At 41.6% G+C, this 60070-nt stretch overlaps 1 protein-coding gene across 1 annotated transcript; it reads right to left on the bottom strand.

The window, feature by feature from the left end:
• Positions 1–10385: 10385 nt before the first annotated feature.
• Positions 10386–58561, bottom strand: VAT1L (vesicle amine transport 1 like; the record flags this gene model as incomplete). Its single annotated transcript, XM_005426244.2, has 8 exons — positions 10386–13237; positions 15097–15180; positions 39748–39942; positions 41687–41742; positions 42222–42325; positions 44437–44579; positions 54604–54819; positions 58432–58561. Coding segments are annotated over 8 exons (1027 nt in total), but the record flags the coding sequence as incomplete, so codon positions are not given.
• Positions 58562–60070: the final 1509 nt, after the last annotated feature.

The raw sequence follows: 60070 nt of genomic DNA, 5'->3' as shown, positions 1-60070 counted from the left end.
AGCATTGCTCAGCCCTCAGAGCTGTTTTGGAGCACAGCACATCAGAGATGGCTGTTGTGGGTCCCACCCATCCAGAACTGCCCAAAACATCTCACACAGCCACAAATTTCAGTCCACGGTAAATGTGGAAAGGGCTGGCATTCCATCTAGCACCCCAGAACTGAAATGTGAGCTGGCAGAGAGGAAAATCAGGAGCTTTGCAAGGGTGTAGTTCAAGATTTAATCTGTCCTTTAGAACAAGCCCTAAGTTCAGGCTTGATCCATACTTTATCCCAATGGTATTGGGGCATCAATATAAGTTAATTAAGGGCAGATGGCTGAATCAATAACTGCCTCCAGTTAGTTTTTCACTTGGTGCCTTCTCAGATCTTGTGGAATTGCACATGCTGATCCTAAACCACTGCAGCTTTCAACCTGACACATTAAACTGTGCTAATTTCAGGTTGCCTGATAAGGGAGCTGCAAACCCCTGGAGCTGTTTCTTGTGCAGTTTTACTGTCCCCAGGCTTTGGGAGGGGCTGGAGCAGTAGCTGGGTCAAGAGGCCTTTAGTGTGTGTGCTCAAGGTCTCAGTACCAGAATGGATTTGTTCCTGCCCCAAGGAACCTGAGCTTGCTAACACAGGCTCCTTTTCTTCCTGTGAAACGGGGCTGACAGAGAAAGATCTGTACTCTGCTGGGGCAGCACACAAGTCACTGAAAACAGAGGGATAAAGAAAACATGGATTTGGTATTCTGACAGTTCTTGGCCAAGAGCCTGGGTGAAAAACTGCTTTTTGGAGTACACCATGTAATGTCCTTGCAAGAACAGAGTTGAAATTCTGTTTTGAAAGCCTAATCCCCCATATTCAGTATTTTCTCTGAGATTTTTCCAGTCTGCAAGTAGCTCAGCTGGATTTCACTCCCAAAAAGTGAATCACAAAGCTGCCCTTGCAGCTGCTGGGATAGAGCACAAGGATATAGGGGCTAGGATTCCTCTGGAGGACCCAAGAAGAGTTTCCACATTTATGACTAACCTGTAGCAACTGGAGAAGCAGGTTTAACTTCCTGGGTATAGTATGTGAGCAGGAGAGCCACATAACAGCCAAAATAAGTTGCTGAGAAGATGTAACCTCGCAGGGCTACTGTGAGGAAGCAGGAAATGGAGCCACCCAGGAGTGACACACTCCCTGCAGTGAGGACCTGGGCTGTGTATGGGCTTGAAATCAGCATTTTAATGTCATTTAGAAGTCGAATTTTTCTTTTACTGGCACTGTTACAGTAATACAATGTAGCCCAGGGAGCGAACACAATTATACACTGATAGAAGTAATTTTTCCTGAAATAAATGATTCTGCTTTCCTTATCAGAATATACTATATAAACATAAATATTCTCATTGCTTTAGAGCTGCATCCAGACTAGGATGGGATTGTGGGTTTTTTTATTTACACCACTACAGTAGAACTTGTGCATGCAGACAGAATTGTGGTTTCTCTTGAAGTGCTTACGAGGCCCTCTGGAAGTGCCCTGTCTGATAAGAAATATCTTGCAAAAGCCAGAGTTGCTGTGCTGCAGTGGCACTGGGGTTTTGGCTCCCAACTCGACACCTCATTCCATTTGCTTTCAGACAACCAGACCATTCAGAGCATAAACATCCTTTGGTAAAAGGCTTTTTTCAGTTTCTCCACAGAGACTCTTCAAGGTAAAACTCTGTTTCCTTCAGAGACAGTTCTACCTTTATATGTTCCTCTAAACTGGCTCAGGAAAAGCCTTCATACAGCTGTTTTTTCCTCTCCATTCTCAGCCACCCCTGGGTTTATGGAAAGAACATGCAATGGGGCACAGAGTATGAGAAGCCATTGTGAGATGAGGACTGGATGCTGAGCTCCTGAAATAGGTCTGGCTGCAGATGTACAACAGCATTTGTAAAAAATAGCTTTAAAAGAGATTTAGTGCTGCAGTCTGTTGGGAAGTGAACTGCTCACACATTGCCAGTAGATTGTCTGTGTTTTACTGAGACCTACAGTCCCCTTGTGCTCCAGAGCTAGCTGTGCTGTGGGATGTTTCACCAAATGGGAAATGGATGGGCTCTATCTGCTCCTGGAATCAGAGCAAACTGTTCTTCTTGCACCATTTCAGTTCTAGAAAATTCAGCTCAGCTTTAGGAAAATGAAGCCATTTATTTGGTGAGTAGGTGAGTAATTATTTTCCCCTTCTACTGAGAGTATAAAGAGAAAATTAAAACATCAGAGCTGTTGCCAGACTGAGGAATTGCAAGTGAGGCACTCTGAAGAGCCAGGATGATCAATAAAAGTAGATAACAGAAGGTTAGTAAAAGGTTTAACACAAAGGTTAGTAAAAGGCTTATCACCTCCAATACATCAGGTTTTATGACTGTCTTGGGTAAATGGGACCCACTACTTGATTTTTATTTTTTTTTCAATTTAAGGTAGTAAATTTTGCAAACTCTCCTAATCAAGGATTATGTAGTGCTTGGAAAATTACTGTATGCTTGGTTTCTTTGGCCTTGAAAAGTCTTGCAAAGCCTTTCTTAAGGATTTGATCTCAGTTCTAAGAGGCATGAGGCAGGATCATGGCTGACATCCCAACACCAGAGTTATTTTGGAGAAATTTGTACAAACAAACTGTGTTTAGAGAAGTGAAGGGCTAGCCTTATGGTATGTGAGGTTTTTTGAAACCTGTTAAAGATATTTTGGGGTTTTACCATTGATTCGAGTTTTTTTCTGTCAGGCTAATTTGGTGTTTTGAAAGGAAATTTGCTGGGCACAAGTGATCTGCTCTGTCTAACAGAATTAAAGGTGGTTCCAGGTTTATTGCAGGACCAGACTGCCCACCAGTGACCTGCACTGAGTGTCACTGAGTTCTGAAATGAGGACAGTCATGTCTTCTTTAGATATGGGATTCTGCTCTCCCAAGCACATGCCTCACCTTGGCACTGTGGACTGTTCCTGACTGATCAATAAATCTTCTTCTCAATGTGGTATTTGAGCTGTTACTGCCTACAGGTCCAGTGCTTTTCAGTTCCCATGCTGTAAATACAAGTTAAAAAAAAATTGAGATATAATAGTGTATGTGAACTGAAAAGATGAATCAGGGAAGTATTTTGAGCTTCTGGAATAAATGCTTTTTTGTATCTCTTATTTTGGGGTCTTTGTCACAAAGCATCTCACAGCTGGTCTCAGCAAGCAGAGAGGAGGGGAAATGGTTTGCAAAATGCAGCAGAAAGGCTTGTCTTACATCTACCACACATATTTAAGACAAATAGCATCATCTTGTCTATGTGACCAAATCATCTCACCTGTATTCCTGTCCTTCTCTTGCAATGGCATTGGATGTGTATTTACAGCAGAGAAAACACAGCTGGTCCAGGCCAGAGAGATCAGAATGCAGAAGAGATTCACCAAACATACACAAAGGAGGGAAAAGGCACTGAGCTCTTCTTCAGGTTTTCTGTCCAATGCACTCTGCACTGGCACAGGTCCTTTCTCATGGTGTTCAGGTACTTCAAAGGAATGACAGAGTTGACAAATCTTTTTTCCTTCAGGCCTTTAGCTGCAAAGACAAGAAAGTGCACAGTGTTTTTCTGCCTGTCATTGCCTGTTTTTTTAGTCAGGAAGGACCCCAAAGAAATAGGTGCTTATTTAGAGATAAATGTTTTGCTGGATATGTGAAATGTGCACAGAGAGCAAACCACAATCCCTCTCAAAAAAGGGACCTTTTACAGATCAGCTGATTCTGGCATCTCTAAAGATAAGGGAGTCTAGGAGAAAATTTAAATCAGTTTCTTTGCAGTCCAGGTGCAAATAGAAGAGTTGAATGGTGTCTTTTAAAATGCTACTCCTGTGGACTTGGCAAAGTTTCCATGCTGGAAATTCCTGGCAGCAACTCAGCTCTTTTAGCCCTCAGGATATGTGAGAATGTATCTCTTTCTCTTTTGTAAACACAAATTACCTGTTGTGCTATTTTTTCTCCTGTAATGTGTGCTGCCTTTTTACCTTCCTGGAAATGACCTGAAGACATCCTGGGCATTTAATTTCTCCCTTTAAATGTTTTGGCTTTGATCATCATAGCTGCCCTAATATGAGGTTTTCCAGCCTCACATGAACATGATCTCAGCAGGTTCTGCTCATCCTTATGTGTGCCAGACAAACTGATTTGGACAAAGCCGTGGTTTGAGCCCTGTGAAACTCTCCAGACAGCCTGAGCTGCACATCCACAGGCTCTCAGCAGGTTTGCAGCAGTGCAGCTCTGCCTGCCAGGAGGCTGGGCACAAGAGGGATTATATTTTGGGGTGTGTAGATGGTTGTTGGATTTTTCTCATCAGGATGGAAATTCAGACTTGTCAGGAGTGTGATCATGTCTGCCTTTGGTGGCTGCACTTCACCAAGGACTTGGAGGTTCTGCTCAAGGGCTGAGGTTTTCTGCCTTGCCAAACCAAAGCTTGAGTCACAGGATCTGCAAGCAGCTGACCCTGCTTCACTGTGTTTCAGCAGCAGCACTGTCCCCATGCACAGGCATAATCAGCTCCTGTGCCAGGCCCCAGGCTTGGAAAGCTTGGGATGTAGCCCAAATAAACCACCATTCTGTAAAATGGAAACATTTACAGAATGTAAATGGTCACAAAATGCATGACTGCTCATGGGGTCTCTCACTTTTATCAGTTCTGCTCCATTTGCATCTTGCAGTTCATTGTCGAATTCCAGATTTAGCCCATGCAGTCCCATCCTTCTTGTTTTTCTCTCTTCAGCCCACGTTGTTTGTGCTCTTGGGCCTGAAATTTGGATCATTTGTCCTTGGTCCCCAGCTAGAGAAGGAATTGTTCTGTCTCCCTACTCTGTGCAGACAGCTCACCATCCCCTAATATGAAATTCAAAAGTACACACTAAAGCAGCACAGAATCTGAAAAATGTAAAATCTAAAACCTGAGGCATCACTTTCAAGAGGACCTGGAGTCACAACAGGATTTGTATGAAATTGGTTTGGAATCAAGATTTGTATGTAAAGATGGAAAGAGATTTGTGTGCTGTTCTGTATTCAGCTACAAACAACTTACAGCTGTTTAAAGCTGGAAACAAGTTACATCCGTTTAAAGCTGGAAACAAGTTACATCCATTTAAAGCTGGACCCCAGTGCCAGCACATGATGCTACTTATTGTCCATGTATGTCTGTGGCACAACTCACACATCAGGGATGAAGGCAATTCAGAGACTGCATTCAGACTTGCAGGTTTTAGAAACTGAAATGTTGTTCCTCAGTGGCAACAAGAACAGCAGGAACGAACATGCTATTTATTAAAATATGTTCAAATAATACTTTCAAATGGAAAATATTGTAGCATTTGCTGAACAATTTAGGCACTGTGTAAATGTAAACTTCTCAGAAATGTTCCTTATTCATTTTGTCATGCACATTCTTACTGCAGTTTATTCCCATTTCCAGCAGATGTCTTCAGTGCCCTAGGAATGATCAGGACAGCTCTGATTTTATATTGCTTATCCAACAAGCTAGAAGAGAAAAGAGCAGCCTCTCCTCTACCTGTTTAATGCTCAGGGTAGATCCCCTTTGCTGTACAGCCTCATCCTGTGTTACCCAGTAAAGCATCAGGCTCAGGCTGATTTTACATTTTCTAGGTACTTCTACTCTTGGAAGATCAGCTGCAGACACCCATCAGGTCAATCATGTCTGTACAGCTGGGGTTTCAATGCTGTAGAAATGTACTGAGGAGCTGGGGATAGTTTGTCCTGCTTTTGTCAATAGTGCTTTATATAACAATACCATAGGCTCTGCATGGAATAAATATAACATGTAACAAAGTGACAAGTTACATCCCCAGCTGGTCCATCCCAGAGCACAAACCCACAGCTGAAGTCCTCTGACAGCAAGGATTTTACATTTCAGATCATTTACTTGCACCAGTGGCTCAAAACCCCCCAGTATAAACCAATACTGCATCCTCAAGAAAGATAATTGGGTTCAGCAATGTGTATTTTAACATGGAGAGCCGAGCAAGGATTTAAAAAAGAATCCTGTGGGGTTTTCCTCCCACCAAATAAGCTACAGCAGGGACATAAATATTACTTGCTGAATTTTAAATGCTGTAGCTATGAGGGGATTCATTTAGAGGATTAATCAGCTTGATGCTGTCCCTATCAAAGCCAGGGGCATGAGACCTGTGAGATTCCAGCTTGAGCTGAGCTTGCCATCCTAATGAAAATAAGGAAGGAAGCTTGCAACAATTACCCTTTTATTTTCCTGTTTTGCTGGTTGATTAGTGAACAGAACGCTGTAATGACTTTATCCACAGCTGACATGTTGAACAAAACACAGATCTAAGATCTCACATGAACCATATTATGTATGCTCTAAGCAGTTAAACCACAACCTCAGGGAATGTGCTGGAGGAAATGCAGTATTGAAATTGGGACATTTGGTGTGTGGCAAGAGCAAGTGTGGTGCAGGACAGCCAGTGGCACCCAGCAGGTTTGGGTGAGGGCTTCCACATCAATCATTCAAGTGAGACCTTAAAGACAATCCCCTCTGTAAATCTGCTGCCCTGTGCCTGTGCTGAGCCTGGCACTGCCCTCTCCAGTGCCCCCCTGCACAAACACACCCTGCTCTGTGGGTTCAGCATCCCTTGGCAGTCAGACTTCAGGATGTTTTGCAGCCCTCTCGCAATACCATTTCCCAGCTGATCCTCAGATGGAGCAAACTCAGCTCTACTCACCAGGGAGGATCAGCCAGAGGGGCTGGAGCTGCAGCCTCCTCTGAATCCAGGCACTTGCTGGGTTTGGGGGTCACCCTTTCCCTGGGATGCCCTCACCACAGGCATCCTGATGATCATGGAGAGAATGATCCAGAAACTGGCAGAAAATTCTTTTAATGGCCACATTCAGTGCTTTGAGTTATCTGATGGGAAAGCAAGGAAAATTTAGATTATTGTCTCTCAAACCTCTATATTTTTATGGAGCTTTCCTGGCTGGGCCCTAGCAGAGGGCATTCAGAACATGATTCTGTGCACCTCCACTGCTTTGGAGCAGGTATGACTTGAGACACAGCTGTGAGCCATGCAGGCAAAGCTTCCAGCACAGCTGCTGTTAATGAGGGTTCCTTTGGTAAATGGAGAATAAAATGCCAAAGAACCATAAGTCCTTAAACCAAATGGCAGTATTATGGCATTGGACAAATAATTTCATTTTTCCTTTCTACAGCAGAAATGGTTCAGAAACTCAAAGGGATGTTTTTGTACAAGCAAAGAGATACATGGTGAGTTGCAGGAGACTTCATTTTTTTGGTTTTTTTTACAGTGGGAAAATATTTCTAATATGAAATGCAGACACTAGAAGGAAAAAAAACAGCATCTGAGAAACAGAAAAATAATCTGCCAAATCAAACTGACTTAGAAAAGCACTTCACTTATCATCATCATCTCTCTTCTGCATTAGCAACAAAAGAAATGTTTTCTCCTAGAAGCCTCTGGAAAACATCACTGATCTAACAGGCTCCAGGCCACAGAATGCCTGTCACAACAGAAGACACAGCAGTCACGGCTCAGCAAACCTGGCACACCAGCCTTTACAAATGTTTGGTTATTAGCTTATCACCTGACCAGCCAAGGAGAGAAATCCTTACCACAGATAATGCATCTCTGCCATCTCACTGTGCTCTTCCAGGCCAGGAAGATGCTGCATCATGTCCTGCTGCATGACACAGTGAGCTCCAGCTCTCATGGAAACACATTTCCACAGATTCCCAGCAGACAGGCACAACAGGGTTGGTACTGCAGCTTCTCAGGGAGATGATGTTTGGCAGAGCTGGCAGAGCATGGCACATCTCCAGCTCTGGCAGAGGCACAGCAGAGGTGCTTCCAGCAGGGAGCTGGAGGCTGATGGAGCAGGACTGGCAGAGAACCTGGGCTGGGCAGGAGGGGCACATTGCAGAGCTGTGGGCATGGGAGGCCCAGGTGCTTCACCCCTGTGGTTCTAAGAGCAAACCTGCCCCACGGAAATGCTCAACTTCTCCTCCCCAACCCCTCAGCACTCACAGTAAACCAGGTTTTCCTTTAGAACTTTTCCCACTTCCTTTGGGCTAATTTAACATCTCAGCCTGGTCACTGTGCAAGGAAAAAAACTCTTGCAGACAGATCAAAGCCCTCTTAATCTCTGAAGGAAAAGAAGAAAGTCCCCATCCCTGCAGCCCTCCCTCAGTCACAGACCCCATCCCCTTTTCAGTATCTGGGAGCTGCTGGTCCTAAACTAACAAGTGCCAATGGCATCTCTTAATTGAACCCATTTAATCCCTGAGTGCCCAGTTGGAATGGTGGTATCTGTATCAAGCATTAATCATCATGAGGCTTCAGAAGCTGAAAGAATCTTCCTTTGATTTTTTATATTGTGTTTCATTTGAGACAGTTTTAAAGCTTTTCCCAGCTGTGCAGGCTGTTCCTTCCTAAATGAAAGCTGATCTTACATGATGGCAGGTGTAGGAGTTTTTAAGAGACAGGACAATCACCATGAGGGCTGTTAATGCTTGTTCCTTTCCTATTTTCCCTCATCCTGCCCAAAATGCCTGCAGTTCCCATAAGTAAGAAGAAAGGTTTCCCTATGAGAAGGGTTAATCCATGTGTGTTAAGTTCACCTGGAGTTTCTGTATCACTTTCTGTGGGGCATGGAAGCGGATGCGACCCATATCCTTGAGAAGGTAAAAAAAAAAATTTCCTGAAGTGCAACCAGAGAGCAACCATGATGGCTGAGTGTTGCAGGGACTGTGCAGCTCCTTCAGAGAAAGGCTGGGACCCCCTCCAAGCACACACATGAATCAACAGAAAACATGCTTCATATCCTCCTCCCTTGTTACTCTTGGGCAGAGCACACAATTCATTTTCCCCCACGTTCATCCTCTCACTCCTCCTCACCTGCACTGTTCCCCAGTGCCTTGCAGCTCCTGCAGAGTGCTGGTGGGAGCTGGCAGAGCCATGCCAGGCAAACACAGGAGCAGAGCTTGGGCAGGGCCAGCTGGGCACCATCAGCCAGCCCTGAGCAGATGCAGCAGTGCTTGTGTTCGTGCTCTGAGCTGCTCCCTCGCAGGAGAACACTGGCATGTTTGCCTGGCTGCCACGAGTTACCTGGGAGAAAGGTGCTTTGCTCCACACAGCAGCCAGAGTGTGTGCTCTGTTCTGGCTCTTTCTGCAGTGGAACAAAGCACTGACTCACAGCGAGGGACCCCAGTGCTGCCAGGGGACAAACCCCTGCACAGTTCTCCCGAAGCTGGGGGCTGTGCTGGCAATCATGAGAGAATCTGTCCTGACAAACCCAATCAGGAGGAGCACTGAGCTCCCAGAAAATGAGAGGGGAAGCACCAAATGGAGGGTGAGGTGTATTTATCCATTCATGCAGATGCTGCACAAAGGCAACCTGCCACATCCTGCTCTGTGATAGAGTATGTGACAGGGCACTGCAGATGGCCCAGAGGGAAAGGTAGCAAAGGCAGAGCTTTGGTGGTAATCACAGAGAATTTGCAAAAGGCTATGGCTGTTTGCTTTCAGCCTCATCCTGACCCCATGATTATGGATGCACTGATCATTACTGGCTTATTAAAGCTTAAAAACAGAGGGCAGAATTTTACTCTTCACACTCAGCACTGCTCCTATGAGCTTTGAGATTATAGAGCAGATTTGGTAACTACTGAAGTGAGATCTTCCAGGGACATCACAGGCTTTGGAATGTGACCTGCATGACTAAAATGAACCAAAGCCAACACTCCCTCTTTGTTTAGATATTAAACTGAAGTTCATTCACTTCTTTGCCTTGTGTAGGGAGACCTTTAAAGCCACGTACTCCAGTGCAGGCTGGAGATGACTGTAGGGCTTGGTAACCATCACCAGTTCTTCCAAAGGCACGGAGCCCTGGGTTGAAACCAAGGCCCAGGAGAGTGGGATTCAAAACTCAGTCATGTCCTCCTGCTTTCTATAAGCTCATCTGCTGATGATGGCTTTTGGATTCTTTTTTAAGATTATTCCATTAGGGAGTTCTAATTTCTGAAAGGAGCTATCTCTCTGAGGGTAACTTTTGTGGCAGTCTGAGTCCTAGTTTCTCCTTATATCAAAATACACTTCCCTAAACACTTAGTAAAAGGTGTCCATATAATGTTTTGAATTTCTTAGACTGTGACATTCCATATTTTAGATCTACATTGTTAATGGTCTGTAAAGCAGCACACAGCAGTTTTAATAACCTCGATTTACTCTGTAATAGTCAAAATAAATTATTTGTATATCCTACAGTGATCAAAATGGAAAATAAGACCCCCTCATATTTTCCTCTTAAGCAGTTCCAAGTCAGTTCCCTAAAGTGACAATAATACTGGAATAAAACATAGAGACCAAGGATAATGCTATGCTCAACATTTTATTTATATTTTTGTGTAAACATAATTTGCTTTGTAGGCACAATATAACAAAAGCTCTAAAGCAACAAATACAATTAAACAGTGTTTCAGTTCACTTCAATCAGGCTTAAGTTAAAGAAGCTTTCACAGTTCCTTTAAGGCAAATTGAGAAATAATTTGTTTCACTTGAAGAAACTATCCAATTGTCTCAGAGTTGTTTAAACAACACTGTCAGTAGTAATCACAACCCTTCATTTCTGCTACAGTAAGACTTGGTCAGTGACAAGCCTTGGCTTCACCAGTTTGACCAGCACAGCCTCCACCCCTGCCAGTGTGACACTACTGCTTGTGGTCTCCTGAAAGGTACTTAGGGCTTGTGGGCCAAATTCTGCTAGCACACACCCTGCTTCCAGAATGGATGCCTGTAAAACTTCCATTAATATCAGCAGCAACCTCCCTCAAAGCTCTGTTGATACCAGTAAAGCCCAGAGCAGAGTTTAGCTTGCTGATGGTCACACTCAGCTGCGTTGCACTCAGGTACTTCCAGCAGCATTCCTTTGTACTCACTGCAATTACCTGATATTCTGCTGACCAGAAAATGGCCCTAAAATTGGTATGAATTAGCATGAAGAGTATTTTTTTGCCTTGCTAACAAAACCAGAAAGAACTAGCCAAAAATTATGTGATTGTTGTCCCTGTGGTGTCTGTGGCCATGACCAAGATCACCCATATTTGTCTTGCAGGGTAATTTAGAAGCAGAGCCCACCAGACTGTGGTTTAGAACAGAAGAATGGGTTTGCTATTCTGCTTGCCCTACTAATTTAAGGCCTTGAGAATGCCACTTACTGCCAGCTCGAAGGTCACCAGCAATATTGCTCACTTTGGCATCAAATCAAAATTCCTAGTTATGTTAAGGTCTGTTGCAGGACAACATCATTACACTAGCTGCAAAACAAAATTGGGCATGTTTCCTACTGCTGTCAGCTGATGAGTCATGAAAACCTAATGGCCCTTCTTAAAAGTCCAACTGGCAAGCCCAATAAATGGAAAACTCTCGCTGAATACGTATTTTCTTCTGTGGATAAAGTCCCTATTTGGGCCCAAAATGGCACTGGAAGTATAGGAAAGTCCAGCGTGAAAATAAACTCAACTATAATGAAGTGAAGAGAAAAATGAAGTTCTGGTTGGATCAATAGTTCAACAGCTTTTTGGCATTTTCCCCCACAGTTATTTCTTGCTATTATTTTTGAATTTGTTTGACCCAAGGGGAACTCCTTCAGAATGAACCATCTGCACAATTATCTGACAGCGACTTCATGAGCACAGTGTAAAGAGATGGACATTAATACTCAGGCAGCAAAACCAAACAAACAGAAAAAACCTAACGAGAATCTTCTAAAACCACACATAAAAGTCATCCAGACCCAGAAGTCCTCTCACACAGAAAACCATGAGAAGCCCCCACCTTTCATTTTTCTGTATTAATTTTTAACTTCTATCATAACATGCTACTTGTAGATTTGGGCTAACAGTTAATCATGTCTGGGTAAATATCTTCTTTTGAAAAGATAAATATTAATTTGAAGCTGTAGGCATTATGCAAGGTCTCTGCCAGTCCTTCAGCATTTCTACTGTACGTGATCACAGTAAATTTAAAAGAACTGTTTTAACAAGACAGTTGAGGACCTGAGTAGCTGCTGTTTGGATAGGGGAAGGATGTGGAAAAAAATATTTACTTTTTTAATGTTTAGATATAGTTTCCACTAGTGGGAGGTAGATAAGACTAGCTGGTCTTTGAATACTTGATCTTGTAAATAATTATAAATGTAACTGTACATAAGGAGCAAAGCTTTCGATAGAACAATTCACCTAGATAGAAGTTATCCCTGTACATGATTTGTGGTGGGATTAAGGCCTAAACCTCATTTTTTACAGGGTTAACTTCTGCAGGAGTTCAGCTCCAGCCTGACAGCTGACTACACATTAGCAATTTCAGAGCAATAAACTCCATCAACAAATTTCTTTCCACATCCTGATAAGTGATCCTTACCAATGCAATTTAAAAATGAAATTTAAAATTGGTTTGAATTTGACATATGAGTCAATATGTCCTTACCAGAAGATGTTGATCAAAGCCTCTCAATTAATGATTTCTTGTGCAATTTCAGATTCCATGATTCTAGATGAGGTACTTTTGAAAATGAAGATAGGATTGCTTGTGAAAAGGTGAAGTATGACTGAGGAAAATAAAAAGTAATATTTGTTGCAACTTTTATTTGTGGTTCATTAAAGGAAAACTATTTTAACACTGAAAATCCAGAAACGGAAAATTATCCCTCCAGTTACTAGAATCTTTCAGACAGCAAGTAGGGATTTTTTTTTTTTTACTGTTTCCAACTTGCAAAAAAAAGCCCAAACCTCCCAAATAACTTTATGCAAGATGTTGAAATTTGCATGAGAATGATGCCCATCTAAAATTACACAGTAAGTTAATAAGGCTTTCAAACAAGAACAGAAAAATCCATGGGACTCCTACAGGGAAACTGGGCATTACACAGAAACGTGGTAATACTGCACTGGATGAGAATGGCACTTGAGTTCAAAACAACAATGATCAACAGCTCATAGCTCAGCTGACTGCAAACAAATACAACACACACTGTACTACAGCATTTGTTCACTGATGCACAGAAGAGATTTCCCAGTCTTGTTCCCTTCTCCTCTCGGCTCCTGCTGCCTGCCCAGCTCTGGCTGCTACTGGATGAAGGGCATGCGCTCCTTGTTCTCGTTGTCGCCCTCGTGGTCCTCCTCCTCCTCGCCAGCCTCGCTTGTCTCCGTGCTGTCGTTGGCCATCTGCACCATGAAACATCAAGGACATCACAGCACCTTCCTCACCCCTTGGTTCCTCCTCATTTCAGTTGGATTCACTGCATAAAGCGACTTTGGAAACTCAAGGAGACAGGGCTGCCACAGGAGAATGAACGTTCTGTCTGTGCCCAGCCCCTGCTGGCTCTGCACCACTTCCAGCCAAACCTGCAAGCTGCTCCCCCACAGCTCACAGCTCTATTTCCTAACAGAAGGCTGTCTGGAGGACAGCAGCACACGAGGACTCTGCTCTGTGAACTTGTAGTAAACTGATAGTAAGAGTCTTGGATAGGAAACACAGCTGGGTAGGAAATTTACGGAATGTGGCACCTCTGGGTTACAACTCCTGCACCTGCTCTAATGGATGGCCCCATCTGAGGCACAGCGTAAAATCTCAGGGGGCAATTTCCTTTCTTTTATATGTTAAAAACCCAATGAAACTTTACAGATATAGATGCTGGCAGGATACACCCACGACAGAATGCAGATCCCAGATCATACAGGAGTGGGAAGAAACTGCATTTTCATATTTTACTGAAGATGCCTGCACAGGCAGTAGGCAATTGCAGAAATCTGTAGCTCAGAGCAGCATTTAAAGAGTACACAGTGTTTTTTTCACTTGGAAATATTTATTACAAGCTGTGTAAAGGTGCAGAACCCTCCAGCATTTCACCCTGTCGGTGTGACAGGTCTGTGGAGGCACAGGAGCCTGGTTCACTGGATGGGGTAGTGTTTAACAGCACACATTGGTGTGACTGGATTCTCTTATACACCCATGTTACCTCTCTTAGGACACAAGAAGATTCTTGTATTAGCTTATAACTACTTCAAAACCAAATAAGCAAGGGACCCATTTACTTTTTAAAGAGAAATGCAATGATGTTCCTTCCCTGATTGATTATTAGCCTCTGGTGGAAATAAAAATCTCAAACACAGCCTGATTTTAATGCAGAAAAACCATTGCTCTGAAGTTACCCATGTTTTTGAGTTAACACCCTTTGATGAAAGTGCATTGTTCCACATGTGAGGTCCTCAAAGCCTTCCTTTTCCTTGCAGAGTGTTTGTATGAGATTGGGGTCAGTTTTAGAGCGAGTAAGAGCTTAACTCTAGGTCTAGGTTATTTTCTTTTCTATTGAAACAAGAGGTTTCTCAGATCTGAAAGCAAACTTCACACATCAGTATTGATTTCAAGTCAGGTTTGCATTTCTTTCTTTACTGCTCTTTCCTACACCAGCCGTGAATGCTCAGGAGAGCCTGGCTTTCATTTACCACTGCTCTCTGAAAGGTTTCTGGACCATCCTAAGTGCTCCAAATCTAGTGGACCAGGGCTCCATCACTACTATCTTCCTTCAGGATATTTCTGGACATATTTACGTGTTATACTTCATATATTACATAAACCAGTAAACTAAATTCCTACCAAAAGTATACTCTAATTTTACTGTGGGCATCAGAAAGCACTTTTATGTTTGCCCACTGCAGCAATATTGACTGAGTTTTTTCCTGTTCAATCCACCTATTGATACAGGAATTTTTTAGTTGGAGAAGTGTCTGTTTGTTTTCCTCACAAGGGCAGAAAGAGATGTCGCACTTTTACCCCAATCCAACACTTGCTGGCACATTTTTGGAGAAGTAGAGTGATTCAGTAGAGAGAAGTAACTGCTGGCACTACAGCAAGTACATTTCACTTGGGTTAAATACAGAATTTATGGTTACTGGTGCCATTTGGGTGCTACAGATTTAGAAGAAATCAGTGTCAAAAAAACATTACATGGGACATGTGTCCAGAAGTCACTGCCAGGCTGTACCATGCCTGGCTGTACATCATGTCTGTGCTTTGCACTCACCAGGGGAGTGGGTGCTTTCTCCACATCCAGAATGAGTTTTCCTATATTTCCTCGGTCATGGATTCTCTGCATGGCCTCCTTCACCTGAAAGAAAGATCACTATTGATAACTTTCAGTCACACCCTGGGAGAACCCTGAGTCCCTCCCTTCCAAAACCTGTGAAACATTTAGGGCGTGCTCTGTGCAAGGTCACTCAAAGAGCTGCTTGAGACAAGACCAAGAGTTAAACATTTTTTAGTGAATTTGTAAGGCCTGGCTTTTGCATTGTGTTTGCCAAAATGGGATGTGAGTCCTGAGGACAGTCCCTGAATAGCAAAACACATTCCTAAGGTAAATGCAGAACCAAAGTGATTGATAGCTGAGGTGCAGGGAGAAACAGGCTCAGGGAGGTAATTCTAAAGGGTTGTTCATTGCATTCCATCTTTGCAGAATATTTATCAAGACATCCTACTTTCACTGAAAGTATGAAACATTTTTCTAATTGACCTATGATGTTTTTCAACTTCTTATGGGTTACCACAGAAGAAATGCCATGCCCAGGCTATGGCTGGGATTAATGCAATACTGTGGGTCTTGCTGCCTAGGCAAACATTTATTTCCTTTTTTTTTTTTGTCACTTTTTTTCCTTATTTTTTAAATAAAACTGTTAAATACCTGGTGTCCTACCGTATCACCAAACCCATCTGTTTAACAGCTGACTGCAATTAGTGCATGTGAGAAAGGCACAAGAACCTCTTCTTACAAGTGCACTGGAGAGAAGCTTGTTTTGATGCATGAACTTTCCCAACTCAGGAGAGCTCATTGTTGATAAATTGAATTTGTGTGTGAGTGTGTTGCACTGAATGTTTCATGTGCAGCACACAGACCACTGTTGAGGCACAGGGTGCCCAGAGCAGCTGTGGCTGCCCCTGCATCCCTGGCAGTGCCCAAGGCCAGGCTAGATGGGGCTTGGAGCAGCCTGGGACAGTGGAAGGTGTCCCTGCCATGGCAGGGAGTTGGAATGAGATGAGCTTTAAGGTCTCTTCCAATCTGTGGTTCTATAAATCACTCAAAATTGGAAGATGTCAAGAATTTCCTCACTTTCACCATGGGAAACTTCAGGAACTGAAAATGTGCCCATAAAGGCTGTCCCATATCCTCATCATTCTGCTCTTTGCCAGCATAACAGGGTCAGTTGAGACAAAAATGAGTTTTTTGTTAATAGGATTTAGCACCTGTGACATAGTTCTATTGAATATTTTAAGAATAATGGCATTTATGTTTGAAAGAAAATGCTGAGCTGGGACCTGATGGGTCCCACAGTATATTTAAAATCCTGAACTGGGGTCCAGGCCCCCAGAATATTCCCTGAATGTTTAATACAGAAGGAGGTATGTGATTTTTAAAGATTATGCAGCATTCAACTTCCAATTAAATTGAATGGATGCTGGGCACAGCACAAAATGTCTTTCCCATCTGTCAGCCTTACTTGGGAAGCTGACTGCAGTGAACTCAGAATTACTCCTTGAATTTTAGAGGTGTTCCCTCAATTATTAAATACCAGACTTAAGCAAAATTCTATTAGAACAAAAGAAAAATTGCATTGCAAAAGCAATGGCTTTCTAATTTAGGGCATTATTGTAAATTCACCTCAGAAAACACAATCTTATGAATCCAACTGAATAGCAGGCTGACCTCAAGGGTAGTCCACAAAATCACAATACCTTTTATGAAGCTACCTTAGAGCATAAACAACATTCAACTATCCTGTCAGACTAGCTGTGCACTGTGGATAATATTCCTTTATCCAGACATGATGCTGGAGAAGCAGCAGCTGTATAATTTTTATGTCTGTTATTACCCAAATCAAGCTTTTAGGAGCTTACAGCACAGAATAAAGAACAGAATTGGAGAAATCAGCAAACACACTTGCCTGTCCACTGAAATTTATAACCAGAACATCATGTGGAAAGCAGGGCATGCAACATTTATTTTAATTTGTACCACATCGTATTTAGCAAGGCAAATTTGAGAAAATGTGCTTTCCCTGCTTTTTTCACAATATCAAATTTAAGCCCCTGGAGAAAGGTTCAGGAGTTGTTTCCAAGACACTTGTAAGTCACTTGCAAATGCAAACAGCAGGCAGAGGCAGAGGGAACAATAAAACTTGTAACAATAATAGTGGCTATGGAATCCAGATGGAGATATTAAAATATATAAAAACATTGAGAAGAATTTGAAAAGCTGATACAACATCTGTGCCTTTTAGTATTATTTGCAACTTACCTGCCCAGGCAGTCCAACTCTGTCCTAGTGCAATGCCATTCAGCACACGATGTCTGAGCTAAGAGACCATGAGCTATTTCAGAAATGAGTAATTTTGTGTTTATGGCTGCTAACAGTCCACTTGTTCAACCAAGACTGCAACTACTTGTTTCCCAAGGTGCCTATTAAAGCCATTCCCTCTTCTCCTATAGGGGACAGAGAGGATTAAAAGCCTTCTTTGCTGTGCAAGTATGGTTAAGTTGTTCTGCACAGACTATAGGGAAACTTTTAGGTTTTTTTCTGTGCCTTTCACAGAGGGAGGAGCTTCTGTGAGTTTGTTCCCCAGTGTTTGCATATTCCTAATGAAGACAGTGCATCCCTCTGTACTTGGTTAAAACCAAATCCAGGCTTGATTGGTTGTACAGGGAGGCATGTAGAAATTCTGGAATTTTCTGGAGGTTCCCTGAAGTGTTTGATGTTTGATTCAAAATAAACATCCCTTCCAGCACAAAGAATCACAAGGGCTTCCCTCTTCTTACAGCATTCTGTAAGAAGAATCCCTAAATCTCTTTTCACCAATCATTCCACATTGGTTGCTATATTGTTTGCATTTGTCAGCTCAAAGCCAAGTAAATGGATTTTACTTTTGTTTATGTGGATGAGTTAATTGAAATTATTCTTGTGCAGTATCATCCTCAGAGGACTCTTGGATTGGAAACAGTGCAAAGAGTTGTTTACTGCTATGAACAGTTTCCACTGGAATAAAGGACACAACTCCATTGTCCTGTGCTTGCTTTCAGGATGGCTCAGCCCTGAGAGGGTCTGTGTCTGACCTAGTGCCAAAATACAGAATTTAGCCTTGAGAGCCCCCAGACTGACACAATTTCTATCAAAGCTCTGCAATGGAACCAGAACTATTGCACATTAGTGGACCACTGGTTCTGGCAATGATACACTGAATTGATATATATATTGATATATCTCTCAAGAAAACCCATATTTCAATTTCTCTTCAGTTAATGATTTGCAAAGTTTTTATTTCATTGAAAGCAAAAGGGAATCCTCTACACTAACAGTCATAAACTATCTCCCACTACTGAACACAGCACCCGTGAATGCCCTGGGAGCATGGCATGATTTTATTGCAGTTATTCTGTCTTTAGTGAGCTGACAGCAATTTTCCTTCTAAGTAAAATACAAGCTTGCATAGAAAAAAGAGAATAATAATTATGTCAGTTTCTTCCTTCTACATAGTAAAGTACTAATAATAGCAGATAGTGAAGCACTACTACAGCAAGTAAGAAACCAGCTTTCAGGAATCACAATATACCCACAAATGACTTAGAGAAGTTTAATGAAGTATCTGTCAGTGTTCCTGACTAATTTGCAATACATTTCACTTTGAGAAATATAGGTTACAAAAGCTCCAAATTAAGCATGTTATTACCTGTAACCACTCTGACCACACAAGAAGGATTTTCCTATTGAAATTAAAAATAGCAGGCACTACACGATTTTTACTCAAACAGTACCTGCAATGCTAAAACAGTGAAAACTAAGGTGTATTCCAAACAGAACAACTAATATAACATGCTGGCATTGTATTTGCATATTTGCAGCCAGCTTCTGATTACTCTGCTTTTCCACAGCTTTTGATGTTAGCGTGTAAAACCAGTCCACTTAAAATCAACTAAAAGACTCCATTTTCCCTGAAATACATATTGTACATCTGCCTTAATTCTCCTTTTTTCCCTATGTTCTCCTTGGATTTTTCTTGTTTGTTTTTAGTTTTCCTTGGTGGAATCAGTAACTGGGACAGATTTCTTGTCTGCCTTTTCATCTTAAGTCTTTCATTTCAGGTCTCCACCTCTGCTGTCCTGGTTCCTTTTCCTTTCGAAAGTTCCTGAATAGAGACACTTTCCTGGGTGCAAGTCTGATCCTCTATAAATAATACATGCCTGAAACAAACAATTATGCTCCAACTTTGTATTGCTATAGTCAGGCCCCCATTTACTTGCCAATTTTACTACCAAACTAATTTGTTGTCTGCTTGCATTCAAAACCAAGAGCCAACAGTAATCTCTACTGACGTATCCATAAATTCTTGCTGACATTCAGTTGGCTCTGGAACTTCATTTTGCTGTTAGAACATAGCAAGAGCAGTCTACTGCTTTATAAATGCAGGGAAATTTAAGTGGAAAATGTATTACTAATTATCTGCTGCACCATTTCTCAGTGTGAAAGAGAAATGCAGCCTACCTAAGAAATGGATGCTATTTTCAAGCCTTCGGATGTTATTTTAAACATAACGATCCATTTCTGCATTTGGCTCCTACAAGGAACCAGTCTCAGGAGTAAAATAAAAGAGACTGGGAAGCTGGATCATGAAGCCACTCTCTCTGCCAGCATAACACACTGGGGGCTCCAGGCCCACATCAGTAATGTGGAGTTTAGGAGGGAGAAACAATGAAGGCAACATGCCATGGAAAAGCTTCCTGGTGGAAATGTCACAACACAATGTTTTCATCATCCTACATGAAGCTGTTTAGCTCAGTAATGCGATTAATTTTATTGATTTTTTTTTTTTAGTGAAGTTCTACATTTACTTCAGAAAAAAAAAGCCCTTGAAAGACACTGGTGCAGGAGAAGAGTGGATTTTCTTTAGCTGCATGAGGTTGGATGCAGTCTGTTGCACAAACTCCCATCTACAGATTACAGTTCCATTTTTGCAGACAACTTCTTTACCCCCTCACTGTCAGCTAAGGTAGGTTTATTGGCAGAGGGCTTTGCCCTTTCTTTTCTTGAGGCTCTCTAATGACAGTATTATTCCCTGAGGTATTTGAAAGGATTTCTACTCACAGTAAAGGAATCCTTCACTCCCCTTTTGATAAATCAGGCCATGGTATGAAAGGCTAAAGAATCTTATGCTAAGATTACAAATTTAATCCACATCAGGAGTGATATTAATTCAATTATCTCAGTGTAATCTGTAAAACTCCCCAGTCATTCCAACACTGTATCATCACGAGCTGTCAAAAAGGTTATCAGCGCCCAAAGGAAACATCCCTCAGTACCAGATGGGCACAGTGAAGCAGAGCATCAGTTCAGGTTATGATCTACAATTGCAATTTTCCCTCTCATTAGTTCCACACCTTTAGGTTGAAGATTACTGTTTATTTTTATACATCATCTCAAAGAATCACCTTTCATCCTCTGCTTACACACTGAAAATGTTCAAGCCTTCCAGCATGTCATGACTGTTCCCCTGTCGCCATGAAATAATCCCCTCATAAATTTCAGCTGCGCTGCACACATCAGCCTAAAGCCCTACTTTTCCAGCTACACCCCCCCTCTTTAATCCTTCCACTGATTCTTCAGACCAAAAGCAAAAACAAAAGGAGCAACATTTACTCCCTGCATCTGGCCACCAACCCAAGTCCCTTCTGCTCACACCCCCTCCTATGAACACTTCTGCCCAGTATTATTTTTAAACATCCAGTTTTTGGTGGGTTTTTTTTCACATAAAAGAGTGTCCAACACAGACATCCCCAAAGCTGGTGCTCCAGGGATTCTTTACAGCAGTTCCCCAATGCCAATGTCACTGTGTGCCCCAAACCCAGTGACACTGTTCTCCTGCTGGCTCACCCATTCAATCCTGGCTCTTGGGCAGTTTCTGAAGCTGGGACTGTGTCTCCTTGAGGGGTGGGTGTATGCCATGTCTACAGAACCCCCACCTGCTCCTGCTGCAGCCTGCTCATCACAGCTGCAGCACCCAGAAATAGCAACAGCACCTTCTGACCTGCTGTCGTCATCCAGCCCATTCATAATTAAGTAAAAGAGGTGGAACAAAGCATTTCACCTCAGCAAAATGACTTTATCTTCAGGCTGGCTGACTTCTGTTCTCCAGAGAATATGGGGAGGAAGGAGGGAGCACCCTTTAGCCTGCTTAACCATCAGAAACAGAACCATATCTCTTATTACAAGGTTTGTGTGGTCTTTGGTTTGGTATTGTGCAAAACAGATCCAAAATCCACTTCACAGTCCCATTGTGAGGTTCATTAGAGGTCAGAATGGAAAGCACTGCATGACAACTAGTTTTGGAGGAGAATTTTGAATATCCTGTACATACAGACAGATTTCAGCCCCTGCTCTGCTGGTGTAATTTCCCTGACATCACTTGGTTGCACATGAGTGAGGGAGAGCAGGTACTGGGAGGAGAAAAAAGGAATACCTGGAGTGTTCCATAGCCTTCAATCACTCAAACAAATGTTCTGTAAATGAATATTATCATTCAAGCATGGCTTTTACAGAGATCAGCACTCTCTGACCACTCCTCCCAATCTGAGCATGAATTTTCCATCAGGAGAACTCAGTGTTTGCCTTAGGACAGCCCAGAGAGCTCCCTCCTATTACCCCTGTCCAGGTCCTCTCTGTGCAGCTAGAACACAAATGAAGAGTTTAGGTGGTGTTTGAGTGCAGGCTCTGTCCGCCAGGGCAGAGCTGTCTGCACGAGCACTGCTCACCAACAATTAATTCCTCTCTGAGACGCCTGCAACTGCATCATGCCTGCAAAATCACATGGACAGGTCTCCATGGTGACAGTGCCATGAGCTGTGCAAACATCAGCTGGCTAGACAAGGTTACTTTGGCAACCCAAGTGTCACAGGTAATGATCCAAATCTCCTTCACATTTATGAAAAAATAAGCTGAATTAAAACCATGCCCATTTTTCATTCCAGGGCTGACTCTGTTCTGTTGCTGCTCGTAACTGGCACTATTGCAATGAGCCCAGAGCTACCTCCATTACAATTACAAACAATAATATCAAGAATAATTATTTAAGCGTTATTTCTAGACAGTAATGAAGAAAAAAAGATGCATACTGCAGTTGATTCTAGCTGAGATCCCACATAAGCCAAGCTTTAATACTATAGGTTTCATTAGTGCTATAGAGCAAAATAATTTTTATCAGGCTCACTGCTGTGTTCTATTACAAAGCTCTGCTCTCTTTAATATGGATTGTGAGCTGCATTCTAATTGCAGATGCACTTCTCAGACCGGGAGAAGAGTTTTCTTTCATGTTTTTGGAATATATGGCTTTTAAAACTAACACTGCAGTGGCTGTAAAGAAAAACTACATCATCTGACTTCTGGATTTTGTCTGTCTGATCTGTGGAAGGGAAGAGACTGGAGGAACCAAGGGCAGCAGCTCCTGAACCTGCTGGCAGCTCTGAGGGAACCTGTGGTGTTCCACTCCCTGCAGACCCTGCCAGGCTGTCAGGGCAGGGGAAGCACTGAGCAGAGGGAAATGTCCCTTTGCAGCCACCCAGCCCTGCTGGAGCGCCTTGGGCTCAGTGAGGGGACAGCCATGGTGTGTGATTAGTGCCATACAACACCACAGCTCCCTGGGCAGCCAGGACACACACGTGGCCAGCAGTCACTGGCTCCTCTGCTCACAACTCCCTTCTCCTCCCAAAAGAGGCATCTGTCAAAATTTAGTCCTGTTGTTTTCTCCTTGATAATCTTGAAATCTCTCTCTCATGTTTATACTGTATGATGTTGTGGGGTAAAATTTCAGTGGGAAATATGCTGTTTTTTTCAAAGCCTTTTTGTTTTTATTTTTTTTAAGTGAGTTTCAAGTGAGGAAGCAATACTTCCCTTTCTCAGGCTGTCTTCTGTACAAGCTTTTGTAAAAAAACAGTTTTCCTGTGTGATTAGTGACAGTTATCCTACCAGACACAGTTATTTGGACAAAGCCATCCTTTGCTGTGAGGGATTATTTCCCTTGAGAGCAATGGAATAACCTGTATTCAGCACAGCACACTTCCCTGGGAATGATCTGCATTCGTGATAGGAATATTTCCCTTGACTGTGTAGCAGAATAGCCAGCAGAAAAGTGCTTCTAGTGTTAAATTGCCTTATCTGCCGTGACAAAATCCTTCAATTACCTGTTTGTGTGGGAGCTGGGTACATGGGAGGCTGGCAAACCCACATCCGCAGCCAGCCTGGATTCTCCTGTTTCACCTACTCCATTAATTCTGAAGAGACCTCCCAGACTCTGCTGTCCTGGAGGCTGAGGGTATGCAGCAGCTTGCATGGCAGATGGAAAAGCAGCATAATATTTACAGGATTTTGAATAGGCTCTATTCCTGCCTGTGGTGAATGCAGCCAGCTCTTAAGATGCAGGAATTGAGCACTGAGCATATGTAAGAAGACACATCAAAACTCAGGGTATGTGGGGCCCAATTTTCATAAACGCCTACATGGGCATGGAGAAAACACGGATACAATCAAAATGCAAAAATTCAGTATCACTAGCAATGATTTTGAGCTGATTAGAGTGTTTTTCCTACAGGAAAAACTTGGACCATGAAGTCTGTTTCCATGTCATGTCACATCATGTAGTGTCCTGTCCTGCTCAAAGCCGTCTGAAAGCAGAAATTATTTTATCCAACACCTCTGCTCATGCCCTGTCACACTGAACTTTTGCACCAAAGGTTTTGCCTGCACACGTGCAAACAGAAAATACTTTCTGTATCCCTTTCATCCCTCCAGTGCTGTTTGCAGCTGCAAACAGCAGCAATGGCCTCTGTTCCCTTCTGCTGCCTGTCAGTGAGGAGACACCTTTTCTCTGGAGTACCTTTTAGCCTCTCTGTATGTTGCCATGGCAGCAAGACTAAAACCAGACCCAAGATGAGAAAAATGTCAAAGGAATAAAAACTGATGCTACAGGCAAACTGAGAGTCCTCCCTTGGCTGCTGAAGGTACCTATTAAGTGATACATCTTCTGGATACATCACAGCTGCAGAGCTGTGCTGTTTGCACTCCTTCCTTATTCCTGCAAGCTCCTGCTGACGTCAATGAGTATTTGTTTTGTCTCAGTAAAATTCAAAGAAAAAGAGATTTAAAGCCTTGTAATTACAGAATAACTGAGCCAAATCTCGCCAGCCTTTACTTACAGAGTCAACAGGGATAAAGCAGAAAAAAGAGGCAGAATCAACAACAAATTAAATATTTAGAAGTACTAAAGAGCGGTGCCTAGATTATCAGTTTGGTGGGAGCTTTTCTCCATGATAAAAGAGGAGAAGAGCCTGAAATTTGATCCATCAACACAGGGAATTCCAGCAGGTTAGGACAGCTCAGGGGCATTCAGCACTGATCGCTGAAAACAAACTTTTATTTGCAGCAAAGTGCTATAGAATTTCTGTGGGACTGTGCATTATCCCAGAAACTGCATGGAGCCAGAATGGACACTCAATTTGATTTACACTGGCACATCTTTCCTCAGCAACACTTATTATTAAGATAAGCTTGAAGAAAGTAATATTTTTCCTGCATTACTACAGAAAATGATACCTTATTCCTTTCAGAGTCAAAAATTGTTTCTGTGGGGTAGAAATTTGGTGATGAAATCCCTGGAACACATTTGAGCTTGAGAGAAGAGACATCCTGTGGATCAGGATGCAGCTTTAGGGTCCTCCACAGGTATTTCTTTTAGAGCAGCAACAAAGCCAGAATCCCTACTCTATTCCTGTGAGCCACTGGCTCCCCAGGACTGGCTGAACCTTTGGAAGTGATGGTAGAAATTACAAAAGCATGGTCCCAATGCTAGGAAAATGGTTTTGAGCACATCAAAGCCACAAGCAGAGGAGCTCAGAACTGGTCGCCTGCACGGTACCTTTCTGGCATTAATGCATCTTGTAGTGAATTGCAGCCAGGTGTGCACACAGGGATGCCCCAGACACCCTGAGCCTTGGGGAATTCAGAGATGCTGGTCTGCAGCAGCAGCTCTTATGGTGGGGAAGATTCCTTTAGCTGCAGATGAACTTTGGCAGCCACAGGGAAAAGAGACCCTCTGTACTCTGTCAGGGTGCAGCAGTGTGCTGCCTAAATTGGATTAATACATGATGCTCAGGTTGCTGTATTCCTGTACTCCATCACAATCTGCTATAACAAATTACGGCAGGAAAGAAACTTTATTAAATTCATCACTATGCAGTTAAAAAAAACCAAAAAACATCTTATGCTGTTATTGACTATCAAACTCCATGCCATCAGTTTTTAAACTCTTCTCTCAGCAATGTTGCCCTGTGATCTCCTCAAAAATCATCTGGAGAAAAACTGCACCAACCCACAAGATGATCTTATTTGCTCTCTTGCCCTCATCTCCAGTAGTTATGAGTGTCATTAAACTCTCCTGCTCCTCCTCCACCCCCAGACCATGCAGACCTGATCCTAAGCCCTCTGCTTTTTGTGGAGCTGTATTGCTTTTGAATGACAATGCCTGGGCTGTGGAAGGGCAGTGCTGCTGCTGTCCCCTGCAGAGCCTTGCAGCAGCAATCCTGCCTGGATCTCTCCCTGTGGGAATCCAGCAGAGCCCTCTCCACACAAGGGAAGGATGCTCCAGCCCTTCTGGAGCTGCACAGGAGAATTCCTGTGTGCCAGCAGGGGTCAGGGGCCCTTCCCACCTGAACCCCTGTGCTCAGGCTATTACAACTTCCAGTACTGGGGTCAAATAATGTAAGGGGATGCCACAGAACTCAGAGTGCCTCTTCCATGTGCTGCTCCTTTTATTGTCTCTCTCAAACCAGCAGTCCTTGTCCTCTCAGACAGTGGTGTGGATGAAACCCTGAGGTTCTGAGCTCCTTGTGATGCAGATCTACACATGCCCTTTGGGCTTGTGTCTGTAAGCATAAGATAATTTGTACTATCCATTCCTTGCTACTATGGTGTTAAAAAGGTATTTCTTTTTAGTTTTATGTTTGGACCAAAAGCCCTTCCAAGCCCCTTCTGGATACAACAAAACCAAAACTCCACAGGTAATTACTTTCTTGCTGCTTTCCAAGCTTTCATCAGCATCTGTTTGCTCAAATTTCTGCCTATTCACAACAAATGAGTTTATTTTATATAGAGAAGGTATTTCATTGTGTGTAGTTCACTAGAGAGGATTTGCTTTCTTTCAGGAACGTGCAAAACTACAGAAAACTTTCCACAAGCAATGTCTTTTTATATCTCATATTACCAGCACTCCATGCTGATGGTTTGTACTAGTTCCACCTGATTTGTGCCACACTTCAAGCACCACAACCTGCATGAGAGTAGTTTCCCTTTTTTCTCCCTTTAACTTCCCTGACTTTCCTTACTTTCTAATACATGACCTATGAAAACATGTCCTTGTCCTGCACCTTTCCCAAATGGCAGGTGAATATTTTGAAAATCTGGCACAAAACCTGTGGCCAGCATGGCTTCAGCCTCTGTAACCTTGCATCTTACTTTCTAAATGATTCAAATGAGTCAAGTATTTTTCACCCAAAGACCTTCTACTACATATTCCTCAGACTCGTCCTTAAGCTCTCTTTTGAGCTACTTATTTCACAATATGGGATATTAAAATAATTAATTTAAAAAATGACAAAATCCTATATGATTTATCTACATATTCCAAAAAACTCTAAGTCTTCCTTTATTACTACTAAGGAGCAGAAATTGTGCTTTATTCCAGAATCACTATTCCAAAACCACAGGAACTAAACTTAGTGATTACAAAATACAGTATACATTCAGTCTTCCAGATGGTAATCAGTAAAAAGTCTTGACACTCTAATTTCTGAAGTCTGAGAAGCTTAATGTAAAAATCCACCTACTGGGATCAGATTATCAGAACACATTAATGTTGTGACTTTGAAACCTATCTCCATGTTATTTTGTAACAATGAATTATCTTCAGTAAAATCCAGCCCCAATCAGTAAACTAATTATGTAAATCCTTGAAACTCATCAAGGTAAATACCAAAGGTCCCTAATGATACAAATAAGAAAATGCTTCTCTTTTGATTTCCTTGTGTAATTTTTTTTTGTTCCAGAAAGTAGTGCCATGAGGATTGCAAAGCTAATTTTTTGTAACTTAGCACAGTATTTTTCAATCATTCAAAAAGCTTGCCAAGTCAGACCTTACCATTGGGTGCCACTCTGTAACTTCATTAAACTAAACAAAAACAAAACCCTCTGTTGTATTAAACTGTAATACAGTTGTTATGATAGAGTGATTCATGCTTATCCTCAGTTTGAGCTACATCACTTTACAGCAAGATTGAAATAATTCATCCAGCCAAGATGAAAGGTATTTGAATTTATCTTGTTTGCTGGTTGACAGTTTTACAATATATATTGCAGTTCTATTTGCTTTATTACTTAATATTTCTCCTGGCACTGTTAAAAAAAATGTCTCATTCTAAGGCTGTATTAAAGACCTTAACTCCCCGTTAGCATTGTACCAGTGTGACTGCAATAAAATTGATTTAGTTTACAGCAAGTGTGATGCTGGTGTGTGAGCACTGATTCAGCTCAGCACTCCCCTGACCCAGCTCAGAGTGCAGGAATGGGCAGCACAGAGCTGAGCACGAGTGAGTTTTAGTGAGTCTATATGACAGAACATCCCTGCTGCAGCTTCTCCTCTAATTCTGTGCAATTTCCACGAGTGGATGTAGCCTGACCCCCAAAGGTTTGTGCATGGGCCCCAGCAATGCAGGGAATAGGCAGAACCTCAGTAACACACACTGTGCTTAACTGCAAACAGGTTTAACTGCAGGAACTCTGAGAATTATGCTGGGTGTTTCCTTCAGATGGAAGGGAAAGATACAGGATTGTGTTACAGCTGCTGAAGAACTCAAAGGTTATGCCCCCCCCCCCTTGCTCAGGAAAGTTTAGGATCTTTCAGATACTTTAGGCAGGACGTAATCACAGCAATAATAGAAAAAGCCCTCAGGTTCTTCTCAAGGTTGTGGATATTTGGAAGTGGTCAGGAATTCACTTTTACACAGTCTCTATTCTACTCAACTTATTTAAACAAAGATTTGGAGTTGCCTGTGATGTGTGAAGCCTCATTTCTTACAGGTATGGCCCAACATTTTCAGATGTGTGCACTGTAACACCACCTTCAAAGCCTGAGCTTTGATACTCAAACTATCATTTTCTGTACAGTCAAAATTCTGGAAACAATGAAAATTCTCAAAAGCCAGTGCTCCTTTGAAACTCTAAAACTGCATTGCTTCCTCTCAGTATTGTTTTCTCAAAGTCAGTGCTCATAACACAGAGTTTTTCCCAACAAAATACCTTTGAGTTCAGTCATTCCCAACTGGTTAATGTATATTTAGGAGTCTTAGTATTGACAATGTATCTGCTTCACTGCCTTGGTGTAAATTTAAATCATTACCTGTAATCAGCAATAATATTATAACTAAGCTCCAATACCACATAGAACTCTCAATTATCATATTAAATTTAGATTATATTATGCTAAGAGATATCTTTATGCCCAAGAGTAATTCTGCTTTTAAAATTCATCTGTGTTTAAAATGACTGAAAAGAATATATGAGCCATTATCATTAGGTGAGAACAATTATCTTGATTAACAATTGTTATGCACTAAAATGAAGTGTTATTTTGATAGTTTTGATTTTTGATGCCTTTTTTTGGATCTTAGCAGGGTTGTGTGAAACAGAACACAAAACCTATGTTTTCTTTGCAATAAAGGCAATTTAGTAACCTAATCAGACCACTAATACCAAAGAAAAAATAAATTAAAATAACCCTGGAGAGTAATTTTTCTACTGCTCTAGAGATTTCCAAAATTTCTACCAGTCTGCCAAAACTGGTCACCAACATGATCAGTTGCTGAGAGACAGAATTGGCCTTGCTGCTGGAACTAGTAATTTACTTTTTCTTTGGCCACTGTTACACAGATACACCCATAAGCTGATCCCAGGAAATGAGCTAGAATGCTCACCTCAGAATGGCATTTCTAAAACCAAAAAGGCCCATTTAATTTAATTTACTGTACCAGAGTTCAGTATCTATTAACATCCAAACATCCTTCTACTGCAGTTAAAAGCTGATGTCAGTGTTCTCTCTTTATAGGCCAAGCACCCAAAATTCCTCAAAGCTGAAAGACGTGAGCTGGAATGTACAGCAGAAATGCTCAAGGCACAGCCTCTGCTGCTGTTTCTCACCACAGTAATGCAGCAGGTTCTGAAAGCTGCCCTTTTCCTTCTGCTCTGTTAACCTTTCTGCTCCATGTCATTCAACAGAAATGGCCTCAGAGATGATGCTGCCAGTGCAGAGCCATTTAGACAAAATGGACCCATCAGATTTAAATATATATAGAGATATTTTCATTATTCTTATCTCCCACTTCCCTTTTGACTCGTTTCAGTGACTTCTTAAGTGGATTTCTGCACATTCATTGATCAATGAAGTAAGAGACTCATAGATTACAGCCAGAAAAACAAACAAAAAATTATTCTCATTTTCTTTTTTTTTCTAATCAAGAGGCCAAAACCTCACCCAAAAGCATTAGTCTGAAAATGGAAATATTTCAAAGGCAGGAGGAATCCAAATTATTTGTATTCTCTGTTGTGCCAGACATACAGATGACACTCTCAACTCTCTCAACATCACCAAGCAGACTTCATTATTTCTATCTCTCTTTTTTTTTAAATCCTTAGCATCTGTGAAAATAGGTCTTTCTTTAATTTGAATGCAGACTAAAAGGAGTTTCTCAGAGAATGTAAACAATCAGGAGGAATTGCTAACACAAACCTCAGATTTCTGGTTCATGCTATCCCTAGAGAAAAGCTGAATTTCTCACATTAGCACTCCCTGCCAGCCTAACTTCAGTGACCAAGAGCTTTCCTCCCAAATACCCAACTAATTAACAAAGAAGCCTGAGTGGAATTTTTTGACAGAGGGAAATCCAAGGTTCTGTTCACAGGCTCTGTGGCTGAAACTACACACACTAGCAGAGCCCAGCACCAGAGTGAAAGAGCATCTAAATGTGGCTTTGAAAACTTTGTTTCTAATATTTCCCCTCTATTGCCTGTTTTTTTTTTTTTTAGTGAGTCTCACTCACAGCATCCAGCAATTATTTCTGAGTGACAGCAAACACTCATTGTTCCAACCCTGCAGAATTCCTTGCCAATTAGTGCTACTACCAGCCCTGTGGAGCAGGAGACACAGTAAACTTTCTCTTAGAATCCATTTAAGACTATTTCTGCTGGTGGATGCAGTAATGTATTGGCATATATTTCATCCACATGCAAGACTGGAAGAAGAGAGGCAAATATTTCCTTGCATTATCAGGTAGAAATAAAAAGGAATGGATAGAACACTTGGATCAGGGGTATAAAAGCAAGTAGCTTTTGTTCTCTGATACTTCAGGGAGAGTGTGGAAATTGCTTTTGAATAGGGAAATGAGCCCATGACACCCTTGAGAAGTGCTTACATTTCATGACACAGACAGCAAAAATGAAGTGTAAAACAACTGTGTTAGAGCCAAATATACAAAATAAAGACAGAAGAAATAAACTCTATCTTCTGGGGCTAGGCACAAATGTTGGTGTCACTGATGTCCACAGTAAAGCTTTCCCTAACCAGGTCTCTGTTTCTTTCCTTGCAGGGGAGCAGCATCATCAGATCAGCTCCATACATAAGGAACGTGTGCCAATTTATTACTTAGAAGCCAGCTAATATATTTCAGAAGGCAGACTACTCCTGTAAAATACTGCTTCTTCACAGTAATTAATCAGCAGCTTGCTCAATATAACAGCTTTGTCCTTATTTTTCTAATAAATGGCAAAGCAGCTCTCCCCATATAGCCTCCTGTTGCTAATTTAATTAACTGGAAGCATGTGACTAGTTTATCTTTAATAGTGCACACTTTTTCTTCAGAGGAATCCATCAATGCTTCCTATATTATTTTCCTGCCTATTTCCCCATGCCCTTGCACTATCCATCAGGAACCAAACCTACTTTTTATTCCTCTTCCCCTGCAGCTCCAGGAGCTGTTGAGGCTCACAAGGGCAAGCAGCAGTGACAGCCTGGCCTGCCCCAGAAACACAACCATGACTCACCACTGCACTTCTGCACGTCCAACCCCCAGTGTCTCCTGCCTTCCACCAAGTGTTTTCTGCCTCTGTGCCTCCAGAACTAATTAATTCTTAGCAGAGTGTTAACTAAGTAGATCAGGAAAGAGCTGTGGCTGCAGGCTGTATTTATGTAAATGGAGAGGTTCAGTCTCAGGCTGGTCAGCTTCTAACCTGTGCAACAGCAAATCTGAGCACAGGATCAATGCTCATCAGAAACACTGCCAAAGCACATTTCCTTGTTTGCCACTTCATTCCAGTGCCAGGAAACGCCATTCCCCGGGAAGGAAGGAGCTCACTGACCTTTGGTAGAGCTCACACCTCTGTCCATCAGAGCCCCCATTAAGGCACTCAGTCACAGAAAGCTCCTGGAGATGCTGAGACACAGCCCAGGGCTATGGCTGCGAGAGGCCAGAACTGGCAATTAAGAGATTTTCAGGCTGATCCATGATCTTCCCACTAGTGTGCTGCATGGCACCAGGCAGGTAATGACATCCACCATCTCTCTGGTTATTTATCTACTAAATGCTACAGCACAGATATACCCACTATGCACAAAGGAACATTCTGAAGACTCTAGGTTGTTCTTTAAATACAGGTATTTAACTGGCAGGCTAGAGAAAACAAGCTAAATTTCAGAGGCTGTAAAAAATGCTAGAAAGCATAGAGCAGAAATAAATTACTTGTCTAATTAAATTCCTTTCACGTAGCTTGAATTGCATACAGTGTTTATGAATAATATATAGCAATTGAAAAGAATTGACTTCTGCTTACATAGTTAACAAGTCTGAGTTTCCTAAAACAGCTCATTTACCCAATCAGATTTGGTGGTAATCACAGTTAATGTCATGTATCTGAGGCCTTATTACAGAGCCACCATGCCTGTTTCAAAGTCTTGTCTTGTTTCTATCCCAGGCTTTTAATGAAATCATAACCATTGCCATCAACAGTGTGTGAATCTAAAAAGACTGCTGGGTTATGCTATTGCTTCCTGATAGTGGTAGGAAGGGTAGAATGAATTATGAAGTAACATGAAGTCCTGTTAAACAGAATTAAATGCACAAGAAATTTTATAGGCACTTTGTAGGAACTTAATAATTCACCCAAGAGCAGCAAAGTTCCCATAGTCAGGTATAGAAAATGTTTTAGAGGGAAAAAAATGGCAATAAATAATTAATCTCCAGTACTTCCAAGATATGTTTCATTCATCTAAGCATACAGCAACAAAATAATATTGAATTTTAATTAATATTTATTTCAGAGAAACATCTTGGGAAAAAAATATTTGCCAAGCCTAAATTAAGGATCACCTTACTCATGGCCCAGTTTTCATTCCTTTAGAATTTGTGTTCATTATATTTAATGTTAGCAAGGTAAAATTCAGGTGGAATAGCTTTCCCCTTAGCCTGGAGAAGAGGAGGTTCCAGGGAGAGCTCAGAGCCTCTTCCAGTGCCTAAAGGGGCTCCAAGAGAGATGGAAAGGGTCTTGGGAGAAGGGCTGGAGGGACAGGAGCCAGGGAATGGCTGCCAGTGCCAGAGGGCAGGGCTGGGTGGGATCTTGGCAATGAGGAATTGTTCCCTGGCAGGGTGGGCAGGCCCTGGCACAGGGTGCCCAGAGCAGCTGGGGCTGCCCCTGGATCCCTGGCAGTGCCCAAGGCCAGGCTGGACACTGGGGCTGGAGCAGCCTGGGACAGTGGGAGGTGTCCCTGCCATGGCAGGGGGTGAAGTGAGATGAGCTTTAAAGTCTTATATCAACCCAAACCTTTCCACGAGTCTGAGATTCCCCACCTTTGAAAGATATGGTCTTTCTTTCAAATAGATTTGAAAGAGATTTGGCCTCTGTGTATAATTTGTTTGTGAGCACAGAATCAAGCTGCCCTGAATGATTCAAGTTTCGTTCCTCACTCTGCTTTCCCCACATCTCCATTTGCAAACCTGTTACATCAGTAAGACACAGCTGCATGCATTTTTGTGTGCTTTGATATCTTGTATTAAGCTTGTGTTAGACCTGTGCGGGTACAAGGAAACAACGGTGATGAACAGATAAGGCATTTAAATTTACTTTGAACTGCAAGAATTTATTTCATCCAGTCAGATGAAGAATAAAGAGAGTTCCAAGGCAGTATCAGAAGACAGGATATCTGCAGAGTTTACACCTGTCCATCAGGAAAGCTGCTCATGAACAACTGCAAAGAAATTGTTCTGTCAAAGAAACACTCAAAACAAGCAGAGTCTGCTCTGTGGTGCTGGAGGAGCAAGCACAGCACAGACACTGCCAAGCTCATGGGAGGTTTCACAGAATGAGCTGCACTTCCCTCCTTCAACACCATAGGACTGCAAAGTAAATTGTTTTATGCTTATGAAAAAATTAATCTTTTCTGTATTTCAGAGTGGGTTATTACTTTGGTTATAAATTTACTTCCACTTTTATTCTGGTACTCTGTTGTTTTGTATACCCTGAAGAATAAACACTGCAGAAGTCCTTGACTTCAAAGAAGGCATAATTTGTTCTGCTGGAGAATGTTTTCATCAAGCAGGAAAGACAAAAAAACCTGCACACATTATTATGACATTGTAACTATTAGAAAAAAAAATAGACCTGGGATGGTATTTAGTATTCCTAACAAGATACCAGCCCAATCTGGTATTATTAGATTGCCCTCTTTCTACATTAAAAGTAACTAATGGGTCAATTTTCTCTAGGTCTCACTCCAGTGATACATGGCAGGCTTTTTGCCCTGAAGCCAAGATCACAGAAATGCATAAATAGCTTTTGATGAAATTAAAAGTCTCTCCTTTAGGGGGTTCACTGTTATTATTCTGCTGTCATGGGTTTGAGATTTCCCATCCCCCTGCCTCTCAAATAATGATATTGCTGATATTTAACAGCCTGCACTGAGGTGGTAATTTATAGGAGAGGATGAGTTCAGTGGAAAAACACAGGTTTACAGTACCTGAACCCTTTGAAGCCAGTGAGCAGTGCCAAAACCAGACATATTGTGGTTGCTTTGCCCTCCCCAAAACGTGCCATAAATTCTGTATGGAAAATGTTCCTTCATCCAGGTCTGTCACTGGATTGGAACTCAATAAAGCTGTAACCCTAAAGTAGGGCTCCTACTCTTTTCCTTTGCCTGCTAACAACACTGATAGCTAATGCAGGGAACAAAGAATGTGAGAACAGCAACCTATGATGAAATGTGCCTTTTACAGGAAATTTTTGCATCAGCAGGTACTCTATAATGTCACTGGAATGTGATCAGTTGCACTGCATTCCTTTTTAGCTTCAGGTTCTTAAACACAGCTTGGGTTTCCTTAGCAAACCACCAGAGAAAAGCTCTGGCTTCAAGAGCAGGAAATCTCACTTAGATAATCACTGTATTTACAGCTAGACTACTGATACAGTAATTCCTTTAAAAGGCACATTTTCTCATATGTGGCTGTTCTCACATGTATCTGTTCTCTGCATTATCTGTTAGTGTTATTTGCACACAAAGAAAAACAATACAAACCTTACAGGGAGATCTCTCATAATTATTCAGCCAAAAAGAACCCCAGTGACTCAGTGTAGTGTTCATTCCAAACGAAATTAAGGTGCAGGGCTCTTTCCAGTTAAAAATATTCTATGTACTGACCACAAGGCACAGTCACTAGAGCTCTCTGACAGTCATATCATGATCTGTAATATTTAGTGCCTCAATTCCACTGCTTTTGATCACAGCTGAGTGCCATGGTGTACTCCTGGGTCTGGGCCATGGTTTTGGCATGACTGTTCACTTAAGTGAGGTGCTGCTAAAGGCATTATTAAAGGCATTATTGCATTACCACTACAAACCAGTGACACCTGGTGAATGCATACTCTGTACCAGGACATGATCACACCACCCTCTTACTTTTTAAGAGTAAGTTACAGCTCTATTGCACAGGTTTCAGTGTCTCATCACTCTTGCTGACCCTAAGGCAGCAGGAGCCTTTGGTGCCATCACTGCTCCATATCAGGGCACTGCTTCAAACCCTCTGAGATTGAGGAATGCAGTGAATCCTTTGGGACATGGCACAGACCTGCAGGCAGGATGTTTTTCCATAACCTCACTCCTTACCCACATGGATCAAAATGCCCAAGTCTGAAACTTCTGGCTGCAGAGAGTCCCTTTTGAAACAAGCAGCTTCAGGTAAAGGGAAAGGTGCCCCAGATATTTTGATGACTTTGACCATGACTGGCAGTTCCTGTGCAAGAATTTGTGGGGTTTGTTTTACACATGCTCAGTGCTAACTTTGACTGCTGTAAATCACCAAAGAAGGCACATATAACCTCTGTGTCAATCTACCTTGAACATAAATTTTCTTTTGCAACTCTAAAGAGATGAAATCCACAGAATTTTAATAGAAAAGGGCAATGTGCATGTTTTTATTCAACACACTCGATTCTTTTGAGAACTGTCAGTTTTCATCCTGCTTACTAATTGACTACTGTGTAAAGCCAAATACTCACAGACCCTCAGGAGAATGCTAATGCATAAATGCACAGTACAAATTAATCAGAATGAAGACGAGTGGTAAATAGGCACTAACCAAGAAACAACTAAAAAGATCAAAAAATATTTGCTGAATACAAATTCTGTTTTAAACTCTATTGGTAATGAAATGCAATCCTACCAGACAATCAGCTTTTCACTACAGAGCAGCATTTTAAGCATGTGCCACTACAAATCATCTCATCTTTTAAACACTTGAATGCATAAACAAATAGTTGCAAAGCAGCAAGATATCTCACCAGCAGCTAATTTATTGTATGACTTCATTCATCTCATGATGAGCAATTCCCAAGTTGTATTTCCATTTTAAAGTATCTGTGGATTTTGTTACTGTCACTTTTAGTTAAATCCTTCTGACTTTTCCACAATAAAGTGGTTCTAATTGCCTACTTGAGACAAGACTTGGCTTTACTGGGATTTATGGATGTAAGTTTGAGATTAAAATTACCCTTCCCAAACAAACAGCAGCAGCTAACACAGCAATACAAATAGTTTTTCTCCACAGCAGCAGTCAAGAGTCTGGATCCAGAGCTCCCTTGTGTCAGCAGTAATCTGATGCACTGAGGAGAACTGAGTCACTTCCAAGTTCCTCTTCTCAGTCAGTTGGCAAATTTGTTTAAGCAGCCTGCCCTGCAGAGGCAGGGCAATGCTTATCCTAAAGCAAAGGCCACTGCAACCAGGAATCCTTCCCCAGACTTTGTGGCCTTTGGATGCAGCCCTAAAGCACAGAAAGGAGGACACTTGGAGGGTTTATATCCTAATGAGAATGATCTCATGGACACTGAGGCAAACCTTCATGGTTCAACAGGAACAGCATCAAATTAAGTCCATCTAATAATTTCTGAGCAGTTCCAGCTATAAAATAATTTGACAATCAACTGGACATCATTAACACAGACTGCATAATAGGCAAATGGGAATCTAATAACTTTCTCTAAGTTCTATATTATTGCCACTTGAAATTCCCATTACAATATTCTCTCATCAGTATATTCTTTAAAATTCAAACTGTGTGCTCCTGCAGAAATTACTAAGAAATAAGTGCTGTTCAAGGAACCATACCAGGCTTTTAGAAGAATGAAGTATTTTTTGTTACACTCCATGAAGACCCATGTAACCTGACACAAAGCCTGTCTCTGGCTGTTCTCACATGCACTGGAACATAAAGCCCTCAGTTTTGGGGTCATCATGCAAGGAAACCAGCCTTGAGCAGCAAAGGGGAACACCCTGTGCACATAACTCATTGTCCTCTGCTCTGACACATGGATGGAAACTGATACAGGACTGAAAAGAGCAGCGTTTGTACTGTGACACAGCTTTGAAACAAAACCAGGTGTCTTCCATGATGGCTTTAGACAGTCTGCATTAATTGTGAATTGATATTTTCACAAAGGAATACATGAAAACAAATGCAAATGCAGGGATTGTGCTGGGGGTATGCCTTTCATACAGAGATCAAACCTATTATGCATGTGATGGTACATTCAGGTATTTAAAATAAAACATTTGGAAAGGTGTCCCATGGTGAAGGCTCCTTTGAGAATTTTCCTTACAATATTTTCATTTTGAATGTCTCTGGATTCAAGATAACCTCTAAGGTAGAATTGCTAGACAGGGGACACATGAATTTCCCCACAAGGCTCTGGAAAAGGCAATATTCCTCCACAGAAAACTAATCAGCCACTCATTTTGAAATGCCATGTAGGGAGTCCCCCTTTCTGCCACTCTCTAGTTAATGCACATTCTCAGTGCTCTTATGGGTCAGGAAGTTTCCTTAGGAAACCTGGGAAAAGCTGGTCATGTGTTGGTTTAGTCTCTAATAAAGCCTACTGGGAGAAGCAAATAAAGTGGACATTTGGAGCTCATCAAACTTACCCAACTGGAAGGGAAAAACAATCAAATGTCCACCTCTGAAAGGAGATGTTCAAGCTCTGGAATTAAAAATGAAAACCTACCAAAACAGAACAGAAATGCACCAACCTTTCTTCAGTCTGGTTCCATTTAGTCCTCAGCTATGACACATTCTCTGTGTATCATATTAATTTGAGAGTCAGCTCTATGTTGTTTTTATGCCCACAAAAATATACCTCAAAAATGATAATGCCCTGGATGAGTAATATTTCAGTAATACTTTGCAATCAAATGAACAACTCTTGCACTACCATATCCCTTAAGGTAGAGCCAGGCAGTTCCTCTGCCAATTCCAGACAGCTCATGGAAAGCCAGCAGGTGTGACAAATGAGCTGGAGTTGTCTAGACTGTGCTTTACAACAGATGTATTTACACATATCACAATCTACTGGTGGGGATGGTGCATGCTACTGCCAAATGTTAGATGAAATGTTATCAAACAGAAGTCTCCCAACAAATTCCCATCATGCTGACTATTGAGATCAGCCTGCCATGTGTAATTTTTCATGTTATGGCATGTCCTCAATCAAGTATTGCTTAAGCTATTGTTAAGCTGTTTTAATTATCCTTCTCTTACTCACCAGTACATGAAAAGTATGTATTTTACATGAACAAAGAAATTGCAGAATGCCTGTCTAGAGACCTGTGCCACTTACATTTTTAAGCTCCTTCATAAGCTTACTTAAAAATTAAATTCAAAAAGACACATCAAAACCATAAATCTGATCCCACTTCTGGTTCATACTGCTCTGCAAAGGGCTCTCCCTTTCAGGCAGCAGCAGAGGACTTGGCCTTGCCTGAGCAGCTGCTCTTTATCACAACGTCTGACATTCCTGGAGCAGGTGGATGCCAAGGAGAGCCCCTCAGTGTCCCCAGCTGCCAGCCCCAGGCGTCCCTGGGTGCTCTTGGTGACACTGTGGCCTCAGGCAGACCTTCCAGAGGAAAAGAAGGGGGTCCTGGGGAAGCTGTCACCAGGGAGGAGCTCACAGGGGCTGGACCCTTTGCACCTCTGCCACCTGCAGTGTCACCTTGGGATGCACTGGGGCACTTGCAGGGACAGTACAGGGCTCAGAAAACAGCTCACAATCCTGGTAAAACACAGCCAGCCACAGTCTTAGTAAAACACAGCACTGCTCATGGACTGAGCCTGGTGGTGGTTACAACTCCCTCATGGTAACACCACCTACTGTGTTCCACCACAGACAGGATTTTGTTGCAGCACCCTCTGAACAGTGAAATACAACACTACAGACACAACCCCACTCAGCAGAGCTATCACAGACACATCCTAAGTAATGTGTCAGGCTCAGTGCACTTCACAGACACAGAAACCATGAGTATTAATCTGCTGGTGCTCTATAATTGTGTTGTTTCTTCATATGGTAATGTCTGTTCACACCTCCAAAAATACTTCTCTTCCTTCACCAGCATAACTATAAATGTCTCAAACAGCACTTTGAACAAGGGGTTTGTAACTGCCCAGGCAGGCAGCAGGTTGGTTTCTTGGCATGGCTTTAAGGAGAGCTGAGCAATTAGAGGAATTTAAAAAAGAACCATAAGAAATCCACAGTCCACAATTGCAACTTACATTTAAAGGGAGTTCTGATTTCTTTGTCTTTGACACGTTTTCAACAACTGCCAGAAAACTTGCAAACTTCCAAGGTTTGCTAGCACAACTGTGGCACTGAAACTAAAGCTTCTGTATTAAAATGCATTCTGAGGGAAAAGAATCTAACTTGTTTTCAATTCCATTGTTTGCATTTCACTCTGCATTTGTTAGTCACGTGCTTCATGCACTTAGGAAAAAGAAAGTTTTCTAAGATTGAAAAAACACATTCATTATTTGCATTTTCAATCAATATATACTTAGTAGAGAAATATGTGGATAACTCTGGATCTTGGATCTTACAAATAGCAGGGGCTCTAGAGGCAACTTAGGCACAAACTAAAAAGCAGAAGACATTAATAACTAGAAAACATGTTTAAATATGATTTTACCTCTAAAAGTGATTATTTTTCAGAAATTTCAAAATGAGGACTCCTACCTCTTCCAAAGCCCATAATGAATCAACCACAGGCTTGATCTTCTTACTGTTATATAGATTTAGGAGTTTGTCCATCACACCCTTGATCAGGCCACCTCGATTCTGTTTGAACAGTAGATTCAACAGGGAAAACCCAGCAATGACTTTGTTCTCCTCATACAGCTTGATAGGATTTACTTTCTCAACCTGCCACCACTGGAAACCAATAAACAACAGCATGGTTAGAAAAACATTTTTCAAGACTTGTACAGGGAGGTTCACAAGCAAGCTGCCCGTGCAGATGTGACAAATGCCTCATCTGCCAGGTCTGAAGCAGCAGCCAGGAGGAGCACAAGGATTTGATTCAAGGAGGAGGAAAGGAAGGGTGCAGCTGACTGACAAACAGGAATAAAACACAAACTCGTGTTGGAGAAGGTCAGGGTGTGAGAGGGATGGGGAACACATCTGGGTTTGTAAGAGGGTCTGGCAGCAAAGAGTCTGGATTTCCTTCCCCTTTCTGCTCTCCTGCTATCCCCAGACAGCCCCTGGAGTGCCCAGATGTTCACTGGCAACTCCTGGCCATGACTCTGCTCAGAACCAAGGGAACCAGGCACTGCCTACCAGCTGCCAGTTACTTTACACCCATTATTATGTTTATGACACTTGAGCATGCCTCACAGTGTCTGATGAAAGGATTTTATTTCGTTTAGCCCAAGAGCATCATCGAGAGTGAGAGATGCCACTTCCCTGCAAATTTCATTTGAATGGGTAAATTTTTAATTAGAATTTTCATACAATTTTTATGAGTTAATTTTGTAGCATAATTACATAAAGAAACTAGCTATAACTAGTAGCTAATTTTGTATGACATCCAAAATTAGTATAACTAATTTTGTATAACATACAAAATTTGTATGCTTTTTTATTCCTTCAATTTATTCATATTTATTCTGTCAATAAATACCAATACTATCTGAAAAAGGCTTCAGTTGAAATTTATCTCATTGGGCCAACCTACCCTACACATTATATGCAACTGGATATTCTTACATTACCAGTAAAAAGGCTGCATAGCAATGATTATCTTGTTTTTGGTCACAAGTGTGTGGCAATGACAGGGATCTTCCCACTACAACCATTAAGACAATGTAGGAGGCACAGAACAGCTCCTTCCTCTGACTCCTCTTGTTTTCAGCTACACAGACACTTTTGAAGCCAATTCCTCCTGGGAAGAGAGTGTTGCTGGAAGCACTAAATGAGATTTTGGCAAATAGATCATAGGACAGATGTTCAGAAAAGACTTTTCCCTATGTTTTTCCTGGATGAAGGAATTGCTTTCACTCCTGGTTAACTTATTTCTTGCTGGCAGTTTATATGATTTATTTGTCCTGCTTTTGATCTCTAGGATTTCTGCAAAGATTTCTGTTGTTGTAGTAAGCTGAAGAAAAAGAAAATTGAACTTTGAATTTGTTGACATCATCAATTAAGAAACAAATGCCACATCATCATCTCTTTGATGTCACTTGAACATGGAGAACTGAAAAATGCTTTTCTGTATGAAACAAACTTCTGAAAAGCTGGAAATGAGTGGACACAGGCCCATTTAAGAGGTACATCTCCTTCAATTCACTGCATGGTCCTGACAGTGTTTTCAGATACAAGAAACCTTCAGGGTACAGTTAATCATACCCATGGATGTGATATTTTGCCACAAGTAAATAAATAAATGCAGTCTAAACTTAGCTGTGTAAGAGATCTATGTGTCACAGACAATTTCAATGGCAATGTGAAATGCACACAGATCCAGTTCTGGTCCAGCTGTGCTGCCAGGAGGAAACATGGCACAAAGCCACAACACCAGAAGTAACAACTCAGTAGAGATAAATGAAAATGATGAAGATGAAAATGCCACAGAAAAGACCAAAGTTAGAGGAAAGAGCATCACCACAGAGACACTTACTGATTTTGCAAAACTGAAGAAGCTTTTTGTCTCCCCAGTAACCATGTTAGATGAACCTGTAAAAGATGAGCACATTCACAAACAAGTTATTATCACAAGCTACAGCAGACCATTTAGTACATGTAAAATCATCTCTATGATTCATATTTAAGAAAAAAACATGCCCAGGTGTAAAAGAGATTAGTAGAAATACTTTGAGAATAAAAAATAACAAAGAGGCCAAGGCAACTAAGCCCTCCAGGCTTACAGGAATTCTCCTGTAGTACCCAATGATGTTTAACCATCTGTACTGTAGGTTCACTTTCAATTTTGGATTTACTTTTCTAAATACTATTTAAAAATCTTTTTTTTTTGTATTACCATTTATTTATCAATAATTTAGTCCATGGTCAGCTTCACTGAAACTCTTGATTGGAAATGATCAAACTGAGCAAGCTCAGCGTGTCAATCACTAGTTCTGGAAGAAGGGGCAAGGATGCTTTTAAGTTCTGCAAAACTTTAGTTTTGAAATGTGTACCTGCTTTTTCCCACTCACCATATAAAATGTAAGTCCCAAGAGGTTTGAGAAGACTGAGGCCTTTCCCAGTATTTTCTCCACAAAGACAGTCCAAAACAATATCTACTCCATCTGCTGAGATTCTAAAACAAGGAAAAAGCTCTTACTTTGCAGTAAGATACGCAGGGCTGGTTGTTAACAAAATGCTAACATTTTCCAGGTACTTTAGAAAGGACTCTAAGGCTGAGGCTTTGCTGTGAAAACTTTACCCTCATCAAAATACATTTCAGACTCATTCAGTGGCACAGTGCAAGTTTTTCAAGCTAGCCAACCCATGCCTCTTAGGCATTGAAGAGGGGGAAACCATCTTGTTCCCCCTTTTTCAGGGCTTTCAGTAAAATTATATTATCAAAAGACAGGCAACAGATACAAAGTTCTTTTTTGACTGAATGAAATAACAGAGAATGCTTTTCTGTGAATAGAGAAAAAGGATATTTTTCTTATTCACATCTAATAATATTTTTCTGAATTGGTAAGGAAACAGATCTTATCCTAATTTCTTTTCAGACAAAATTACTTGTAAAGTTATTTGCAGAATCTTCTTCTTCAGATATTTTATCAACTAGATATCAGCTAAGACTTAAATCAAGCATAAAGAGAAGTCACCAAGATCTAGAAATCCAGCCCAAGTGCTACAATCAGGCCATTCTGTACTGTTTCAATAAACAGTTTGCATACTTATAACTTTCCAACAGCTCTGTCAATGCAATGTCAGTATAATGCTGAAGAAGAAGAAAAATACACTGAATATCCCGATTCAGGCTTGTAATGCATCTTTCAGCTTCCTCACAAAACAAAGGTGAGACCCAGACATCCATTGGTTCCAAACAGCAGCAAAACCAGGCAGCTTCACTCCCTGGTACTGCTGCCACATTTGAGACAATAAATTGCTTTTATTGTCTCAAATTTTGCCATCCAGTGGCTATTCAGGCCACTGGATGAGCCTCCTCTATAAAGGAATAAAAATTTTACAATGAAACAGCTTTTGGTGGTTTCCCTGGTGGAACTGATTCCTCATCCCCTATGAACATTTCCACATCTATAACATCTCTTAAGGATTTTTTGTTTTTTGTTTTTTTTTTTTTTCATTTGCTTGGAGTCATGGTGGTTGCTTTGGTTTTGTTCTGTTTTTTGTTTTCTCCCTGCTGAATGCCCTGCAATAAAGCAGGTTCCTACCACTGTCCTTTCTCCATCACAGCTCCATCCTCTTCTGCTCACAGCTAATATCCATCAAACCAAACAACTACACCACTCCCCTGGCTGCTGCTGCCAAGAGACAATCTGTCAAAGCAGCATTCTCAGAATTACCTGCTGTAGGTTTATTAAAGGTCTTTTCAATGCAAAGGGAAAATGGAAGGATCTGAGTAACAAATCAGGGTACTGGCACATTCTACAGGGTGCCACTTCTGCCTTGCAATCAGGACTTCTCACTGAGCTGATATTAAACACCTCTGTGCCAGGAAAGAAGCACTAACTAATATCACCTTGTTTAATCTAACCTTGTTACACCCATGTTTTTTTATCTCTTGTACCCAGCCTGATTCCTCCTGCAATACCAGCCTGCACTGCTAACAGCCCAGAGAGAAGTTCTGCCACCTCCACCAACACCAGTATCAACAGTTAGACAAACTGAAAAAAACAAAGTGTTTGAAAGCACATAAACAGAAACACACACACGATGACTTCAAAAGGCAACAGGATGATTTTAATCTGAATGCAAACAAACAAAATCTAAGGATCTGAAATTAAAGCAGACATCATGTGCTCTGATATCAATCCCTGGCAGAGGATAAAAACCCAGGCAGATAAAAGCACACCAGAGAACTCCAAAACCTGGATACCTTACAAATTCACTGAAAATATCTTATTTGGTGCATTGCAGTGAGCAAGTACATATGCAAATGAAGGCAAAGGACATCCTTCTGTTAAGACCTTTAAGTTTCTTTCAATTAATTTCCTTTGCTCACAACAGATATCCAAATAGGGACAGGGATTGAAAAATTTCATGTTGCTTCTCAAGACATAGGGAAATGCTTGCTATCCTGTCCCTAGTGGACAGATGGAATAACTGGAATAAACTGCAGCTCCCAAAGTCACAAATGTGGTATCTTCCCATAAATACAATCAGCCTGGTGCCTTTCATAGTATTTTGCCAGATACCATACAGACCTGACTCAGGAAAACACAGGATTACCTTTTTACTTCTTGAACATAGTCTGCGTTCCTGTCAAACAGGTGAGTTACCGAGCTTTTGATTGCTTCATGTTTGAAAGATGAAGCTGTTCCAAAGACAGTAACATTGGGAATGGTTGAACAGAGCTGAGCAACAGCTTGACCCTGCAAACACATTATTATGTTAGTTCACTGGCACGGAAATTGGTTGACAGAGTTTGCAGCTGCCCACTCACTCCTGACACAGCAAAACCCGAGACCAAGCATGTGCAAGCACTTCCCCAGCTAGTTTATTTCCACTGAAATGCAGTTCAGCCACAGGAAAGAAGACACCTAAATCACAAGGATATTCTGAAGACAAAGCAGTCCTAATACAGTAGGATCACATCTCCTTATGGTCTCAGTGGGAGACAGCAGGTTGCTGTTACAAGTGCTGCATAATAAAGAAAATCTGCTTTAGTTCTTATTGATAACAACAGCTAATACTGGTTATTCAAAATGCAGGAATAGCCCCCAGTCACACTAAGAGAGGTCTGCTTAGGCAGGGCCCCAAGCTCAAAACTGATCAACAGCAAAAGGGGTAAACAGCCTAGAGCATGTCCAGGAAAATCATTCTTCCTCCTGGTCTGGGCAGGAGCCCAGTGGGGTCCATCAGATGCTATGCCAGCCTTTAGGTAGCACTTGGGGCATTGAAGAATTTGTGCAATCAGATGTCTGTACTTTGAGTTTCCAGTTTTGGGCCCCCGAAGGCCTTTATTGAATTTTGACCTCTAATTTCACGAGGCTGAAAGAAGGGAAGCTTAACAGCTGAGCCATCTAGATTTCAAAAATCATCCTAAAATGTCATCTTACTATGACCCTAGGTTTTTTTTTTACTCTTAAATCACCAACAAAAGGAAACCAGATGTTTGGTAGCCACACCCTACCTCTTCTTGCAACCACATTATTCCACTGGAGCCAGCACAGTCACATGGATACATCCAGAAGTTTAAAAAAAGGCAGTGCCATTCTAAAAAACTGTGAGATGGCATTCAGCAGACTCATACTTACATCTACAGCCTAAAGATTGTCATTTGTAAACTGTATGCATGACTAGTAAAACCACCCAGGGACAAACACATTCCTGTTCCCTCCAACCAGAAACTCTGATTATTAGTTGTACATCCCAGTAATTAGCACTTGGGTTTTATTTAGAGCAGGATAATTAGCTAACCCTGCATACCCTGGAGGTCTTGGCATCCTCATGCATTCTGCTGAATGCAACTCCAAGCTGAGCATCACCAGAGAGGGCAAGGTTAATATTTATATATGGGGGCACCCAGGAATTTCAGAGTGGTTTCCTGCTGGGTTACTCAGTAAATGCCTGCTCAGCAAGGCACAGCTTAGGGGATCCTTTAGACAGGCAAACAGACACAGAAGAGAGAGCAAGAGAAGGGATCATTCTCATTCCTACTTTGCACATGAGGGGTGGAACACCACAGCAGATTGAACAGCTTGTCCAGCAGCTCAGAGAGGCTCACAGGTAATGATGCTTACTCCTGGCATGGTAAACCCTACCCCAAATCAAAAATGACCTCTTCTGTTTAAAATTATCCATCATTTTCCTGGGTTGGAATCCCTAATCTCTCAAAAATCATAGGAAAATCCAATCCTGAGGGACCTCATCTTGAAAGATGTAATGTTTTCAGGGAGAAGAAAATGTTTCACTATTTTCATGTTTCATTTCTCTATTACTTACCATCTCATTCTAAACCATTCCCAGATTTTAGCCTCCACAAATAATGAAATATAAAATTAAAAGAAAAAAAGGGATTTTGTAGCTGTTCTTTTCTTAGTAATTTTCATAAGCAATCCTCTTTTCTCACTTTCTGTGTCTCGCAGAAACCCAACACCCACAGCGATTTAGATAAATCAGTTATTTACAATGCATGGTAGTTGAATGAAATTCTGACATTATTGATCTATTCTCTAATTAGTTTTCTGCATTTTCAATCAAACTTGGGCAGAGAAGGGCTAATGAATATATCCTGAATCAAAACCACTGAATGTTTAAAAGGTCAAATATTCAAGAAGAAAGCATGTTGATTTTTATCCTGTAGAAGACGATTAACATTTAACAAACTGACAGTCAGATGAATAGGAGAAATGCACAAAAACACTGGGATGTGAATAACCCATTTTCCTCCTGACTCAAACTCCATAGTACACCTCTTCCTCCCCACAGAGATAAGCTTATCTAAAATCCCAGATCAGCTGGGAATACCTCCCAGCTTTCTGTAGATATCTGAAGCCTACAACTGACTCATATGACCAGTTCTTTTATAATTGGATGAAGTGTTTTGAAGCAATTCCACAAGACACTCTTCTGCAGTTTTCTGAAATCTTAATTTGAAGTTGACTCTTATTTATTTCTGTGCAAAGTATTTTTAGCCTCTCTATCAGGAAAAAAGGCTGAAATTGGACTGTTCACACTTTCCCCATCAAAACAGGAGAACTGAACTCAACCTATGAACTCAAGCATTTCCCTAAGTTCTGTGGAATTCAGCTAAGCTCCAAAACAGCACTGTGGCTATGCAAGTCACTCTTAAGTCTCCTTTCTAATCCCTCAAATCATGCAGCTGCCTCTGGATTAATCACCACTGTTCAGCAGATTACACATTTTAATTGCAAATACTGAGACCAGTGCTCAGAATACCCATGATTTACAAATGAAGCACCCACAAAGGGTTTTGCTGCTGAAGCCCTGTCCTGTCACTTGGATCCTGACAACTGCCCTGTGGCAAACAGGGACACGAGGCTTTTCTGTCTCCTCCCTGCCCAGGCAAAACCACATCAACTCTGCTACCAGCCTCTCTGGCTTTGGGAGCAAGAACCACGTGAGCAGAAATAGTGCATGAACTCCAAAACCTTCCAAGAGGGAGCTAAATTACACAAGCATGGGTTGAAAAATATTCTTCACATATCGAATTTTTTCAAATACAATACTAATTTCTACACAGAAGTACTGACCAGATTATTGCTTTCTGAACCTAGGAAAACTAGTAAGTTTTAATGGCAAGAAATAATTATCAGCTGGACAATTAATGTTACCTTTAATGGAATTTAGCAGTCTTTGAGAACAGAAAATAAATCAGGTGATTCACTGAAGGGATAGACATGGTTACACAATATTCCCTTAAAGTGGAATTAATTGCCTTCAATATACTCATATATTTTATATTCTACTTATCAGAATTACAGAGTCATTCTGGATGGAAAAGACCTCTAAGACCATCAAGTCCAGCCACCAGCTCAGCACCATCACCATGTTTTATCACTAAGCCATCCTGAAGTGCCACATCCACACATTTTTTGAACACTTCCAGTGAGGCAGAACATCATGTGGTGAAACCTTAGAGAAATAAATGGCTTGGATTGAATAGCTTAGATTAAAGAAATTAATAGCTTGTGGAATGAAGGATGTCTGCTAATGCTGGATGTGTCTCCCCAGCCTCACAGTCTGCTTGATGGATTCCATTTCAAGGTATCCTGTGAATCCATAAAACCAGTATGTTGAACCTAATCTACACATATGATTATTAGAGAAATTAATATAAATTTATAGTCTTACAGTAGTTTTAGATCCAGGAAAAAAAAATTCTTCACATTCCATTGCTTTAAAACCCAAGTCTAAGCCTGCAGGATTGGAAACTTCTCCTACCAAGATAATCACCTAAAAGAATGGAAAAGCAGTGTTCTAGGCAGTAACAATGAAATAGACTGTTTAGTGCATTTCAACAACTTCAAAGAAAAAAGTCATCGATATTTAAAAGTCAATATAGAAAGCATGAATAGAATGAAACTTACTAATCTAATTACCTTGTTAACACAAACTTAATGCTGGATGAAATATAAATAAGGTGTGCAAGTGAGTGGCTTTCCAAAAGGGTCTGATGTCATGCCACCAGCCTGACTTGCCAGCTGCACACTGAATTACAGCAGGGATGGGGAAGAATCCTTGCAAGAAAGCATCTTTTTGCTACTGTGAAAACTGAGGGCAGCCTGGAAGCAGGAGAGAATAAACCATGTAAAAGATACCACCCTGCAAAACTGCATCAGTAAAGAATTACATTTCTATGATATATTTCTGCAGCCTAAAGGTGCTACAGCATTTTTAAAAAGATCATTCAGACTTAATCTTGCACAAGAGACTTGTCTGGAGCCAGATGGGAGAAGAATCCAAGTTCCAAAATGCTTTCATTCCACCTGAGCATAGCTGAAGGTGCTGTGAAGTACTCAAACCAGTAAGAGAACTGCAAGGGGAATCATCTACTGATCTTGTGGCATCAGGAAAACTCTTCTCTGGTGTCTGGTGAAGTCTGATACACAACATTTCATCTCCTGAAGGTGTCACTTCCCAATTACAGCAGGGGAAATTGGAAACCAAACACTGGGTGAACATTGCAGAGTGGACAAACTAAAATGTGATTATTGGACAAGCAAAAGGCAGCATCTGCTACACTCAGCACAGCACAGATGAGTTTTGGAGTGGAGGCAGGGGGAGAGTGACCCTGAGATAATGATCTCTCTCACCCTCAAAACATTTTCTGCAACAGTTAGCAGGGTGTGTTTTTCTTATCCCTTTGCAAAAATTGTGCAAAAACTCAGGGCTGAATCTCCATCTGGCACAAATCCCCTGCAGCTCAGGGGAGCCACCCGAGCAAAACTCTGCCAGGGGAAACAAACTCCACCTGCCCAGGCAGAACAGCCAGGGGAGAGCTGAGCACTGCCTGTGACCTGGGACAGGACATGTCCTCTGGAGTGCAGGGCTGGGAGAGGCAAAAAGAAAGGCCCTTCAAAGGCTGCAGCTTGCTCTGCTTGGGGAAATTGCTTTGTGTGCATGGCTGGCTGGGCTTTTGTGTTTGATGAGCAGATTGTGCTCTGAGGCAGTGTCTGGAAATGGGCTGGGCTGTGGCACCAGCACTCTCTGGTGCTGCTAAGGGAGCACATTCTTGGCTTCAGAAGCCTTTACCAGCAGCTCAGCCTCCAGGGCCCTGCCTGGCTCCAACAGCTGGGCACTTGGAGCGGCCCAGACCTGGTGACACAGCGTGTGAGCTGATTTATCCCTTCCTTGGCTGCTGGAGATGAAACAAGAGGAAAGCTCTTCATCAAGTGCAGAGCAGCTCTGAACTGCTAATGTGAAAGCAGCAAGTGCAGCCCTGGTAGCAGGTGAAGGTGTCAGCAAAGTGGGCTGGACTGATGCCCGGGCACAGTGGGCTGGCCAGGACCAGCACAGGAGAAGAGTCAATTCTAATTCCTCACATTCAGGGAGTTCTGACTCAAACACAGGAGTGCTGTTTAATGTGCTCCTCCCTGCTAAGTGCAGACAGAGCAGCCTACCCATGCAATATTTAAAAGGATCAGGAATGCTGTGAGATTTGTTTTAACAGGATCTGGCTCTCCTACCATCTTGCTGCTGCTCAGAGCCCAGGAAACACATCCACATCTGCCTGGAGCAGGACCTGCCTGCAGGATGACCGAGGAAACAGACATCTAACCTTACAAAAACAGGGTATGAGCAAACAAACCTGCCTTCAGCCTGAAAAATACAGGCCAAGGAGAGACTTCATGCTGAGCTTGTTGTAGCTGTAAACATATGTATCCTACCAAAAAGATCTAAAAGAAGCGCCCCAAGAAGAAAGAGGAACTAATTTTAATTGATGGATAACATCATTAAATAAAAGATACATTAACTCTAAAATAACAAAGATGCATTTGCTGGCCATGAATAAAGTCTGGAAAGTTTTCTCACTGGCTAAGACAGAGTGGAGAGAATCTGAAGAGATAAACACTTGGGTGTTTTTTTCAGGAAGAAATTAGATCATTCTCTTCAAGAGTTCCTATATGCTGTGATAGCAGGTGACTAGATTCACTAAGAAATGCCAGCTCTTTGTCAGATAAAATATCACCACTTCAGTGACTCAGCTGGGAACACATCCTCAAATATTTGCAATTTATGCAGGGGAGACACAATAAAAAAGAGGGCTCCTGCCAAGCAGAAACAAATCCTGCCAGGATGGCCTAAATCTGTTGCCAAGTCAGATTTACCCTTCAAATTCAAACATGAGAACTGCATCTGTAACTTACTCTGCTTGCACTTCCTTTGCTGCTGAGCCTGAAAGGGAAGGTCAGACATCAGCTTCAGGAGAAGCAGTCAATGCTCCTGCATGGAACGTGGCTTATTTTTAGCATCTGCAAGATCCAACTGCAAAAGAATTGGCTAATAATTCTGCCTTGAGTCTGAGGAGTTAAGTGATGAGACTGGTGTTTAAAAAATCTTGGTAAATAACCAAAGCTTTGTGCTCTAAATGTTCAGAATAGGAAGTACATGAAGAACAAACAAACAAGCAAATGGACATAATGGCTCTCACAAATATAAAGCCCTGGAGGAATTAATTTTCCAGGTAGATGTCACAGAAATAGGGACTGGATTTATTGAAGCTCGAGGAGAAAAAGCATAATGCTTTTTTTCAATTTTTTTTTTTTTACTACAGCAGCCCTGTATTTATCCTAATTCAACAGTTTACATAAATAATTGTGAGCAAAACTTTATAATCTCATACAAGCCTGTGCTGTGACTTGCACTGAATGCACTGACTTAGAGTCTTTATTTTAAAGAACTAATTGCCTCTTGGGCAGACCAGTCCAGCAGGGTGCACACTGCTGCTCAGGTTTTTTGGGGTATTTTCTTCAGTTGTCATTTTGCTTCACTTCAAAGAGATGTGGGAGTGTATTTGTGAAGCGAGCTGCTCTTCCATTGTCTTACAGTCGTTTCAAACATTAACTGCAGTGTTATACAGTTAAGACAGAACAATAGATGTCCTACAGTAAGTCATATGTTCTTGCAAAGTCATTTTTTTGAGCATTAATGTCTATTTATGATGTTCAGTGTTAGCTGGCTTTCTCCCTGATTTAGCAATCAGTTCAGAAGGGCACTTGAACATTTCTGTAGCTTAAAGCATTTAAACTATTTGTATGAGACAATTCTATTTTTTGTTAATTACTGAACTGCCCTGCTACTCAATTTAACAGTTTAATCAGAAGTTCTAAGCATTCTGCCAAGCAGAGGCCCGAAAGGGGAGCAAATGGCAACTTTGTTAGATCTGAGTCAGCAGCAGGAACTTGAAAAGTGTTCATCTCTGGTCAGAGCCCGAGGGAATCATGGAATGCCACTGTGAGCCTGCTCTGTGCTCTCTGAGGAGGCTCCTGAAACATCCTCAGCCTCCTTCCCTGCCCAGGGTGGGAGCTGAGAGTCACCCTCTCCTCACATATCATATCATATCATATCATATCATATCAATCATATCATATCATATCATATCATATCATATCATATCATATCATATCATATCATATCATAATCATAATAAATCAGCCTTCTGAGAACATAGAGTCAAATTCTCATCTCTCATCCCATCCTGGGGACCTCACAACACCACATGAGACCTTTTTAAAGACAGGTTATCTTGGTATGTTTCCTTTTTCTCTCCCTAATCTTCTGACGTCCCCTGGAACTTCTGGAATAAATAAACTGACTTATCTAAAGCATCCTGGCAGACATTAAACCCACTAATCACACTCCAGGCAGAGATGAGAAGACAATTGCTATAGTTACCTCACTACCAGAAGTATCTATCAACAAAAGAAGGCCACATAAATAAACTGAGATAATACACAAGAGTAAAGGTCCTAGAGAATTTTCCCTGTCTCCACTTATTGAAAAAGCTGCAGGATCCTCCTAAAGAGGACTGAGTGGCCAGAACAAAGAACCTCACAAACATTTTCGAAGCAACAAGTTCTTTTTCATAAACCGCCTGAAGCAGCTAAAATAATGATCTTGCATAATGAGAAATGCACAATTAGAAACTTCTAGTCCCACAGGGAGCCTATTGTCTCATTAAAGTGTTCTGGAATTTCTCTGACATTTAGAAACCAACTGGACAGATTTGCTGGAAGTGGGGAAGGGCATTCTATCTATTAAAGCAACAGCACAAAAATAACTCTTTTATAGCAGCTTCAGTGCCAGTTTTCTGTTCATTAACAAAGACCTTTGTGAGAATGATGTGCTCGATCTGAAGCTGTCAGATTTTTCAAAGGATTAACAGACAGATTATTAGAGTAACACAGACCCCTCTGAAATATTTATGTCTGCTTAGCAGGAAGAAAAAAAATCCACACATCTTCAGAGTGATATTTTACCTGGAAAACCTATCAAGCAATGGGAAAATTTCCAATTCTTGCTCTCCATATTCTTCCCTCACCAGAAACAAGGGGCTGATCACCCCTGGGACAGTGATCAGCATCCTGGCTTGCAGGCTGGCCAGCCCTGCCTCCCTCTTCCTTCCAGTCCCCCTGGATCCTGCACAGCTCCCCATCCCTCACTGCCAGCCTGGCTGCTCTTCCTGCGCGTCTGGCCTTTCCCTTGGAAACTCTGCTTTATTTAACTGCTTAGCAAGTGATTTCTCCTTGTTCTCCTGGCAGCCAAGCAGGACCCATCCTTCCTTTAGCTTCTCCCAGAGAAGGTTTGGAGCAGCCACAGCAGAGGACCAGCCAAAAGCTGCCCGTGGAAGAGCTGGGATGAGAGAGGAAGCCAGCAGCTCCTTCCAGGAACAGCCCAGCACAGAGTCTGGATACCAGGGCAGAAGGGATGTGAGAACTGACATTAACAGAGCATCACCAGCCCTTCAGGAAAAGGAGGAGGAAATAACAGAGGCAAGTGAGATCAGAAAGAGAAAGAAACATAGGAATCTGAAAAAGGAGAAGGGGTCCTACTTCTCTAGATACACAGGTACGTGCAGGGATTGCTTTGGGGCTAATTCTGTATGCTCAGCCCACACAGGGTCTGTACAGTGCCAGGTGGGCAAATGGCCTTAGAGCTACAGCTGAGACTTTGATTGCTGTAGAATATTCCCCTGAATGTGTGGCCTCATGTTGCTTTAGCAGCCTTGAATTCCACATGAGGGGATTGAACCCTACAGAACAATAGCCAGCCCCAGCCTCTGTGCCGGGCTGTGCTTTGTAATACGATTATAAATTCCATTCATTTACACCAGTATTCCAACAGGACAGACCCTTCACTGCCACTGGGATTATGGCTGGCTAAAAATACCTTGTACAGGGAACTCATGAATTTATTCCTTTGATTACAGCCTTCATTTATATGAGAACCTGAAAGAAGGGCTAAGGGCACAGAATTAAGGCTGGCGTGTTTGGGGCTGCCCAGCAGACCTCAGTAGAAAACAGAACATTATTTTAGCATAAATAAGGCATAACAAGAACACAGAACAGGTACTCCAGTTTCAAAGGCTGCTATCTGCTAATGGTCTCAGCTCATAAAATCTGTCTTATGAAAAAGGACTGCATAATTTCAAATGTAAACAAACTCCCCAGTCAATATCACAATGTTTTGCACAAAACTTTAATACCTTCAAAAGAAAGAGGTTTTTCCTATACTTCAAGGAACTGAGGGAACAAAATGCTGACTCTTTATTTCACTGTGTGGCCTGGTATTCCCACAAATTCATCCTTTGCCCGTGCCACACAATACCTCCTCAGGAATGATCCAAACTACAACACGCAGCAGCCACCACTGGCTACAATTTCAAATTTGTACCTTTTCCTCATGGCTCACATGAGAACTTTTCACTGCTTTCAATCCCTCTACAAGAAGGGGAAAAGAAAATCTTCCACAATGAAAGCACCACACACACTCACACATTGTATGTGCAGGAGTGTTCTGAGAGGGACATTTACTATAAAGAGGATTATGGTTACATACAAATACCTTTTGCAGGGAGCTTATTCTTTTCACTACACCCTTCTTTAACATAGAAGTACAACATGTGTCATTTCAGGAATGCAATATTTGAGACAATGCTTGATCCTTGATCTGCTGACAACCAATTAGGGGTTTTTCCATGAGATTTTTTTTCATCTGGTCTAGAGCCATAGCATTTTTATTTCACCAAAAGCTCCTGCCAACCATTCACATCAGCATTTTGATGGGAAAAAAGATGCAGTTCCTGCCAGTGCAATCCCTCACACACAGGAACATCACATCTAACTGCAGGTTCTGGCTCATTTCAGGAATGAAGATGCATCAGACTTTCAGTTACTCAGGGACAGGAAAGGAAGAGAAGTTCCAACTTACCACCCCTCCTCCTGCTGAGTGAACCAGCACAGACATTCCTTCTCTCAGGTTAGCAACCTCAAAGAGCATCATGTAGGCAGTTACAAAGTTCATGGGAAATGCAGCAGCCTCAGAAAAAGTCATGTCCTCTGGGATCTTGTAGACAAATTCTACTGGGGTACACACGACTTCAGCCCAGGCATTGTAGTTCACAAAAGCCATGACTCTGTCTCCAATCTACAAGGAAGAAAACAACGTTGAGGATCTCACTGCAACTGAGACTGTAGAGAGCAACCTGTGAGAGCTGCAAATCCCCTGTTCAAGGTGTGGGACACTGCCTGACTGTGAGGAAAATGGTGCTACACATCTTTGGAAAAATCGCAATTAAACTGTTCAGCTTTGGGCTTTTACTGTTTTTAATGTCAACAAAAATAACCAAAAGAAGTTAAAGCCACCTTTTCTTTTTTTTTTTTTGCTCCACTCTTCTCTGTTAGAGCAGTCTTCTGTCATCACTAATGAGATCATTGTTTGCTAGCAGAGCTCCCAAATAACAAATGTAAAGAATGAAAACAGCATTCTTAGCAATAACCAGGAATTTTGCTAAAGAGAAAGAGATGAGGGGGAAAGGTTATAATTAATTGATGAGAAGCATGGAATAAAGAAAATTATACCTAGGATAATTTTCACTTTCTTTTCTCAGTCCTCACACTAATTTAGAGCTACTTTTCCTCTCTGTGGATTGAGAAGGGAAGGCCTTGTGCTCTGGTAGATGGAGCACATGAAAGGGTGGCAAAATCTCTCATTCAGAAGATAACACCATCTGTACCCACTCTCTATTTTTATCATCTTATTAACTGATTCCACCAAGATATATCCATGATTGTGATCTCCACAGCCACGTGTCAGAGCAGAATTTAGTTCTACAACTTCAAATAAGCCACCTTAAACATCAAAAAATATACCTTTGGATTTTAAGGCCCTGTTAAATCTACAAAGCGAATTTGACAAGATTTAAAGGAGCGATGAAATATTATCTTTCAATGCAACATTTCTCTGCTCAGTTTCTTCTGAAAATATATGGTAGTGAAAGCACAATTCACTATGGAGAAAAAATGGCTTCCTGTAAATATTAGATACAGTTGGCTGCTCCTAGGAACCCTTCAGAGGTCCAGGCACATCAAGCTCAAGTGTTTGTATATGGCCTTCATTGCAGCTTCATGTTTGTAAAGCAGACACTGACTCTTCTCAGGTGGACAAGAGTAATAACAAGGCACAACAGACTTGGACAGCAACACTCATCTAAAGCAGAAACTGGGCTGCTGGGTCTACAAGGGACAGCCCCACTGAGCAAATGTGTGGCCAGTGTGTATTAAAATCTTCACAGGCACAACTCTTACAAACTCTCAATAATTCATCGCCACCAGCAATCCCATGGCATCTTTTACCTTGCCTTAGACCCTCTGCCTTTCTAGAATACACCAACCAAAACAACATCCTTAACATGAAAGGAGCTCTGCAATGGAGCCACAGGATAAGACAGGAATAGCATCAAACTCCAGGCCTTTGTGTTTTAACCAAAACTAAAGCAGCTGTCCCTCTAAAATAACTTTGCTTATCTGCCTGATACTCTCTCTCATTCTACCAATGCTCTCTAATGCCTCAGGAACTACAGGTATGGAGTAAAGCACACCACTCTTGCCTTCAGGCAAGCGTTTACAGCACAAGCACATTTTGGTCTCCTGAGTCATTTTGGGATATTGCAGGTTTGCTCCAAGCTGCAGGGCTGCCGACAGTTCTGAAGGGTTGTCTCTTTTAGAGTGAGAATGCTGAAACAGAGCTGTCATTCCAATTTCACTGAAATGCCTCCTCCTTTTCAAAAACATTCAAATTAACAATGCCTCACTGGTAATCACTCTGTGGTTCCCTTTTGCTCTTAGAGAAGCATCTAAAATAGAAAGTCTGCTAGGATTGATTAGTGCAGATGTTAATATGCCCTATATCCTTGCCATAAATCACAAATGATTACCAACAAGAATGCAGAGAAGTCCCTCTTGGTGATTCCCAAGGCACTTCTTGGTAACATTAAATACCACATTTTACCACAGACACTATTCAGAGCCTAGTCAGATTAGACCTCATTTCTTGAGAATCATCCCCAAAACTGGAGAGAGACCAAGCCTGATACAGCTGTTATCATCAGAAAGCAGCTTTTTCTTTGAGTGGAGAAGGAATAGGCATTGCACCTATTTTAGGAGGGCTTGAACTGGGAAGAGATCTACCCAGGGAAAGGAGGTCAGAATATATAGGGTGCAGAAGATAGAGGGTGCAGCCTTTGCCATTGCTGCGGACAGAGGGAACAGCCTATGTCGAGGAGACACCAAGCATCTGGTGAGCCCCTGCTCTGTGCAAGAACTCCATAAAGAAACCAAGAGAAGGCTCTTCCCTCATCCTCACGGCATGTTCTCCTGCTGATGGACTCATACCCATGCACAGCAGTCACTCTGAGTGTGGGCCCCTTTCTAGAGCACCCAAACACAACCATGTCTATGAAGGCTGAGTGTAAAAAATGAAACCCTTGGGCTGGTTTCAGTGACAGGAGTACCCCAGTGCACGAGGGTGCTCCACAGCCAGAACAAAGGTGTCACCTTAAAAAGAGACACAGTATATTCACTCAGGTGCAGTGTTATTCAAACAAGCACCATATGCTGTAACCTTATGATGCCCTTTAAAAATAGCAAGAATTTTAAAAATGAGAGTGTTGATCTGGAGCAGAGGCTTTCTAGAGAACATTCTCCTTTCAGAAGATATTCTCCAATATGGAGCACAGCTATGTAACAAAATACGTGGAAAGATTGCAACTTGTCTCAAGGCAGAGATGGGGCAGGAAGGGAACTGAGACAAATCTCCTAAGAAGATTTCACCACTGAACCCATAGTTGAAACTAAACTTGCCATTATCTTCATCCAACTGACAAATTTTAGCTGTTTGAGAAAAATTTTGTCTTTAGATAAAAATATTTATATCTTCTTAAGATCCAGATATAATAAGAATTTAGAAAACTTAATTACCTTTTGACATGACTGATTCTGCAAATAGCTAAGATAGGATTGACATGTATTAACTCAGGATTTATTTCCAAAATTTTCAACCTCCTTAGGCAATAAAATGCAAGTTTGCAGTGAATATAGATGTTTAGTATCAATAACAGAATAGGAGGCAGGACAAAATTCTGCTTATATGCCATAAGAGATACCAGAGTCCATAACCACTTATGACAACTTTACTATATACATCAAATATCTGCCATTTATCACAACCTGTCAGGTTTTTCCTGAGCAATCAACTAAGTCCTGTATCCAGAATCAGAATCCTAATTTAATCTGCACCTCCTTAATGCACACAGTTGTAAGAAGCAATGCTTACTGTAAACAGGGCTCTGTTAACTTGAGATCAAAAGCTGGAACCAGAATCAGCAGCACCTGGGCTTTGAGTAGAAGAGCAGTGATGACAGGAAACATGGCCAAGAAAGGAAACTTAACAAGTTAACTTAATTTCTTTCATTTTATTAAGGGACATCAGCCATGCTTTCCAGTTCCTATTTAGCCATCAGGATGTGCACATGGCACAAGTGACTTTCAGGAAGGATTTGAAGGAGATGACAGTGGTGGATTCAGAAATTAATTCAAGAGGTCATTCTCACGCTTGGGAAGCAGCAAGGAAAAACTGACCTTTCAAATCTCAACAGGGTGGTGAAGGCTGCTGTCACTGGCAGAGCAGAAGGGATTAGAAACTGGTGATTATTTATATGAGACTTATAACTCTCACTTTGAAAATAAAAAAAAAAATTACCTCAAATCCTTTCACGCTGTCTCCAAGAGCTTCTACAATTCCAGAACATTCAAACCCAGGAACAAGCGGAGTCTTAGGAGGGTTGTCAATGTTCCCCTGTCGCACCATCAAATCAATAAAGTTCAAACCACTGTAAAACACAGGAAAAACTAAAATCAAGACTATTACCACAGATCAAAGTGGAGGAGGAAGCCTTGACCCGAGTGATGGCACAGCCAGCAAACTCCAGGGCAGCATTAAAAGCTGGGCTCTGCAGGGTCATTGGGAGCCAGCATACATTCCCACTCTTGGGACGCTGGCAGAGGGTGCACATGCCAGGACAGCTCAGCTGCCAGCAGCCTCAGACTGCTCAGCAGTCACCCAGGGCATGCCAGAATTCAATACAGTGAAACACTGATTGCTACCAATGCACTACGAGCTGGCAAGGAAAACCAGGTCAATTTAAGAAGAAAACCCCAAGCCTCACACATTACAGCTATTTTGGGCTAGGAGCTACATGATCTAACTGTCCTAACCTTTGATGTGATCCCAGGAATGCATCTTGTGTTTGTCTCAGGCAGGATTCCAAACCTGGGCATGAACTTACTAAGTACCAGATAGGCTTTTGTTTTAAAACTGTTCCTTCCTGGATCATGCTTGTACATTTTTTCAAAAGTTATAAAGGTCTTTGAAGTCCTCAGGTTTGATGCTCAGAAAAAAATACAGGTCTTTTCCTGCAGTCTCAACTTGGCAAAAATCCTAAAGCACTTTTGCATTGTCTTTTGTATGCAATTTTATTAAAGCAAATTTTGTGGTTTTCTGGGCAGCCACAGGAAAAAAAAAAGGCAAAAAGGTGCCATTTATCTACTATGTGCATATATTGATTACTGGCCTTAATGCCACAGTTAAAACTTTAAAACTCCTAACTAGCTGAAATACACTTCAGCATGAATCCATTGTTCCAAAACACAGCCCTGTTTTTGTGGTTAGCCAAGCACACAGCCAGTCCTACTCACACATGTGACACCAGCAACTACCTGGATACACCACATTACTGATTGGCACAAGGATTTATTAGATGCAGCCTGAGTCAGATACTAATCAAGACACAGACAGGCTGAACAGACCCAACAAATGAACAGACAGAGCAGACACCCAGCCCCAGCACAACAGCATGGATTCACGGGATGTAGGTCACTGGGGAGGGGGACGGAGATCACACCAAATGAAAGCATTCATAATTGTGGTGGAGGGTTTAGAGCAACCTGAACCCACAACTTTCACCATACTCATAAACAAAGCTTATAATATCAACCATATGGAGGGTTAAGAGGGGTTTTCACACAGTTAAGCTAGCAAATTTGAAATGATTTTGGAAAGATCTCTTCTTCTCCAGTGGGTAAGACCACCTCCTACATCGCCACTGTGGTGTTGATATGAAAAAGAAATTTCAAATAGCAAAATGCCTGCAAGGCAGCCATTGTTTGGAGAAGAGGAACAAACAAACAAACAGACAAAAGTTCCAAAACAAACCACAAACCCAGAAACCCCACAGCACTGATGGTGGCAACCACTGTTTGTGTACATTAATTTCAGCAATGGTCTTTCAAATGCATCTTTCCACACTGCAAGCCTTTTACAAAAAGTTAACTTTTCCCTA

Source organism: Geospiza fortis, unplaced genomic scaffold (genome assembly GCF_000277835.1).
Source record: "Geospiza fortis unplaced genomic scaffold, GeoFor_1.0 scaffold79, whole genome shotgun sequence".
Taxonomy (NCBI): Eukaryota; Metazoa; Chordata; class Aves; order Passeriformes; family Thraupidae; genus Geospiza; species Geospiza fortis.
The sequence above is the reverse complement of the archived record's forward strand: the minus strand, read 5'-3'. Positions and strand labels throughout refer to the sequence as shown.